The sequence below is a fragment of the Lampetra planeri genome, chromosome 72, assembly GCF_965212315.1.
Source record: "Lampetra planeri chromosome 72, kcLamPlan1.2.h2, whole genome shotgun sequence".
NCBI classification, from domain to species: Eukaryota; Metazoa; Chordata; class Hyperoartia; order Petromyzontiformes; family Petromyzontidae; genus Lampetra; species Lampetra planeri.
Window position 1 is genome coordinate 38749 of NC_136177.1, and position 71795 is coordinate 110543.

At 42.4% G+C, this 71795-nt stretch overlaps 3 protein-coding genes and 3 long non-coding RNA genes across 6 annotated transcripts; all 6 read right to left on the minus strand.

The window, feature by feature from the left end:
- Nucleotides 1-7323: 7323 nt before the first annotated feature.
- LOC144737624 (mucin-5AC-like) lies at nt 7324-17369 on the minus strand. The gene is made up of 10 exons (XM_078620393.1): nt 17334-17369; nt 17100-17163; nt 16286-16717; nt 15129-15197; nt 14579-15013; nt 14359-14427; nt 13761-13913; nt 11601-12032; nt 9904-10320; nt 7324-7493 (listed from the first exon to the last, which is right to left on the minus strand). The coding sequence occupies exons 1-10, from the start codon at nt 17367-17369 to the stop codon at nt 7324-7326; spliced, it is 2277 nt and encodes a 758-aa protein (XP_078476519.1).
- A 3711-nt stretch (nt 17370-21080) lies between these two features.
- On the minus strand, nt 21081-23591 carry LOC144737625 (mucin-5AC-like). Its single transcript, XM_078620394.1, has 5 exons — nt 23564-23591; nt 22612-23043; nt 21913-21969; nt 21463-21795; nt 21081-21310 (listed from the first exon to the last, which is right to left on the minus strand). The coding sequence occupies exons 1-5, from the start codon at nt 23589-23591 to the stop codon at nt 21198-21200; spliced, it is 963 nt and encodes a 320-aa protein (XP_078476520.1). The 3' UTR covers nt 21081-21197.
- Nucleotides 23592-23651: 60 nt separating this feature from the next.
- LOC144737639 (uncharacterized) lies at nt 23652-24908 on the minus strand. Its single transcript, XR_013589044.1, has 3 exons — nt 24751-24908; nt 24101-24256; nt 23652-23810 (listed from the first exon to the last, which is right to left on the minus strand). It is a non-coding gene; the product is annotated as an uncharacterized LOC144737639 (long non-coding RNA).
- Nucleotides 24909-26369: 1461 nt separating this feature from the next.
- On the minus strand, nt 26370-35110 carry LOC144737626 (uncharacterized). Its single transcript, XM_078620395.1, has 11 exons — nt 35009-35110; nt 34765-34882; nt 33824-33976; nt 32510-32668; nt 30999-31430; nt 29592-29660; nt 28261-28692; nt 28031-28099; nt 27047-27202; nt 26600-26758; nt 26370-26428 (listed from the first exon to the last, which is right to left on the minus strand). The coding sequence occupies exons 1-11, from the start codon at nt 35108-35110 to the stop codon at nt 26370-26372; spliced, it is 1908 nt and encodes a 635-aa protein (XP_078476521.1).
- A 5314-nt stretch (nt 35111-40424) lies between these two features.
- Nucleotides 40425-41354, minus strand: LOC144737638 (uncharacterized). The gene is made up of 2 exons (XR_013589043.1): nt 41172-41354; nt 40425-40885 (listed from the first exon to the last, which is right to left on the minus strand). It is a non-coding gene; the product is annotated as an uncharacterized LOC144737638 (long non-coding RNA).
- Nucleotides 41355-49565: 8211 nt separating this feature from the next.
- On the minus strand, nt 49566-51379 carry LOC144737637 (uncharacterized). Its single transcript, XR_013589042.1, has 4 exons — nt 50951-51379; nt 50252-50308; nt 49802-50134; nt 49566-49649 (listed from the first exon to the last, which is right to left on the minus strand). It is a non-coding gene; the product is annotated as an uncharacterized LOC144737637 (long non-coding RNA).
- Between the last annotated feature and the right edge of the window lie 20416 nt (nt 51380-71795).

The following is a 71795-nucleotide window of genomic DNA, read 5'->3' on the forward strand; positions in this document are numbered from 1 at the left end:
AAGCAAGCTGTTAGGAATGAGCCTTTGTTGTGTAGACTGGTTGAAAAGAGTTGTTAAGGTGAGGCTGATGTAAAGGTACGTGTAAATGGGACTGTGCCTTTTGTTATGTGGAGGTGGTGAGGCTGAAACCGCTGCCAGGAATGAGTCTTTGTTGTGTAGACTGGTTGAACTGGGAGGTTCTAAGAGTTGTTAAGGTGCAGCTGATGTAAGGGTGCGGCTGCTGTGAATGGGACTGAGCCTTTGTTATGTAGATGAAACAGCACTTATAAACAGTTTGCCTTTGGGAGCTAACCTCCCTTTTCCTGAAGACGACCGCATGTGTTGCGATCGAAACGTCGTAGTTTTTGTTTTTTGTTATTTTATTTGAACCGATCTACGTGACTTTACCAGAAGACCCAAATAATATGAATTCCTGCAGTCACGAAAGCTTTAAGTCAAGATTCAACATATAGCTGGTGAAACATTTCTCTTTCAGCGTCTTCCCTGGCACTGCTTTACTTTGGAATGCCATTCTACTGCCTCTCTTCCCTTGTTCAAGTCAATAAATACATTATCTCCGATTGCATTCATGTTTTCAAGATCAATGGTCAATCTTACCGACTTGTTTTCTTTACACAACTGAATAGTGCATGATCGTGTCGTCCCAATGTCGTGTAGTTACCTTCAACTGCAGGGGTCTTTTTGGGTTTATTTTTCGTTGTTTCATGAGCAGCTGCTGTTGATCGTTTCTTGGGGGCCTCCGTGGTTGGTTTTTTAGCCTCAATTTGTTTGTGTGTTGCTGGAACAATCACTTCTGCACAACATATATATGGATTAGGGTGTATATGTATATAATACAACACGAGACAACTTCGTCACCGAATATGATATGTCCACAGAGGAGTTGTTGCCATGGCAGGTTTGGAGTCTTTATCTCTCTTCTATAGTGACTACCGTGGTCACTGTTCCCATAAACTTCACTCGTTGATTCCTGCACCCATGTTGAAGACTCGGTCTACCAAACTTGACTGTTGCGTCTCATCCATATTGTGTTCAACCAACATATCGCTATTCTTTGGGTCATTTGGCAAAGTCACGAAGATAGGTTAAAAAAAATGACAAAAAACTAAAATATTATTTGGGTCTTTCAGTAAAGTCACGTAGATAGGTGATTTTTTTGTTATTTTCTTTGAACCTATCTATGTGACATTACCGAAAGACCCAAAGAATATGAATTCCTACAGTCACGAAAGCTTTAAGTAAAAAACAAAAAACTACGACGATTCGATCGCAACACAAGCGGTCGTCTTCTGGATAGGGGGGGGGGTTAGCTCCCAAAGGCAAACTGTTTATAAGGGGTTTGAAATGGGCATAGCCCAAATGTCTGCAGCCAATGGTAATGCAGGTGGTGGGCAGCTAACCCCACGATGGTTGGTTTTCCACCACCTGGCAGCCCTTTGATTGGTGGAAAACCAACCACCATCGGGTTGGCTGCCCACCACCTGCATTACCATTGGTTGCTGACATTTGGGCTACGCCCATTTCAAACCCCTTATAAACATTCTAGATTTGAAGCTTTCGTGACTGCAAGGATTCTTATTCTTAGGTTTTTTTCGGTAAAGTCACGTAGGTAAAAATTTTTAAATTAATGAAAGGAAAAAAAAAAATCAATATCAGAGTATTGAGAGCTCGGGGTAAGCATTTACACTATGAGATCTCTTTTACCAGTGGCAAAATATAATAGTAGGTTTTTACCCTTTTAACTGGTACAAAACTGACACCTTTATTCAAGGCATCATGTTTGCAATGACCACAACACAAGTAGTCAAAAAAGCAAACAAAAAGAAGCAACTCTGATAAGGATGATAATATGCACTGTCCTTGAAGTTGATTGGCCCACACCCGAGACGGCTTTCTTTAGAGCCTAGTCCCCATTGGTGTAGGGCCAGATGACACCAGAAGGCGTACAACTCAAACACAGTGCAATATCAGAGTATTGAGAGCTCGGGGTAAGCATTTACACTATGAGATCTCTTTTACCAGTGGCAAAATATAATAGTAGGTTTTTACCCTTTTAACTGGTACAAAACTGACACCTTTATTCAAGGCATCATGTTTGCAATGACCACAACACAAGTAGTCAAAAAAACAAACAAAAAGAAGCAACTCTGATAAGGATGATAATATGCACTGTCCTTGAAGTTGATTGGCCCACACCCGAGACGGCTTTCTTTAGAGCCTAGTCCCCATTGGTGTAGGGCCAGATGACACCAGAAGGCGTACAACTCAAACACAGTGCAATATCAGAGTATTGAGAGCTCGGGTGAAGCATTTACACTATGAGATCTCTTTTACCAGTGGCAAAATATAATAGTAGGTTTTTACCCTTTTAACTGGTACAAAACTGACACCTTTATTCAAGGCATCATGTTTGCAATTAGGCATCATGTTTGCAATTATATTTTGCCACTGGTAAAAGAGATCTCATAGTGTAAATGCTTACCCCGAGCTCTCAATACTCTGATATTGCACTGTGTTTGAGTTGTACGCCTTCTGGTGTCATCTGGCCCTACACCAATGGGGACTAGGCTCTAAAGAAAGCCGTCTCGGGTGTGGGCCAATCAACTTCAAAGACAGTGCATATTATCATCCTTATCAGAGTTGCTTCTTTTTGTTTGCTTTTTTGACTACTTGTGTTGTGGTCATTGCAAACATGATGCCTTGAATAAAGGTGTCAGTTTTGTACCAGTTAAAAGGGTAAAAACCTACTATTATATTTTGCCACTGGTAAAAGAGATCTCATAGTGTAAATGCCTACCCCGAGCTCTCAATACTCTGATATTGCACTGTGTTTGAGTTGTACGCCTTCTGGTGTCATCTGGCCCTACACCAATGGGGACTAGGCTCTAAAGAAAGCCGTCTCGGGTGTGGGCCAATCAACTTCAAGGACAGTGCATATTATCATCCTTATCAGAGTTGCTTCTTTTTGTTTGCTTTTTTGACTACTTGTGTTGTGGTCATTGCAAACATGATGCCTTGAATAAAGGTGTCAGTTTTGTACCAGTTAAAAGGGTAAAAACCTACTATTATATTTTGCCACTGGTAAAAGAGATCTCATAGTGTAAATGCTTCACCCGAGCTCTCAATACTCTGATATTGCACTGTGTTTGAGTTGTACGCCTTCTGGTGTCATCTGGCCCTACACCAATGGGGACTAGGCTCTAAAGAAAGCCGTCTCGGGTGTGGGCCAATCAACTTCAAGGACAGTGCATATTATCATTCTTATCAGAGTTGCTTCTTTTTGTTTGCTTTTTTGACTACTTGTGTTGTGGTCATTGCAAACATGATGCCTTGAATAAAGGTGTCAGTTTTGTACCAGTTAAAAGGGTAAAAACCTACTATTATATTTTGCCACTGGTAAAAGAGATCTCATAGTGTAAATGCTTACCCCGAGCTCTCAATACTCTGATATTGCACTGTGTTTGAGTTGTACGCCTTCTGGTGTCATCTGGCCCTACACCAATGGGGACTAGGCTCTAAAGAAAGCCGTCTCGGGTGTGGGCCAATCAACTTCAAGGACAGTGCATATTATCATCCTTATCAGAGTTGCTTCTTTTTGTTTGCTTTTTTGACTACTTGTGTTGTGGTCATTGCAAACATGATGCCTTGAATAAAGGTGTCAGTTTTGTACCAGTTAAAAGGGTAAAAACCTACTATTATATTTTGCCACTGGTAAAAGAGATCTCATAGTGTAAATGCTTACCCCGAGCTCTCAATACTCTGATATTGCACTGTGTTTGAGTTGTACGCCTTCTGGTGTCATCTGGCCCTACACCAATGGGGACTAGGCTCTAAAGAAAGCCGTCTCGGGTGTGGGCCAATCAACTTCAAGGACAGTGCATATTATCATCCTTATCAGAGTTGCTTCTTTTTGTTTGCTTTTTTGACTACTTGTGTTGTGGTCATTGCAAACATGATGCCTTGAATAAAGGTGTCAGTTTTGTACCAGTTAAAAGGGTAAAAACCTACTATTATATTTTGCCACTGGTAAAAGAGATCTCATAGTGTAAATGCTTCACCCGAGCTCTCAATACTCTGATATTGCACTGTGTTTGAGTTGTACGCCTTCTGGTGTCATCTGGCCCTACACCAATGGGGACTAGGCTCTAAAGAAAGCCGTCTCGGGTGTGGGCCAATCAACTTCAAGGACAGTGCATATTATCATTCTTATCAGAGTTGCTTCTTTTTGTTTGCTTTTTTGACTACTTGTGTTGTGGTCATTGCAAACATGATGCCTTGAATAAAGGTGTCAGTTTTGTACCAGTTAAAAGGGTAAAAACCTACTATTATATTTTGCCACTGGTAAAAGAGATCTCATAGTGTAAATGCTTACCCCGAGCTCTCAATACTCTGATATTGCACTGTGTTTGAGTTGTACGCCTTCTGGTGTCATCTGGCCCTACACCAATGGGGACTAGGCTCTAAAGAAAGCCGTCTCGGGTGTGGGCCAATCAACTTCAAGGACAGTGCATATTATCATCCTTATCAGAGTTGCTTATTTTTGTTTGCTTTTTTGACTACTTGTGTTGTGGTCATTGCAAACATGATGCCTTGAATAAAGGTGTCAGTTTTGTACCAGTTAAAAGGGTAAAAACCTACTATTATATTTTGCCACTGGTAAAAGAGATCTCATAGTGTAAATGCTTACCCCGAGCTCTCAATACTCTGATATTGCACTGTGTTTGAGTTGTACGCCTTCTGGTGTCATCTGGCCCTACACCAATGGGGACTAGGCTCTAAAGAAAGCCGTCTCGGGTGTGGGCCAATCAACTTCAAGGACAGTGCATATTATCATCCTTATCAGAGTTGCTTCTTTTTGTTTGCTTTTTTGACTACTTGTGTTGTGGTCATTGCAAACATGATGCCTTGAATAAAGGTGTCAGTTTTGTACCAGTTAAAAGGGTAAAAACCTACTATTATTCCTATATATATATATAATCTAACAAAATGAACACACCTGGCCCTCCTGAGGGTGAGGGTTCTGGCTCTTTGATGCCGGAGGTTGGAGGTGGGGGTGTCTTGTCCTTCGGTGCAGTTGGTTCTTGAGGAGGAGCGCCACTCTCTTCAGGAGCTGGCTTTGTTGGCTTTTCCTCAACAGGGGGTTTCGTTGGCACTTTAAAAGAAAAGCAAAGGATGGATCTTAAGGGAATGCAGTTTTCTCCAACATTCTGAGTTGAACCTTTTAAAAAGTCGTAAGCAACCTGCAGACAATACTTTAATCTGGATAACCAATAAGTTACTGGACAGTTATACTAAATAATGTACAGCTCTTTGCCAATACATTTGTTTGATTTGATACTAAGCAGTAAACTTCGTGTATATATGTAATCTAACAAAATGAACACACCTGGCCCTCCTGAGGGTGAGGGTTCTGGCTCCTTTATGCCGGAGGTTGGAGGTGGGGGTGTCGTGTCCTTCGGTGCAGTTGGTTCTTGAGGAGGAGCGCCACTCTCTTCAGGAGCTGGCTTTGTTGGCTTGTCCTCTACAGGGGGTGTCGATGGCACTTTGAAAGAAAAGCAAAGGATGGATCTTAAGGGAATGCAGATTTCTTAAACATTCTGAGTTGAACCTTGTAAAATGTTGTAAGCAACCTGCAGACAATACTTTAATCTGGATTACGAATAAGTTACTGGACAGTTATACTAAATAATGTACAGCTCTTTGCCAATACACTGCTCAGTTAAAGCCTCCCCATGGTGTCTGGGTTGGGGGGGTTATTTGACGATGCTTCATCATGCTCTTCAGTGCGGTTTAGTGAACGTGGAATGGAGAGTATGGAAGTACATCACAATAAAGGGCTGTGGCATTCTGCTCTGTGAAGTCAATATTATAAATATTCAGCCTATGACATCTGTTACACAGATTGTCACCTATCCAAAACCTATCCATTAGCAAGTCTTAATTGTTTTCTGAGATCTAACAAATTAAGTCACTTTGTTTGATTTGATCCTAAGCTGTATACTTCCTGTATATATATAAAATCTTACGAAATGAACACACCTGGCCCTTCTGAAGGTGAGGGTTCTGGCTCCTTGTTGCCGGAGGTTGGAGGTGGGAGTGTCTTGTCCTTCGGTGCAGTTGGTTCTGGAGGAGCGCCACTCTCTTCAGGTGCTGGCTTTGTTGGCTTTTCCTCAACAGGGGGTTTCGATGGCACTTTGAAAGAAAAGCAAAGAATGGATCGTAAGGGAATGCAGTTTTCTCAAACATTCTGAGTTGAACCTTGTAAAATGTTGTAAGCAACGTGCAGACAATACTTTAATCTGGATTACGAATCAGTTACTGGACAGTTATACTAAATAATGTACAGCTCTTTGCCAATACACTGCTCAATAAAAGCCTCCCCATGGTGTCTGGGTTGGGGGGGTTATTTGACGATGCTTCATCATGCTCTTCAGTGCGGGTTAGTGAACGTGGAATGGAGAGCATGGAAGTACATCACAATAAAGGGCTGTGGCATTCTGCCCTGTGCAGTCCGTATTGTAAATATTCAGCCTATGACATCTGTTACACAGATTGTCACCTATCCAAAACCTATCCATTAGCAAGTCTTAATTGTTTTCTGAGATCTAACAAATTAAGTCACTTTGTTTGATTTGATCCTAAGCAGTAAACTTCGTGTATATACGTAATCTAACAAAATGAACACACCTGGCCCTCCTGAGGGTGAGGGTTCTGGCTCCTTTATGCCGGAGGTTGGAGGTGGGGGTGTCGTGTCCTTCGGTGCAGTTGGTTCTTGAGGAGGAGCGCCACTCTCTTCAGGAGCTGGCTTTGTTGGCTTTTCCTCTACAGGGGGTTTCGATGGCACTTTGAAAGAAAAGCAAAGGATGGATCTTAAGGGAATGCAGATTTCTTAAACATTCTGAGTTGAACCTTGTAAAATGTTGTAAGCAACCTGCAGACAATACTTTAATCTGGATTACGAATAAGTTACTGGACAGTTATACTAAATAATGTACAGCTCTTTGCCAATACACTGCTCAGTTAAAGCCTCCCCATGGTGTCTGGGTTGGGGGGGTTATTTGACGATGCTTCATCATGCTCTTCAGTGCGGGTTAGTGAACGTGGAATGGAGAGTATGGAAGTACATCACAATAAAGGGCTGTGGCATTCTGCTCTGTGAAGTCAATATTATAAATATTCAGCCTATGACATCTGTTACACAGATTGTCACCTATCCAAAACCTATCCATTAGCAAGTCTTAATTGTTTTCTGAGATCTAACAAATTAAGTCACTTTGTTTGATTTGATCCTAAGCTGTATACTTCCTGTATATATATAAAATCTTACGAAATGAACACACCTGGCCCTTCTGAAGGTGAGGGTTCTGGCTCCATGTTGCCGGAGGTTGGAGGTGGGAGTGTCTTGTCCTTCGGTGCAGTTGGTTCTGGAGGAGCGCCACTCTCTTCAGGTGCTGGCTTTGTTGGCTTTTCCTCAACAGGGGGTTTCGATGGCACTTTGAAAGAAAAGCAAAGAATGGATAGTAAGGGAATGCAGTTTTCTCAAACATTCTGAGTTGAACCTTGTAAAATGTTGTAAGCAACGTGCAGACAATACTTTAATCTGTATTACGAATCAGTTACTGGACAGTTATACTAAATAAAGTACAGCTCTTTGCCAATACACTGCTCAATTAAAGCCTCCCCATGGTGTCTGGGTTGGGGGGGTTATTTGACGATGCTTCATCATGCTCTTCAGTGCGGGTTAGTGAACGTGGGATGGGGGGCATGGAAGTACATCACAATAAAGGGCTGTGGCATTCTGCTCTGTGAAGTCCATATTATAAATATTCATCATTTGACAATCTGTTACACAGATTGTCACCTATCCAAAACCTATCCAGGATCAAGTCTTAATAAGTTTCTGAGATCTAACAAATTAAGTCACTATGTTTTAATTGATCCTAAGCTGTATACTTCCTATATATACTATGAGATCTCTTTTACCAGTGGCAAAATATAATAGTAGGTTTTTACCCTTTTAACTGGTACAAAACTGACACCTTTATTCAAGGCATCATGTTTGCAATGACCACAACACAAGTAGTCAAAAAAGCAAACAAAAAGAAGCAACTCTGATAAGGATGATAATATGCACTGTCCTTGAAGTTGATTGGCCCACACCCGAGACGGCTTTCTTTAGAGCCTAGTCCCCATTGGTGTAGGGCCAGATGACACCAGAAGGCGTACAACTCAAACACAGTGCAATATCAGAGTATTGAGAGCTCGGGGTAAGCATTTACACTATGAGATCTCTTTTACCAGTGGCAAAATATAATAGTAGGTTTTTACCCTTTTAACTGGTACAAAACTGACACCTTTATTCAAGGCATCATGTTTGCAATGACCACAACACAAGTAGTCAAAAAAGCAAACAAAAAGGAGCAACTCTGATAAGGATGATAATATGCACTGTCCTTGAAGTTGATTGGCCCACACCCGAGACGGCTTTCTTTAGAGCCTAGTCCCCATTGGTGTAGGGCCAGATGACACCAGAAGGCGTACAACTCAAACACAGTGCAATATCAGAGTATTGAGAGCTCGGGGTAAGCATTTACACTATGAGATCTCTTTTACCAGTGGCAAAATATAATAGTAGGTTTTTACCCTTTTAACTGGTACAAAACTGACACCTTTATTCAAGGCATCATGTTTGCAATGACCACAACACAAGTAGTCAAAAAAGCAAACAAAAAGAAGCAACTCTGATAAGGATGATAATATGCACTGTCCTTGAAGTTGATTGGCCCACACCCGAGACGGCTTTCTTTAGAGCCTAGTCCCCATTGGTGTAGGGCCAGATGACACCAGAAGGCGTACAACTCAAACACAGTGCAATATCAGAGTATTGAGAGCTCGGGTGAAGCATTTACACTATGAGATCTCTTTTACCAGTGGCAAAATATAATAGTAGGTTTTTACCCTTTTAACTGGTACAAAACTGACACCTTTATTCAAGGCATCATGTTTGCAATGACCACAACACAAGTAGTCAAAAAAGCAAACAAAAAGAAGCAACTCTGATAAGGATGATAATATGCACTGTCCTTGAAGTTGATTGGCCCACACCCGAGACGGCTTTCTTTAGAGCCTAGTCCCCATTGGTGTAGGGCCAGATGACACCAGAAGGCGTACAACTCAAACACAGTGCAATTTCAGAGTATTGAGAGCTCGGGGTAAGCATTTACACTATGAGATCTCTTTTACCAGTGGCAAAATATAATAGTAGGTTTTTACCCTTTTAACTGGTACAAAACTGACACCTTTATTCAAGGCATCATGTTTGCAATGACCACAACACAAGTAGTCAAAAAAGCAAACAAAAAGAAGCAACTCTGATAAGGATGATAATATGCACTGTCCTTGAAGTTGATTGGCCCACACCCGAGACGGCTTTCTTTAGAGCCTAGTCCCCATTGGTGTAGGGCCAGATGACACCAGAAGGCGTACAACTCAAACACAGTGCAATATCAGAGTATTGAGAGCTCGGGTGAAGCATTTACACTATGAGATCTCTTTTACCAGTGGCAAAATATAATAGTAGGTTTTTACCCTTTTAACTGGTACAAAACTGACACCTTTATTCAAGGCATCATGTTTGCAATTATGTTATCATGTTTGCAGTCACGAAAGCTTTAAGTCAAGATTCAACATATAGCTGGTGAAACATTTCTCTTTCAGCGTCTTCCCTGGCACTGCTTTACTTTGGAATGCCATTCTACTGCCTCTCTTCCCTTGTTCAAGTCAATAAATACATTATCTCCGATTGCATTCATGTTTTCAAGATCAATGGTCAATCTTACCGACTTGTTTTCTTTACACAACTGAATAGTGCATGATCGTGTCGTCCCAATGTCGTGTAGTTACCTTCAACTGCAGTGGTCTTTTTGGGTTTATGTTTAGTTGTTTCATGAGCAGCTGCTGTTGGTGGTTTCTCAGGGGCCCTTTTGGTTGGGGCCTGAGTATTGGGTGGTGAAGGGGGGGCACCTGATTTGGAGCAGCAGAATCTGACCTTGTAGTTGTAACATGGCAACATGCCTTGATCGTCATTAGAGCATTTCAAGCCTTCGCTCTTGTCACAAGTGATCGTCTGGCCCAATTCCTGCCATGGGGTATTAGGGAATCTCTCTGCTTTGCAGTCAATTTTTTCCACTGATGAGTCAGCCAGACAGACCACATTCCCTGAGGCTGTGACCTTCTGGTAAGATTCCTCATCTCCGCCATTGTTTAGATCTGGATATTGTTCATCATACCACTGAGACCAGCCTGTAGCACAGTCTTCTTCTGCAAAGATATAATCTTAATCAGTCTTCAAACGCAAACATATTGGGAGATGTTTAAGACATGTGTATGCATTAAAACAGGCCGAATGATAGTCACTGAACCCGATCCTTATGTTTCAGTTGATTTTGTTGCCTCAATGTGTTGCTGGAACAATCACTTTGCACACAATATACATTAATTAAGGTGTATCTAATATTAAACAATACACATCTTCATCACTGAATAGGATACGTGCACAAAGGAGTTGTTGGCACGGCAGGTTTGTAGTCCTTATCACACTTCTATTGTGACTGCTGTGGTCACTGTTCCCATAAAATTGACTCATTAATTCCTGCACCCATACCATTGGAACCTCATTTTCCAGTAAAACATATGATAATTGTTTTTTTACCCTTCTATCTGGCAACAAAACTGACACCTTTTTTTACAAAGAGTCATGTTTGCATAGACCACAATACCTGCTGTCATAGTGCGCCTTTTGGCGTCATCTGGTCCAAACCCATGTGAGACTGGGCTCTAAGGAACGCTGTCTCGGGTGTGGACCAATCAACTTCAAGGACAGTGCATACATTATCAGAATTGTGTTTTGTTTGCATTCCGTCAATGCAAACATGACTCCTTGTAAAAAAGGTGTCGGTTTTGTTGCCAGATAAAAGGGTAAAAACAATTACCATATTTTGCTACTGGCAAAGGAGGTTCCAATGGTGTAAATGCTTACCCCGAGCTCTCATACTCTGATGGTACATTGTCTTTGAGTTGTGCACCTTTTGGCGTCATCTGGTCCAACACCATGTGAGACTGGGCTCTAAGGAAAGCTGTCTCGGGTGTGGACCAATCAACTTCAAGGACAGTGCATACATTATCAGAATTGTGTTTTTGTTTGCATTATGACTGCAGGTATTGTGGTCTATGCAAACATGACTCGTTGTAAAAAAGGTGTCAGTTTTGTTGCCAGATAGAAGGGTAAAAAAAACAATTATCCTGCACCCATGTTGAAGACTTTGTCTACCAGAGCTGACTGTTGCGTCTCATTCATACTGTATTCAACCAACATTTAGCAGGTGAAAAAATGTATCCGTCTGCGTATTCCCTTGCACTGCTTTACTTTGGAATTCCCTTCTATTGCCTATTTTACTATGTGGCTACAACCTCGTTCAATGCAATGCGCACATTAACGTATATCTATTATACCTTCAAAACTGTTTGTTGATAACCACTTGCCATTTTCGGCTGATGCTCAACAATTGATGAATAAATAATGTCACGTGTCATAGAATTACCTTCAGCTGCGGTGGTCAGTCTTGGAGTTGTTGATTTCTCTGGATTCTTCAGAGTTGTCCAAGGACCGACTGTTTTGGGTGGATGCTTAGTTTCCTTCCTGGGTGGAGCATTAGTTGTGATCGGATGAGGACTTACCACCTCAGAGCAGCAGAACCTGACCATGTAGTTGAAGCACGTCAATATGCCCTGGTTCTCATTCGCACATCTCAAGCCGGTCTCCTTATCACAGGTGATCGTTTGCCATAGTTTTTTCCAATTCTTATGTGGGAACTTATCCGCTCTGCAGTCGATTTTTTCTACTAAGGTGTTATCCGGGCAGACCACTTTGCCCGACTCTATGACCATTTGGTAGGTTTCCACATCGCCTCCATTTGCCTCAGTTGGAGTGTGCTCGTCGAACCACTGGGACCAGCCCGTACTGCAATGCTCTTCTGCAAAAGCGGACATTTTCCAACAAGACATTTTCAGATATATTAAAACATTGACTTAAAGCTTTCGTGACTGTAGGAATTCATATTCTTTGGGTCTTTCGGTAAAGCCACGTAGATAGAAAAAAATCAAAATAATAACAATATCACGACGTTTCGATCGCAACACAATCAATCGTCTTCAGGTGAAAAGAAGACAATTGATTGTGTTGCGATTGAATCGTCGTGATATTGTTATTCTTTTGATTATTTTTTTCTATGTACGTGGCTTTACCGAAAAACCAAAATAATAGTTTAAAACATGTCTTCGTATTCTCCACAATTTTATCCCAATTGTGCTGTGGGCATCACGTCACAGGACAAAGCATACTTTACGATCTCACAGAGCAGTGCAACCCTTCATGTTAGAGAACAGCCCAATAGAAACGGATATGACGGCGCATCTTTTGAGATCTTTTCAAGTCACCTGTGCTCCAGACATAGTTAGAATGAAGCACTTCCCACCCGCCCCCCACTCACTCTGTATATAAAATTGAGGTGTGTCATATGACAGTCAAACTGATGATTTAATTTTGAGAGTGCAGAGCCACATACAGTTGAGGACCCGGTGGCTGCCTGAATTCACGCCCAAAACCTTATCAGTGCTCTAACCTCTGAGCCACTCGGCAACCTCAGAAGGTTACTCTGGCACCCCCCACCCCCCTCTCAGGCTCAGTCCTTTGTTATGTAGACTAGCCGTAGTCTCAAGCCGCACCTTACCATAATAATAAAAAGTGGGCCGTTCCTGGCCCACCCCCCTCAACCAGTATATATACGGGGTAGTATCCCTTGGAATCTCTAATTTACTTGATACAGCTATCGTGCTGTGACGGTTCCACCTGAAGACGGAAGCTTGTGTTGCCTCCGAAACGTCGTGATTTTTATTTTATTTTTATTTTACTTTTATTAATTTTTTTTTACCTACATGACTTTACCGAAACAACCTAAGAATATGAATACTTGCAGTCACGAAAGCTTCAAATCTAGAGTTATATTTCTAAACTGCTGGTGAAAGAGCCTACACCAAAGGCGGCTCAATAGTGGATGGTTGCACATATAGCCCTCGCATATCCACCCTGACCAATGAACTGCTCACACCCAGTGCAGTATTTGTGCATGCTGTGACTGATATTTGATATAGATGTTCACACATCCCAAATGTTCACGTGCAGTATGTATTATTAATATCACATTTACTTTCTTAAGTAAATGTGATGGTAATTTGTCCAGTAACCTGTTTGTGCATGGTGTAACTCAGTTTTTTTTTAATATAGATTTTCACATATCTACATACACCTCAGTCCCCAGCAATACAAATATGCAACATTGTACAGTAAACCAAATCGATTGCCATATTTTCCCACGTGACAATTTCATTTGATTGCCTCTGTCCGGTAGTGGAGGGTTATAGTTAAAATTTGACATTATACTTTCACGATCTTAACCCATAGAAACAAATTATAATTCACATTGGTCGTGAAAGCCTACGTATGAAAATGTACGGTTTTTCAACTCGACAAGATATAAAAACTTCATAAAGAATGATTCTTAAATATGGAGCATATATTTTCGTGGTGAAATTCCTTTTCCTATTATGCTGGCCAAGGATACATAACTCACCTGGATTTTTTCAAATTCTATTGATAAAAACGTATTAAATGATGCAGGCCATTATTTGGGAAAACAACGTACCGTCATCTGCCGTCGTTGTAGATATTGCCTTTTTGGTTGAGGTTTGTGGTGCTTTTGTGGAGACATCTGGAGTCTTTAGTTTCGGAGCTGCTGAGCTTTTCACTACAGCACTCCGTTCCGTTGACTTTTCTTCAACTGCTTGTGAGGACGTCACTTGGAGAGAAACGCGGCAGAAAGAAAACGCAATGAGTGTGGGGAGGTTCAACTATGAGTTTGATTTATTCACTTTCCCTACAATGGTGATAATGAAGCTCTCGCACAATGCAGACCAATTCAATTCTGATCAAGTGTGGTCAAAATTGGAAATCACTGCTGTATCCCTGTTAATTTTACATTGGAACGTGTAAGTTGCCTATGCAAACTGAAGTAAAAAATGTGAACGTCAAAAATCCCTGGTCAAATGTCATATTATCCAAATATGATGTTGTAACTAAGTTACAGTGGGTAAGGATATATATCAAATACTGTCTTTAAAATGTAATAAAAGTTTCATGAACGACATCTTGACACTTATGATGAAATGGCCTTTTAAAAAAGATGATTAGAAAAACGAACACTTACTTTCTTAAAATATGCTGTCACATTTTCCATGATTTACCTTTAGGTGTTGGTTTTACAGATGGCCGTGGTGCCTGTTCTGTTGCTTGTGTCACAGGAACACTGTGGCCTGCAAATAAAACGACATAACTTAAATACATCAAATTATATAGATTTGGTGTATCCAATTTATGATCTAAATGCAATGACATTTATCAAGTATGAAGAAAACGTTTGCTCATTAAAATCAAAACTGATCTCTATTCTCACTCCAAGTTCACCTTCAGCTGCAGTGGTCTCTTCGACCACTGGTGGCGACTCTGGTTTGCTTTTCTTTGTTTCTGGAGCAGCTTCTGTCGATGGTTTCTCAGGGGCCGCTTTGGTTGGGGCCTGAGTAATGGGTGGTAGCGGGAGGCCACCTGCTCTGGAGCAACAGAATCTGACCTTGTAGTTGTAACATGGCAGTCCTCCTTGATCCTCACTCACACATTTCAGTCCGTTATTCTTGTCACAAGTTATTGTCTGGCCCAATTCCTGCCATGGGGTATTAGGGAATCTCTCTGCTTTGCATTCAATGTTTTGCACTGGTGAGTCAGGCAGACAAACCACTTTCCCTGAGGCTATGACCTTCTCGTATGATTCAACATCTCCGCCATTTTCTTCATCAGGATATTGCTCATCGTACCAGTCAGACCAGCCTGGAGCGCAGTCTTCTTCTGCAAATAAATGATCTTATCAGTTATCAAATGCAAACAGATTGTAGAAAAGATTTAAGCCTTATTCATGCATTCAAACATGCCTCGTGACTTGTTACCACAAAGCAATGCTTACCTTGTTCGGTGGGTGTTTTAGTTGGTTTTGAGGCCTCGATTGGTTGCTGTGTTGCTGGAACAATCAATTCTGCAAAAGAATATACGTGAATTATGGTGTGTATAGTATGAAATAATACACATCATCATCACTGAATATGATACGTCCCAAAATCAAGTGTTTTTTCAGGACAGATTCGAGTTTCTCTTGATTGCAGTGAAGTGAAACCAAGTGTTGGGTGTAGACATTGAAATGGAAGACTCCCATAAAGTGACTAACTGGTTGGCTTTTTACACCGTTTGATTTTTAAAAAGTTGTAAACATTGATTTATAAGGACGAGTGGAATGGGGAAATAATAACTTCAGAAAATGCCTATCTGGAGCAGTGTGTGAACATCACCACTTGGGAAATTATCCACGTGCAGTGTGTGTGTGTTAAACACTATGCTTCAGGTAATACATGTATTTATCAATATAATATACATACACGGGCAATGTATTGTTCTCGATTTAGGTGGCTTTCTAACGTGTATTTTTTTATCATGGATTATAATATATCGTTATTTTACCTCTCAAAAACGTGTTAAATGTAATTTTCAATATATTTTGAACGTACATTTTTTGTAAGTCAAACATTACAAAAACCCGTCCAAGCATTATGCTCGTATCCCAAACTATAGGGTTGCAATTGTTGATTCAAAGTTGTCATTGGTCCCAAAGAGATGCAATACTTCCTCTTGGTGGAATGTTTGCAAGGTGAAGGGTGACAATATTACTGACTTAACATTTGAACACGTCGGAGGCTTTCGCGACCAATATCATCCATAAAATAGGTTTTTAGGGTTAGATCATGTGAACATAAAAGTGTTGTTAAACCCGCTACCACACGACACAGCTAATTAGTAAGGTTTGTCACATAAACAAAACATGCCTAATCATTACGAGTGTGTTGGAGATTGCAAATGGGGATTTGCTCTCCAACACACTGGTGTACTGTACTAGTAACGAATTTGCATGTTCTGTTTAGGTGACAAACCTTACTAATTGGCTGTGTCGGGTGGTGGCGGGTTTAACGACGTATTTATATTCAAGCAATCTAATATTATGGATGACTTCATATTGTTTTATGACTTGTAGAGAATGTCTGTTGTTCATGTGCCCAGTGTTGTCATAGTCACCTTCAGCTGCAGTGGTCTCTTCGACCACTGGTGGCGACTCTGGTTTGCTTTTCTTTGTTTCTGGAGCAGCTTCTGTCGATGGTTTCTCAGGGGCCGCTTTGGTTGGGGCCTGAGTAATGGGTGGTAGCGGGAGGCCACCTGCTCTGGAGCAACAGAATCTGACCTTGTAGTTGTAACATGGCAGTCCTCCTTGATCCTCACTCACACATTTCAGTCCGTTATTCTTGTCACAAGTTATTGTCTGGCCCAATTCCTGCCATGGGGTATTAGGGAATCTCTCTGCTTTGCATTCAATGTTTTGCACTGGTGAGTCAGGCAGACAAACCACTTTCCCTGAGGCTATGACCTTCTGGTAAGATTCCTCATCCCCGCCATTTTCTTCATCAGGATATTGCTCATCGTACCAGTCAGACCAGCCTGGAGTACAGTCTTCTGCAAAGATACATTCTTAATCAGTCTTCAAACAATTGCTATATATATCAACTCCTTTTTTCTCCAAGGTAATGTTCTTAAAGCTATAAAATGTATCAAAACTGAATGCTCCATTGCTATGAGCGTACAACAAACTTTCTATATCATTATGCACAGGAAGTAAACAATGAGTCTCTTCATCCTAATTTAACCATACGTATAGCTTCAGAATGTTGTGGAGGGTCAAAGCTACATAACAGTGAGCTGCCAACCCTTTCTGTTAGCACCACCTACTTTTACGTAGATTTGCTGCCTAATCACCATCACTGCCCACATTTAAGAAGTGTCACTCTGGAACAGGCTGACCGACTGCTTGGTAAGTTACTCCTATTCCACTACGAACTCAGCTTAGAGTCCGTTAGTCCCACCCTGTTCCAGTAAAATGAGGCAAGTATGGGACCAGAAGCCTATAAAGTAGGACAAAATCACACTTTACAATTCTTCAGGACTCTACGATGGCCTTTTGTAACCGGCAATGTTTTGACCCTACCAGAGCATACGGTGGCTTGAATTGAACATATGATTCCATTTAATATATTATCCATATTTGATTTTGCAACTAATTCCAATATGGTACCTGGGCCTGGAGTTGGGGGTGATGGTTCTGGCTCATTGATGCCGGAGGTTGGAGGTGGGGGTGTCTTGTCCTTCGGTGCAGTTGGTTCTTGAGGAGGAGCGCCACTCTCTTCTGGAGCTGGCTTTGTTGATTTTACTTCAACCGGAGGTTTCGGTGTCACTTTGAAAGAAAAGCAAGGGATGGATGTTGACAGAATGAAGATCGCGCATGCATTCTCAATTACCCCTTGCAAAATGTTGTAAACAACCTTCAGACGATACTTTTAATCTGCCTTTCAAATGAGTTACTGGAAAGTGTTCTAAAATAATGTACAATTTTGCCAAACCGCTGTTCAATTAAGGCCTCCTCACGCTCTCTTTAGTGTGAATGTGGGAATCATGGATGGGGAAACATGGAAGTACAGCACAATAAAGGGTTCTGGCATTCTGCACTCTGTAGTCCACATTGTAAATATTCAGCCTTATGACATCAGTTATGCAGGTAGTCACCCATTTAAAAATCATCCATGCGTCACCCTATTTAGTTTCTAGCATCTAACACAATCAGTCACATTCTGTGTGATTTGATCCTAAGCAGTATAAATCTGTATATAGATATACTCTTAGAAAATGAACACACCTGGCCCTTCTGAGGGCGATGGTTCTGGCTCCTTGTTGCTGGAGGTTGGAGGTGGGGGTGTCTTTTCCTCAACGGGGGGTTTTGGTGTCACTTTGATATAAAGTCAAGGGATGGATGTTGACAGAATGTAGATTGTTTAGACGTGGGAACATGGACATACAGAACAATAAAGGTGCGTGGCATTCTGCCCTCTCCAGCCACATTGTAACAAAAATTGCCTATGATATCTGTTACACAAGTAGTCACCAATCCAAACCTCATCCAGGTGCAAGTTTAATTCGATTATGAGATCTAACATATAAAGTCGCATTGTATGATTTGATCCTAATTATTATACAGCCGGTATATATATATAAAATCTTGCAAAATGAACACACCTGGCCCTTCTGGGGGTGATGGTTCTGGCTCCTTGTTGCTGGAGGTTGGAGGTGCGGGTGACTTCTCCTTCGATGCAGTTGGTTCTTGAGGAGGAGCGCCACTCTCTTCTGGAACTGCCTTTGTTGTCTTTTCCTCAACCGGCGGTTTCGGTGTCACTTTGAAAGAAAAGCAAGGGATAGATGTTGAAATAATATACATTTAAAAAACGTGGGAGCATGGACGTACAGCACAATAAATTAGATTAGCATTCAGCCCTCTGCATCCTATAACTTGCAGTTTATAAATCATGTTAGCGGACGTGGTCACCCATTCATACCATCCAGTTACAATCATACTTCGTCTCTGAGATCTAAAAATGTAGTCACATTTTGAGTAATTTGATTCTGATAAATATACATCCTGTCTATATATATTCGTAGAGCATGGACACACCTGGCCCTTCTGGCTTTGAGGGTTCTGGCTCCTTGATGCCAGAGGTTGGAGGTGCGGGTGTCTTGTCCTTCGATGCAGTTGGTTCTGGAGGAAGAGTGCAAACCTCACTGATTGGCTGTGCCAGGTGTTGGTGCATTTACATACACATTCACCTGATAACCCAAAAAAACACAATTATGAATGATGGCATTTAATGTATTATCGATGTGATTTTGCAACTAATTCCAGAATGGTACCTGGGCTTGCTTTAGATGGAATTGGTGCAGGGGGTCCACCGGCTCTGGAGCAGCAGAATCTGACCTTGTAGTTGTAACATGGAAGTCCTCCTTGATCCTCATTTACACATTTCAGTCCTTTATTCTTGTCACAAGTTATTGTCTGGCCCAATTCCTCCCATGGGGTATTAGGGAATCTCTCTGCTTTGCATTCAATGTTTTGCACTGGTGAGTCAGGCAGACAAACCACTTTCCCTGAGGCTATAACCTTCTGGTAAGATTCCTCATCTCCGCCATTTTCTTCATCAGGATATTGCTCATCGTACCAGTCAGACCAGCCTGGAATACAGTCTTCTGCAAAGATACATTTTTAATCAGTCTTCAAACTGTTACTATATATCAACTACATTTCTACAAAGTAATGTTCTGACAGCTATAAAATGCATGATACCTATGAATGCACGCTGGCTACGAGTGTACAGTAAAACATGTATTTACGTACAGCAAGTATACAGTGAGTTTTTATCATGAATGGACTGAACATAGAGCTACTTAAATTTGTGTTGAGTATCAACCCGAAAGCCTGGTGAGCTGCCATACCCCTTCTGTTAGCACCAAATACGTTTACGAAGTCACGGTCGCTCAATTACTCTGACACAGGCTGACCTACTGCTCCGTAAATTCCTCCCATTCTGCTACCAACCCAGCCTAGAGTCTGTTAGTCATACCCTGTTCCAGTAAATGAGCCAAGTTTTGGACCAGTAGACTGCAAAGCAGGACAAAAGCCCATATTTTAAATGCTTCAGGACACTAGAATAGCCTTTTTGTAACCAGGAATGTCCCTGCACAACTAGAACATGTGGTTGCTTTTTACTGAACATATGATTGCATGTAATTTATTATACACATGTTTTGTTGCAACTAATTCCACCATGGTACCTGGGCCTGGAGTTGAGGGTGATGGTTCTGGCTCCTTGTTGCTGGAGGTTGGAGGTGCGGGTGACTTCTCCTTCGATGCAGTTGGTTCTTGAGGAGGAGCGCCACTCTCTTCTGGAACTGCCTTTGTTGTCTTGTCCTCAACCGGCGGTTTCGGTGTCACTTTGAAAGAAAAGCAAGGGATAGATGTTGAAGGAATATACAATTAAAAAACGTGGGAGCATGGACGTACAGCACAATAAATTAGATTAGCATTCAGCCCTCTGCATCCTATAACTTGCAGTTTATAAATCATGTTAGCGGACGTGGTCACCCATTCATACCATCCAGTTACAATCATACTTCGTCTCTGAGATCTAAAAATGTAGTCACATTTTGAGTGATTTGATTCTGAGAAATATACATCCTGTCTATATATATTCGTAGAGCATGGACACACCTGGCCCTTCTGGCTTTGAGGGTTCTGGCTCCTTGTTGCTGGAGGTTGGAGGTGGGGGTGTCTTGTCCTTCGATCCAGTTGGTTCTTGAGGAGGAGCGCCACTCTCTTCTGGAGCTGGTTTTGTTGGCTTTTCTTCAACTGGGGGTTTTGATGTCACTTTGAAAGAAAGTTAAGGGATGGATGTTGACAGAATGTAGATTGTTTAGACGTGGGAGCATGGACATACAGAACAATAAAGGTGCGTGGCATTCTGCCCTCTCCAGCCACATTGTAAAATATTTGACTATGATATCTGTTACACAAGTAGTCACCCATCCAAACCTCATCCAGGTGCAAGTCTAATTCGATTATGAGATCTAACATATTTAGTCACATTGTATGATTTGATCCTAAGTATTATACAGCCTGAATTTATATGTAAAATCTTGCAAAATGAACACACCTGGACCTTCTGGGGGTGATGGTTCTGGCTCCTTGTTGCTGGAGGTTGGAGGTGCGGGTGATTTCTCCTTCGATGCAGTTGGTTCTGGAGGAGGAGGGCCGCTCTCTTCTGGAACTGCCTTTGTTGTCTTTTCCTCAACCGGCGGTTTCGGTGTCACTTTGAAAGAAAAGCAAGGGATAGATGTTGAAAGAATATACATTTAAAAAACGTGGGAGCATGGACGTACAGCACAATAAATTAGATTAGCATTCAGCCCTCTGCATCCTATAACTTGCAGTTTATAAATCATGTTAGCGGACGTGGTCACCCATTCATACCATCCAGTTACAATCATACTTCGTCTCTGAGATCTAAAAATGTAGTCACATTTTGAGTGATTTGATTCTGAGAAATATACATCCTGTCTATATATATTCGTAGAGCATGGACACACCTGGCCCTTCTGGCTTTGAGGGTTCTGGCTCCTTGATGCTGGAGGTTGGAGGTGGGGGTGTCTTGTCCTTCGATGCAGTTGGTTCTGGAGGAAGAGTGCAAACCTCACTGATTGGCTTTGCCAGGTGGTGGTGCATTTAAATACACATTTACCTGATCCAACAAAAAAACTCAACTATGAATGATGGCATTTAATATATTAACTATGTGATTTTGCAACTAATTCCAGAATGGTACCTGGGCTTGCTTTAGATGGAATTGGTGCAGGGGGTCCACCTGCTCTGGAGCAGCAGAATCTGACCTTGTAGTTATAACATGGCAGAAAGTCCTGATCGTTATTAGAGCATTTCAAGCCTGTGCTCTTGTCACAAGTGATCGTCTGGCCCAATTCCTCCCATGGAGTATTAGGGAATCTCTCTGCTTTGCAGTCAATTTTTTCCACTGATGAGTCAGGCAGACAGACCTCTTTCCCCGACTCTATAACCTTTTGGTAGGATTCCTCATCTCCGCCATTTTCTTCATCAGGGTATTGATCATCATACCACTCAGACCAGCCTAAAGCACACTCTTCTGCAAACATATAACATTAATCAGTGATGAGATTCCAGCAGATTTAGCAAAATATTTCAACCATATGTATGCATTCAAACAGGCCTCAAGATTATGTTCCCACACTCCAATCCTTACCTTGTTTGGTGGGTTTTGTAGCCTCAATTGGTTGCTGTGTTGCTGGAACAATCCATTCTGCAAAAAATATACTTGAATTATGATGTGTGTATCGCATAAATAATACACATCATCATTATCACTGAATATTACATCTCCCAAAATATTTTTTGTTAGGACAGGTAAATAGTTTTGAGTTTGGTCACATTGAATCATAGGAACGAGTGGAATGGGGAACAATAACTTCAGCAAATTAGTATCTGGAGCATTGTGTTAACATCAGAAATTGGGAAATTATCCAGGTGTAATGTGTGTATTTAATACGTGGATACCTGTAGCATGATGTTTATCTATATAGCATGCATACAAGGGCAATGTATTTTACTTGATTGTTTACTTTTCAAACGTCCATTATTAAACGTGGATTATAACCTATCATGTGACGTCACAAAACGTGTTTAAAGTCATTTTAAATGTTTTTGATCTCACGTGTTTCGAATATATTCATAAGTCTAATATTAGAAAAACTGCCAAAGCATTGTTATTTTTTCCCAAAGTAAGGTTTTCAATGTTGAGTAAAAGCTGTTTTTGATTCCAATAAAAATACAATACTTCTGATTGGTGGAATGTTTACAAGGTGAAGGTCGGTAATTTTACTGACGTAATTTATTTTAACTAGCAGAGAATTGATGTTGTTCATGTCACCATTGTCAAAGTTACCTTCACCTATAGTCGTCTCTTTAGGCACTGGTGGGGACTTTGGTTTCCTTTTCGTTGTTTCCGGAGCAGCTGCTGTTGGTGGTTTCTCAGGGGCCCCTTTGGTTGGGGCCTGAGTAATGGGTGGTGCCGGGGGTCCACCTGCTCTGGAGCAGCAGAATCTGACCTTGTAGTTGTAACATGGCAGTCCTCCTTGATCCTCATTTACACATTTCAGTCCTTCATTCTTGTCACAAGTGATTGTCTGGCCCAATTCCTGCCATGGGGTATTAGGGAATCGCTCTGCTTTGCATTCAATGTTTTGCACTGGTGAGTCAGACAGACAAACCACTTTCCCTGAGGCTATAACCTTCTGGTAAGATTCCTCATCTCCGCCATTTTCTTCATCAGGATATTGCTCATCGTACCAATCAGACCAGCCTGGAGTACAGTCTTCTGCAAAGATACATTTTTAATCAGTCTTCAAACGATTACGATATATATCAACTACTTTTTCTCCAAGGTATTGTTCTTAAAGCTATGAAATCTATCAAAACTGAATGCTCCATTGCTATGAGCGTTCAACAAACTTTCTATATCATTATGCACAGGAAGTATACAATGAGTCTCTTCATCCTGAAATAACCGAACGTATAGCTTCAGAATGTTGTGGAGGCTCAAAGCTAAATAAAGTGAGCTGCCAACACCTTCTGTTAGCACCACCTACGTTTACGTAGTTATGCTGCCTTAATCACCATCACTGCCCACATTTAAGAAGTGTCACTCTGGAACAGGCTGACCGACTGTTACTCCTATTCCACTAAGAACTCAGCTTAGAGTCCGTTAGTCCCACCCTGTTCCAGTAAAATGAGCCAAGTATGGGACCAGAAGCCTATAAAGCCGGACAAAATCACACTTTTACAATTCTTCAGGACCCTACGATGGCCTTTTGTAACCGGCAATGTTTTGACCCTACCAGAGCATACGTGGCTTGAACTGAACATATGATTCCATTAAATATATTATCCATATTTTTTATTTTGCAACTAATTCCAATATGGTACCTGGGCCTGGAGTTGGGGGTGATGGTTCTGGCTCCTTGTTGCTGGAAGTTGGAGGTGCGGGTGTCTTGTCCTTCGGTGCAGTTGGTTCTTGAGGAGGAGCGCCACTCTCTTCTGGAGCTGCCTTTGTTGGCTTTTCCTCAACCGGGGGTTTCGGTGTCACTTTGGAAGAAAAGCCAAGGATTGGTTTTGACAGAACGTACATTGCATTGACTTGTGAACATGTAAGTACAGCAAAATGAAGGAATGTGGTATCCTGCCCTCTGCAGCCTATAACATGCAATCTATAATACATGTTATGGATGTTGTTAACCATTCCTGACTTCCAGGGCAAACCTATTTCATTTCTGAGATCTGAAAAATGTATGAGCATTTTGCGCTATTTGATTGTAAGTATTATATGGCCGGTATCAACATATATACATTAAAAAAAACTTGCAAACGTAACACACCTGGCCCTTCGGGGGGTGTCGGTTCTGGCTCCATGTTGCCGGAGGTTGGAGGTGGGGGTGTCTTGTCCTTCGGTGCAGTTGGTTCTTGAGGAGAAGCGCCACTCTCTTCTGGAGCTGGCTTTGTTGGCTTTTCCTCAACCGGGGGTTTGGGTGTCACTTTGAAAGAAAAGCAAGGGATGGATGTTGACAGAATTTAGATTGCTCATCCATTTTCATTTGAACCTTGTAAAATGTTGTAAGCAACCTTCAGTCGATACTTTCAATCTGCATTACAAATAATGTAATTGAAAGTTATACTAAATCATGTATAGCTGTTTGCCAATACACTGCTCAATTAAATCCTCCCCATGGTGTCTGCGTTGGGGGGGTTATTTGACCATCCTTTATCATGCTCATAAGTGCGGGTTAGGGAACGTGGAATGGGGAGCATGGATGTACATCACAATAAAGAGGTGTGGCATTCTGCTCTGTGCAGTCCATATTGTAAATATTCAGCCTATGACATCTGTTACACAGATTGTCACTATCCAAAACCCATCCAGGCGCAAGTCTAATTCGATTCTGAGATCTAACAAATTAAGTCACATTGTTTGATTTGATCCTAAGCAGTATACTTCCTGTATATATATAATTTTACAAAATGAGCACACCTGGCCCTTCTGAGGGTGAGAGTTCTGGCTCCTTTATGCCGGAGGTTGGAGGTGGGGGTGTCTTGTCCTTCGGTGCAGTTGGTTCTTGAGGAGGAGCGCCACTCTCTTCTGGAGCTGGCTTTGTTGGCTTTTCCTCAACCGGCAGTTTCGGTGTCACTTTGAAAGAAAAGCCAGGGATTGGGTGTTGACAGAATGTACATTGCATTGACTTGGGAACATGTAAGTACAACAAAATAAAGTAATTTGTTATCCTGCTATCTGCAGCTGATAACATGCAGTCTATGTGTGGCACATTAGGAATGGATCACTCTTTTAATTATGTCCTTGTGAAGCAAGGGAGTACAGTGTGGTTCTGTGAAAATCCTGATGTGCTGTGCAGCGCATCAATGCATGTGTGTACAGCAGCAAGTGATGACTGAGTCGGGCCTGTAGGTGGCTGGCAGGGTTATTGAATGACCGCGCGGATATACCACTCACATGGTTAATGGTGACTCGGGAGCAATGCTGGTTGTAACACACGTGCTGTTGCATTTTACAGGTAAAGGTGCCAAAGGTTGTTTTTGATCGTTATATAAATGTTCTAGACTTGTTATAGACTTGTTCTAGACTTTAAGCTTGGCTTTGAATTGTTCGTTTGTGATATTTGCAATTAGAGGCGTTTTAGCACTGTGCACTGTAAAGGGATGATGCACTGTAATTACCTACTGTCATTGTAATTCTCTAACCCTAATACTGTTTAGTCTATAACCATGCCCATGTACCCAGAGTATGGCTACTTGCAATGCTATTGAGAATAGAACACATGTAAAGTAGTAAACTGTACAATGGTGATATACAGTACGTATACTGTACACATACAGTACATATAATGGGTGTAAGATACCGATATAAGTGGATGGTATAGACATACAGCTTAGGATTAAAGGAATATTCGAATAGTGATGTGCAAATGTGATTGTCAAAGACAAAGATGGTTTATCAGTAGTAGAATTGGGGTGAAGAGAAAACTGTTAATGAATAATCATGGTTAATGGCGACTCAGGAGCAATGCTGGTTGTAACACGTGCTGTTGCATTTTACAGAGTGACGGTGCTGTTCTTCACAATATTGCTATTAACCGCAATAAATGTGCTTGCCCTCGATTTGGAGCACCTGCCCACATCCTTCATTTCGAGTGTGCTACATATGACACATCATACGAATGAGGTCACATTTTCCTACCATCCAGGGCAACCCTATTTTGTTTATGAGATCTGAGAAATGTATTCACATTCTGCGCTATTTGATCAATAGTATTATACAGCTGGTATAAAGATATATTCATAAAAAATTTGCAACATTAACACACCTGAGAATACAACAAACTGTGTATATCATTATGCACATGAAGTATACAATGAGTATCTTCATCCCGAATTAACTGTACGAAACGCTTCAGAATGTTGCGGAGGATCAACGCTAAAGCACAGTGAGCTGCAAACCCCTTTTGTTAGCACCACCTACTTTTACGTAGTTATGCTGCCTGAATCATCAGCACTGCCCACATTGTTGGTAGTGTCACTATGAAACAGCCTGACCTACTACTCGGTAAGTTACTCCTATTACGCTAAAAACCCAGCTTAGAGTCCGTTGGTCCGACCCTGTTCCAGTAAAATGAGCCAAGTATGGGACCAGAAGACTATAAAGAAGGGCAAAATCACACTTTTGCAATGCTTCAGGACCCTAGGACAGCCTTTTGTTACCGGCAACGACCTCACCCTACCAGAGCATATGGTTGCTTTCATTGAACATAGGATTGCATTTTATATATAATCTATATGTGATTTTGCAACTAATTCCACTATGGTACCTGGGCCTGGCCTTGGGGGTGATGGTTCTGGCTCCTTGATGCCGGAGGTTGGAGGTGGGGGTGTCTTGTCCTTCGGTGCAGTTGGTTCTTGAGGAGGAGCGCCACTCTCTTCTGGAGCTGGCTTTGTTGGCTTTTCCTCAACCGGGGGTTTAGGTGTCACTTTGAAAGAAAAGCCAGGGATAGATGTTGACAGAATGTACATTCCATTGACTTGGGAGCATGGAAGTACAGGACAATAAAGGAATGTGGTATTTGCCCTCTGCAGCCTATAACATGCAATCTATAATACATGTTATGGATGTTGTTAACCATTCATGACTTCCAGGGCAAACCTATTTCATTTCTTAGATCTGAGAAATGTATGCGCATTTTGCGCTATTTGATCGTAAGTATTATATGGCCGGTATAAACATGTATACATTCAAAAAACTTGCAAATGTAACACACCTGGCCCTTCGGGGGGTGTCGGTTCAGGCTCCTTGTTGCCGGAGGTTGGAGGTGGGGGTGTCTTGTCCTTCGGTGCAGTTGGTTCTTGATGCGGAGGGCCACTCTCTTCGGGAGCTGGCTTTGTTGGCTTTTCCTCAACCGGGGGTTTGGGTGTCACTGAAAGAAAATCAAGGGATGGATGTTAACAGAATGCAGATTTTGCTCATGCATTCTCAGTTTAACCACATAAAATGTCGTAAGCAACCTTCATTCGATACTTTAAATTTGCATTATGAATGGGTTACTGGAAAGTAATACTAAATAATGTACATCCCTTTTGCCAATACACTGCTTAATTGAAGCCTCCCCACTCTGTTTGAGTTGCGGGGGTTATTTGACCGTGCTTCATCATGCTCTTCAGTGCGAATTAGTGAACGTGGAATGGGGGAGCATTTACATACAGCACAATAAAGGGGATGTGGCATTCGGATCTCTGCAGTCTATAACATGCAGTTTAAATATTCTTTGGATCTATCGGTAAAGTCACGTAGACAGGTAAAAATTAATTTTAAAAAAATAGAAAATTAGAATTACGTAAAAATATTCGACCGGAAGACTTTAAAGCAGGAAAAAATCCCAATTTTGCCAATGCTTCCGCACACCAGGATAACTTTTTCTGAATCCAGGACTCCCCCCTTCCAAACCAGAACATTTGGTTCCTTTAACTGTATGATAGAATTCAACATTATCCCATCGTGATTTTGTAACAAATTCCACCATGATACCTGAGCCTGGGGTAGATGGTGGTTCTGGCTCATTCTATATGTAAGTTGGAGGTGCGGTAAACATGGAAGTCTGCAGTGAGCAAATCTGTCAAATGCATTCTTTCTTCGAAATGTAAGAGATGTCCCATCATTTCCATTTCTATAAGTGATATTATGGCCTTGTAAAAATATGGATATATGACGTTAGACTTTTAACACTGCAATCACATTCATGAATTACCGTTGGGTGTTGGTTTTTCAGATGGCTGTGGTGTCTTTCTTGAGGCTTGTGTCACTGAAACACTGCCGCCTGCATAAAACAGACAGATCTCAAATTAATACCAAAGTATATACCTTTATTATATATGATTTAAGTAAACATTTGCTCATGCTAAAGGCTTTGAAGTATATTTCTTTAAAAAAATGTTTGGTCAGCATTAAATTCAACTTTGATCGCTATTCTTACTTTACCTTTAGCTGAAGTTGTTTCTTCAGGCACTGGTGGGGGCGCTGGTTTCCTTTTCGTTGTTTCTGGAGCCGCTGCTGTCGTTGGTTTCTCAGGGGCCCCTTTGGTTGGGGCCTGAGTATTGGATGGTGGAGGGGGTCCACCTGATTTGGAGCAGCAGAATCTGATCTTATAGTTGTAACATGGCAAAAAGTCCTGATCGTTATTAGAGCATGTCAAGCCTGTGCTCTGGTCACAAGTGATTATTTGCCCCAATTCCTCCCATGGGGTATTAGGGAATCTCTCTGCTTTGCAGTCAATTTTTTCCACTGATGAGTCAGGCAGACAAACCTCTCTCCCCGAGTCTATAATCTTTTGGTAGGATTCTTCATCTCCGCCATTTTCTTCATCAGGATATTGATCATCGTACCACTCAGACCAGCCTAAAGCACACTCGTCTGCAAACATATAACATTAATCAGTGATGAAATTCGAACAGATTTTGGAAAATATTTAAACCATATGTATGTGTAGTGGTGATACGCGCTGGTAGTACGGATCGTGGGGTAGCGCGTGGTGATTGGCTGTGTCTTGGTGACGCGCGCTGACGGTGAGGGATAGTAGGTCAGCGCGGGGTCATGGGTTATGTGATGGTGATTGGCTGTGTGTTGGTGACGCACGCTGACAGTGATGGATCGTGTGGCAGCGCGTGGTGATTGGTTATGTGCGCTGACACGAGAAGGGATCGTGGGGCAGCGCATAATGATTGGTCGGCTAGGGTGGGTGCTCACATCGCGGTCCGCATAGGCTCTGTCTCCTTGGAGCGGAGGGCTATATAAGGCGGTGCGCGCGGGCGCTCGGGGAGAAGTTGGTGACCAGTGAAGACGGAAGACGGAGGAGGAAGAGATAGGGCCCTGAGACACCTAGTCCCGCTGTCCTTGTAAGGACCGGGGCCCTGTGTGGCTCAGAGGCGGGACCTTGGGACCGGGGGCCGGACGTCCGTGTGAGGACCGGGCCGCGGGACCCAGTGGTCGTGATCCGTACCCAAGCTGGGGTGGGTCTAGAGGTTCCCCGGATGCTACGGGGCTGGAATGCCCGTGTGTGTGTAGCCGGATGGAACGGGTAGCGTGAGCTGTAGTTACCACCCGTGTTGGGTGGAACGTGTAGCGTGAGCTGTAGTTACCACCCGTGTCGGGTGGAACGTGTAGCGTGAGCTGTAGTGACAACACGTGTTATTGTGACAACCCAAGTGTGAATAAAGTGTGCTACCCGTCAAGTGGTTTCCCACCGTAGTTTACTATACTTCATATGCATTAAAACAGGCCTCAAGACTATGTTACCACACTCCAATCCTTACCTTGATTGGTGGGTGTTTCATTTGGTTTTGTAGCCTCAATATGTTGCCGTGTTACTGGAAGAATCCATTCTGCAAAATAAAAAAAAACGTGAATTATGGTGTGTATAGAATAAAAAAATGCACATCGTTATCACTGACTAGTATATGTCCCAAAATAATGTTTGTTAGGACAGGTAAGTAGTTTACAGTTTCAATTGATTCCAGTGAAGTGGACCCATCCAAATGTTGGGTCTGCAAATTGAAATGGATGACTGCATCATTTGACCAAATGGCTGGCTTTTTACACCGTTTAAATTTAGTTTAAAACGTTCTAAAGATTGACTCATATGGACGAGTGGAATGGGGAACAATAACTTCAGAAAATTAGTATCTGGAGCACTGTGTTAACATCAGAAATTGGGAAATTAGCCAGGCGTAGTGTGTGTATTAAATAAGTCGATACCTGTACCATGATGTTTATCTACATAGCATGCATACACGGGCAATGTATTTTACTTGATTTTGTTTACTTTTCAAACGTCCATTATTTAAAGGTGGCTTATAACCTATCATGTGACGTCACAAAACGTGTTTAATGTAATTTTAAATGTTTTTTAACTCACCTGTTTCGTATATATTCGTAAGTCAAATATTACAAATACTACCCAAGCATTATGCTTATATCCCAAACTATATGTTTTAAGTGTTGAGTAAAAACTGTCTTTGATGACAATAAAGATACAATACATCTGATTGGTAGAATGTTTACAAGGTGAAGGTCGGTAATGTTACTGACGTGATATATTTTAACTATAGTAATAGGTTTTTATCCTTTCAACTGGTACAAAAACTGACACCTTTATACAAGGCATAATTTTAGCAATAACCACAACACAAGCAGTAAAATGCAAACAAAAAGAAACAACTCTGATAATGATAATGATATGCACAGTCCTTGAAGTTGATTGGTCCACACCCGAGACAGCTTTTTTAAAGCCTAGTCTCCATTGGTGTTGGACCAGATGATGCCAAAAGGCGTACATCTCAAAAACAGCGCACTATCAGAGTATTGAGAGCTCGGGGTAAGCATTTACACTGCACTGTTTTTGAGTTGTACGCCTTTTAGTGTCATCTGAGCCAACACCAATGGAGACTAGGCTCTAAGAAAAGCTGTCTCGGGTGTGGACCAATCAACTTCAAGGACAGTGCATATCATCATCAGAGTTGTTTATTTTTGTTTGCATTTTGACTGCTTGTGTTGTGGCTATTGCAAACATGATGCCTTGTTTAAAGGTGTCAGTTTATGTACCAGTTGAAAGGATAAAAACCTATTACTATATTTTGCCACTGGTAAAGGAGGACTCATAGTGTAGTATATTTTAACTAGTAGAGAATTGATGTTGTTCATGTTCCAATTTTCATAGTTACCTTCACCTATAGTCGTCTCTTTAGGCACTGGTGGAGACTTGGGTTTCCTTTTCGTTGTTTCCGGAGCAGCTGCTGTTGGTGGATTCTCAGGGGCGCCTTTGGTTGGGGCCTGAGTAATCGGTGGTGGAGGGGGGCCACCTGCTCTGGAGCAGCAGAATCTGACCTTGTAGTTGTAACATGGCAGTCCTCCTTGATCCTCATTTACACATTTCAGTCCTTCATTCTTGTCACAAGTGATTGTCTGGCCCAATTCCTGCCATGGGGTATTAGGGAATCGCTCTGCTTTGCATTCAATGTTTTGCACTGGTGAGTCAGGCAGACAAACCACTTTCCCTGAGGCTATGACCTTCTGGTAAGATTCCTCATCTCCGCCATTTTCTTCATCAGGATATTGCTCATCGTACCAGTCAGACCAGCCTGGAGTACAGTCTTCTGCAAAGATACATTCTTAATCAGTCTTCAAACAATTGCTATATATATCAACTCCTTTTTTCTCCAAGGTAATGTTCTTAAAGCTATAAAATGTATCAAAACTGAATGCTCCATTGCTTTGAGCGTACAACAAACTTTCTATATCATTATGCACAGGAAGTATACAATTAGTCTCTTCATCCTGATTTAACCATACGTATAGCTTTAGAATGGTGTGGAGGCTCAAAGCTACATGACAGTGAGCTGCCAACCTCTTCTGTTAGCACTACCTACTTTTACGTAGTTATGCTGCCTTAACCACCATCACTGCCCACATTTAAGAAGTGTCACCCTGAAACAGGCTGAACTACTGCTTGGTAAGTTACTCCTATTCCACTACGAACTCAGCTTAGAGTCCGTTAGTCCCACCCTGTTCCAGTAAAATGAGCCAAGTATGGGACCAGAAGCCTATAAAGCGGGACAAAATCACACTTTTACAATTCTTCAGGACCCTACGACAGCCTTTTGTAACCGGCAATCTTTTGACCCTACCAGAGCATACGGTGGCTTGAATTGAACATATGATTCCATTTAATATATTATCCATATTACAGGTAGGAACGAAGTGAACCAGCCTACAATAGATTATATCGTCCGTCCGTCCGTCCTTCTGATGTCCGATTAGGTGTAGCAACATCGCCCCCTACTGCAAACACTTGGCAGGACCCTACGAAAACCTTTAGACTCAGTGACGCTTTCCTGGCTAAACAAGTGTAACATTCCCTTATAATTCACTGAGATAGCTTTTAATTAAAACATTTAAATTAAAAATTAACTCACAGCGGCCTAAAGCCTACAGCTAGGCCTAAAGCCTAGAACTAGGCCTCAAACTCTCCCTTCGTATCGTCCGATTAGGTGTAGCAACATCGCCCCCTACTGTAAACACTTGGCAGGACCCTACAAAAACCTTTACACTCAGTGAGGCTTTCCTGGCTAAACAAGTGTCATAATACATTATGTTTATATTCTTTGCTTATTCGTTCCTACCAGCCCACCCCGCAGGGACCTGTTTGATTTTGCAACTAATTCCAATATGGTACCTGGGCCTGGAGTTGGGGGTGATGGTTCTGGCTCCTTGATGCCGGAGGTTGGAGGTGGGGGTGTCTTGTCCTTCGGTGCAGTTGGTTCTTGAGGAGGAGCGCCACTCTCTTCAGGAGCTGGCTTTGTTGGCTTTTCCTCAACAGGGGGTTTCGATGGCACTTTGAAAGAAAAGCAAAGGATGGATCTTAAGGGAATGCAGATTTCTCAAACATTCTGAGTTGAACCTTGTAAAATGTTGTAAGCAACCTGCAGACAATACTTTAATCTGGATTACGAATAAGTTACTGGACAGTTATACTAAATTATGTACAGCTCTTTGCCAATACACTGCTCAATTAAAGCCTCCCCATGGTGTCTAGGTTGGGGGGGGTTGTTTGACGATGCTTCATCATGCTCATCAGTGCGGGTTAGTGAACGTGGGATGGGGAGCATGGAAGTACATCACAATAAAGAGGTGTGGCAATCTGCCCTCTGCAGTCCACATTATAATTATTCAGCCTGTGACAATCTGTTACACAGATTGTCACCTATCCAACACCTATCCATTAGCAAGTCTTTATTGTTTTCTGAGATCTAACAAATTAAGTCACTTTGTTTGATTTGATCCTAAGCAGTAAACTTCCTGTATATATATATATATAATCTAACAAAATGAACACACCTGGCCCTCCTGAGGGTGAGGGTTCTGGCTCCTTGATGCCGGGGGTTGGAGGTGGGGGTGTCTTGTCCTTCGGTGCAGTTGGTTCTTGAGGAGGAGCGCCACTCTCTTCAGGAGCTGGCTTTGTTGGCTTTTCCTCAACAGGGGGTTTCGATGGCACTTTGAAAGAAAAGCCAAGGATGGATCTTAAGGGAATGCAGATTTCTCAAACATTCTGAGTTGAACCTTGTAAAATGTTGTAAGCAACCTGCAGACAATACTTTAATCTGGATTACGAATAAGTTACTGGACAGTTATACTAAATTATGTACAGCTCTTTGCCTATACACTGCTCAATTAAAGCCTCCCCAAGGTGTCTTGGTTGGGGGGGTTATTTGACGATGCTTCATCATGCTCATCAGTGCGGGTTAGTGAACGTGGGATGGGGAGCATGGAAGTACAGCATAATAAAGAGGTGTGGCAATCTGCCCTCTGCAGTCCACATTATAAATATTCAGCCTATGACAATCTGTTACACAGATTATCACCTATCCAACACCTATCCATTAGCTAGTCTTAATTAGTTTCTGAGATCTAACAAATTAAGTGACGTTGTTTGATTTGATCCTAAGCAGTAAACTTCCTGTATATATATAATCTAACAAAATGAACACACCTGGCCCTCCTGAGGGTGAGGGTTCTGGCTCCTTAATGCCGGAGGTTGGAAGTGGGGGTGTCTTGTCCTTCGGTGCAGTTGGTTCTTGAGGAGTGCCACTCTCTTCTGGAGCTGGCTTTGTTGGCTTTTCCTCAACCGGGGGTTTGGGTGTCACTTTGAAAGAAAAGCAACGGATGGGTGTTGACAGAAGGTATATTGAATTTACTTGGGAGCATGTAATTACTGCAAAATAAAGGAATTTGTTATCCTGCCCTCTGCAGCCTAAAATATGCAGTCTATGACAAATCATACGAATGTGGTCACATTTTCCTACCATCCAGGGCAACCCGATTTTCTTTCTGAGATCTGAGAAATGTATGCACATTCTGCGCTATTTGATCGATAGTATTATACAGCTGGTATAAAGATATATTCATAAAAAACGAGCAGCATTAACACACCTGTGAATACAACACACTGTGCATATCATTACGCAAAGGAAGTAAACAATGAGTATCTTCATCCCAAATTAACTGTACGAAACGCTTCAGAATGTTGTGGAGGATCAACGCGACAGCACAGTGAGCTGCAAACCCCTTTTGTTAGCACCACCTACTTTTACGTAGTTATGCTGCCTGAATCACCAGCACTGCCCACATTGTTGATAGTGTCACTATGAAACAGCCTGACCTACTGCTCAGTAAGTTACTTCTATTCCGCTACAAACTCAGCTTAGAGTCCATTAGTCCCACCCTGTTCCAGTAAAATGAGCCAAATATGGGACCAGAAAACTATAAAGCAGGACAAAATCACACTTTTGCAATCCTTCAGGACCCTCGGAAAGCCTTTTGTAACTGGCAATGACCTCGCCCTACCAGAGAATATGGTTGCTTTCATTGAACATATCATTGCATTTTATATATTATACATATGTGATTGTGCAACTAATTCCACCATGTTACCTGGGCCTGGACTTGGGGGTGATGGTTCTGGCTCCTTGTTGCTGGAGGTTGGAGGTGCGGGTGTCTTGTCCTTCGATCCAGTTGGTTCTGGAGGAGGAGCGCATACCTTACTAATTGGCTGTGTCCGGTGGTGGCGGAGTTAAAAACTCATTTATATTTATACGATGTAACCCAGAAAACATAATGGGTATGATGACATGTAATATATTATCCATGTGCTTTGCAACTAATTTTATCAATGTACCTGGGCTTCGTGAAGAAGGAGTTGGTGCAGGGGGTCCACTTGCTCTGGAGCAGCAGAATCTGACCTTGTAGTTGTAACATGGCAGTCCTCCTTGATCCTCATTTACACATTTCAGTCCTTCATTCTTGTCACAAGTGATTGTCTGGCCTAATTCCTGCCATGGGGTATTAGGGAATCTCTCTGCTTTGCATTCAATGTTTTGCACTGGTGAGTCAGGCAGACAAACCACTTTCCCTGAGGCTATAACCTTCTGGTAAGATTCCTCATCTCCGCCATTTTCTTCATCAGGATATTGCTCATCGTACCAGTCAGACCAGCCTGGAATACAGTCTTCTGCAAAGATACATTCTTAATCAGTCTTCAAACAATTGCTATATATGTCAACTCCTTTTTTCTCCAAGGTAATGTTCTTAAAGCTATAAAATGTATCAAATCTGAATGCTCCATTGCTATGAGCGTACAACAAACTTTCTATATCTTTATGCACAGGAAGTATACAATGAGTCTCTTCATCCTGATTTAACCATACGTATAGCTTTAGAATGGTGTGGAGGCTCAAAGCTACATAACAGTGAGCTGCCAACCCCTTCTGTTAGCACTACCTACTTTTACGTAGTTATGCTGCCTTAATCACCATCACTGCCCACATTTAAGAAGTGTCACTCTGAAACAGGCTGACCGACTGCTTGGTAAGTTACTCCTATTCCACTAAGAACTCAGCTTAGAGTCCGTTAGTCCCACCCTGTTCCAGTAAAATGAGGCAAGTATGGGACCAGAAGCCTATAAAGTAGGACAAAATCACACTTTTACAATTCTTCAGGACCCTACGATAGCCTTTTGTAACCGGCAATGTTTTGACCCTACCAGAGCATACGGTGGCTTGATTTGAGCATATGATTCCATTTAATATATTATCCATATTTGATTTTGCAACTAATTCCAATATGGTACCTGGGCCTGGAGTTGGGGGTGATGGTTCTGGCTCATTGATGCCGGAGGTTGGAGGTGGGGGTGTCTTGTCCTTCGGTGCAGTTGGTTCTTGAGGAGGAGCGCCACTCTCTTCTGGAGCTGGCTTTGTTGATTTTTCTTCAACCGGAGGTTTCGGTGTCACTTTGAAAGAAAAGCAAGGGATGGATGTTGACAGAATGAAGATCGCGCATGCATTCTCAATTACCCCTTGCAAAATGTTGTAAACAACCTTCAGACGATACTTTTAATCTGCCTTTCAAATGAGTTACTGGAAAGTGTTCTAAAATAATGTACAATTTTGCCAAACCGCTGTTCAATTAAGGCCTCCTCACGCTCTCTTTAGTGTGAATGTGGGAATCATGGATGGGGAAACATGGAAGTACAGCACAATAAAGGGTTCTGGCATTCTGCACTCTGTAGTCCACATTGTAAATATTCAGCCTTATGACATCAGTTATGCAGGTAGTCACCCATTTAAAAATCATCCATGCGTCACCCTATTTAGTTTATAGCATCTAACACAATCAGTCACATTCTGTGTGATTTGATCCTAAGCAGTATAAATCTGTATATAGATATACTCTTAGAAAATGAACACACCTGGCCCTTCTGAGGGCGATGGTTCTGGCTCCTTGTTGCTGGAGGTTGGAGGTGGGGGTGTCTTTTCCTCAACGGGGGGTTTTGGTGTCACTTTGAAAGAAAGTCAAGGGATGGATGTTGACAGAATGTAGATTGTTTAGACGTGGGAACATGGACATACAGAACAATAAAGGTGCGTGGCATTCTGCCCTCTCCAGCCACATTGTGACAAAAATTGCCTATGATATCTGTTACACAAGTAGTCACCAATCCAAACCTCATCCAGGTGCAAGTTTAATTCGATTATGAGATCTAACATATAAAGTCGCATTGTATGATTTGATCCTAATTATTATACAGCCGGTATATATATATAAAATCTTGCAAAATGAACACACCTGGCCCTTCTGGGGGTGATGGTTCTGGCTCCTTGTTGCTGGAGGTTGGAGGTGCGGGTGACTTCTCCTTCGATGCAGTTGGTTCTTGAGGAGGAGCGCCACTCTCTTCTGGAACTGCCTTTGTTGTCTTTTCCTCAACCGGCGGTTTCGGTGTCACTTTGAAAGAAAAGCAAGGGATAGATGTTGAAATAATATACATTTAAAAAACGTGGGAGCATGGACGTACAGCACAATAAATTAGATTAGCATTCAGCCCTCTGCATCCTATAACTTGCAGTTTATAAATCATGTTAGCGGACGTGGTCACCCATTCATACCATCCAGTTACAATCATACTTCGTCTCTGAGATCTAAAAATGTAGTCACATTTTGAGTAATTTGATTCTGATAAATATACATCCTGTCTATATATATTCGTAGAGCATGGACACACCTGGCCCTTCTGGCTTTGAGGGTTCTGGCTCCTTGATGCCAGAGGTTGGAGGTGCGGGTGTCTTGTCCTTCGATGCAGTTGGTTCTGGAGGAAGAGTGCAAACCTCACTGATTGGCTGTGCCAGGTGTTGGTGCATTTACATACACATTCACCTGATATAACCCAAAAAAACACAATTATGAATGATGGCATTTAATGTATTATCGATGTGATTTTGCAACTTATTCCAGAATGGTACCTGGGCTTGCTTTAGATGGAATTGGTGCAGGGGGTCCACCGGCTCTGGAGCAGCAGAATCTGACCTTGTAGTTGTAACATGGAAGTCCTCCTTGATCCTCATTTACACATTTCAGTCCTATATTCTTGTCACAAGTTATTGTCTGGCCCAATTCCTCCCATGGGGTATTAGGGAATCTCTCTGCTTTGCATTCAATGTTTTGCACTGGTGAGTCAGGCAGACAAACCACTTTCCCTGAGGCTATAACCTTCTGGTAAGATTCCTCATCTCCGCCATTTTCTTCATCAGGATATTGCTCATCGTACCAGTCAGACCAGCCTGGAATACAGTCTTCTGCAAAGATACATTTTGAATCAGTCTTCAAACTGTTACTATATATCAACTACATTTCTACAAAGTAATGTTCTGACAGCTATAAAATGCATGATACCTATGAATGCACGCTGGCTACGAGTGTACAGTAAAACATGTATTTACGTACAGCAAGTATACAGTGAGTTTTTATCATGAATGGACTGAACATAGAGCTACTTAAATTTTTGTTGAGTATCAACCCGAAAGCCTGGTGAGCTGCCATACCCCTTCTGTTAGCACCAAATACATTTACGAAGTCACGGTCGCTCAATTACTCTGACACAGGCTGACCTACTGCTCCGTAAATTCCTCCCATTCTGCTACCAACCCAGCCTAGAGTCTGTTAGTCATACCCTGTTCCAGTAAATGAGCCAAGTTTTGGACCAGTAGACTGCAAAGCAGGACAAAAGCCCATATTTTAAATGCTTCAGGACACTAGAATAGCCTTTTTGTAACCAGGAATGTCCCTGCACAACTAGAACATGTGGTTGCTTTTTACTGAACATATGATTGCATGTAATTTATTATACACATGTTTTGTTGCAACTAATTCCACCATGGTACCTGGGCCTGGAGTTGAGGGTGATGGTTCTGGCTCCTTGTTGCTGGAGGTTGGAGGTGCGGGTGACTTCTCCTTCGATGCAGTTGGTTCTTGAGGAGGAGCGCCACTCTCTTCTGGAACTGCCTTTGTTGTCTTGTCCTCAACCGGCGGTTTCGGTGTCACTTTGAAAGAAAAGCAAGGGATAGATGTTGAAGGAATATACAATTAAAAAACGTGGGAGCATGGACGTACAGCACAATAAATTAGATTAGCATTCAGCCCTCTGCATCCTATAACTTGCAGTTTATAAATCATGTTAGCGGACGTGGTCACCCATTCATACCATCCAGTTACAATCATACTTCGTCTCTGAGATCTAAAAATGTAGTCACATTTTGAGTGATTTGATTCTGAGAAATATACATCCTGTCTATATATATTCGTAGAGCATGGACACACCTGGCCCTTCTGGCTTTGAGGGTTCTGGCTCCTTGTTGCTGGAGGTTGGAGGTGGGGGTGTCTTGTCCTTCGATCCAGTTGGTTCTTGAGGAGGAGCGCCACTCTCTTCTGGAGCTGGTTTTGTTGGCTTTTCTTCAACTGGGGGTTTTGATGTCACTTTGAAAGAAAGTTAAGGGATGGATGTTGACAGAATGTAGATTGTTTAGACGTGGGAGCATGGACATACAGAACAATAAAGGTGCGTGGCATTCTGCCCTCTCCAGCCACATTGTAAAATATTTGACTATGATATCTGTTACACAAGTAGTCACCCATCCAAACCTCATCCAGGTGCAAGTCTAATTCGATTATGAGATCTAACATATTTAGTCACATTGTATGATTTGATCCTAAGTATTATACAGCCTGAATTTATATGTAAAATCTTGCAAAATGAACACACCTGGACCTTCTGGGGGTGATGGTTCTGGCTCCTTGTTGCTGGAGGTTGGAGGTGCGGGTGACTTCTCCTTCGATGCAGTTGGTTCTGGAGGAGGAGGGCCGCTCTCTTCTGGAACTGCCTTTGTTGTCTTTTCCTCAACCGGCGGTTTCGGTGTCACTTTGAAAGAAAAGCAAGGGATAGATGTTGAAAGAATATACATTTAAAAAACGTGGGAGCATGGACGTACAGCACAATAAATTAGATTAGCATTCAGCCCTCTGCATCCTATAACTTGCAGTTTATAAATCATGTTAGCGGACGTGGTCACCCATTCATACCATCCAGTTACAATCATACTTCGTCTCTGAGATCTAAAAATGTAGTCACATTTTGAGTGATTTGATTCTGAGAAATATACATCCTGTCTATATATATTCGTAGAGCATGGACACACCTGGCCCTTCTGGCTTTGAGGGTTCTGGCTCCTTGTTGCTGGAGGTTGGAGGTGGGGGTGTCTTGTCCTTCGATCCAGTTGGTTCTTGAGGAGGAGCGCCACTCTCTTCTGGAGCTGGTTTTGTTGGCTTTTCTTCAACTGGGGGTTTTGATGTCACTTTGAAAGAAAGTTAAGGGATGGATGTTGACAGAATGTAGATTGTTTAGACGTGGGAGCATGGACATACAGAACAATAAAGGTGCGTGGCATTCTGCCCTCTCCAGCCACATTGTAAAATATTTGACTATGATATCTGTTACACAAGTAGTCACCCATCCAAACCTCATCCAGGTGCAAGTCTAATTCGATTATGAGATCTAACATATTTAGTCACATTGTATGATTTGATCCTAAGTATTATACAGCCTGAATTTATATGTAAAATCTTGCAAAATGAACACACCTGGACCTTCTGGGGGTGATGGTTCTGGCTCCTTGTTGCTGGAGGTTGGAGGTGCGGGTGACTTCTCCTTCGATGCAGTTGGTTCTGGAGGAGGAGGGCCGCTCTCTTCTGGAACTGCCTTTGTTGTCTTTTCCTCAACCGGCGGTTTCGGTGTCACTTTGAAAGAAAAGCAAGGGATAGATGTTGAAAGAATATACATTTAAAAAACGTGGGAGCATGGACGTACAGCACAATAAATTAGATTAGCATTCAGCCCTCTGCATCCTATAACTTGCAGTTTATAAATCATGTTAGCGGACGTGGTCACCCATTCATACCATCCAGTTACAATCATACTTCGTCTCTGAGATCTAAAAATGTAGTCACATTTTGAGTGATTTGATTCTGAGAAATATACATCCTGTCTATATATATTCGTAGAGCATGGACACACCTGGCCCTTCTGGCTTTGAGGGTTCTGGCTCCTTGATGCTGGAGGTTGGAGGTGGGGGTGTCTTGTCCTTCGATCCAGTTGGTTCTTGAGGAGGAGCGCCACTCTCTTCTGGAGCTGGTTTTGTTGGCTTTTCTTCAACTGGGGGTTTTGATGTCACTTTGAAAGAAAGTTAAGGGATGGATGTTGACAGAATGTAGATTGTTTAGACGTGGGAGCATGGACATACAGAACAATAAAGGTGCGTGGCATTCTGCCCTCTCCAGCCACATTGTAAAATATTTGACTATGATATCTGTTACACAAGTAGTCACCCATCCAAACCTCATCCAGGTGCAAGTCTAATTCGATTATGAGATCTAACATATTTAGTCACATTGTATGATTTGATCCTAAGTATTATACAGCCTGAATTTATATGTAAAATCTTGCAAAATGAACACACCTGGACCTTCTGGGGGTGATGGTTCTGGCTCCTTGTTGCTGGAGGTTGGAGGTGCGGGTGACTTCTCCTTCGATGCAGTTGGTTCTGGAGGAGGAGGGCCGCTCTCTTCTGGAACTGCCTTTGTTGTCTTTTCCTCAACCGGCGGTTTCGGTGTCACTTTGAAAGAAAAGCAAGGGATAGATGTTGAAAGAATATACATTTAAAAAACGTGGGAGCATGGACGTACAGCACAATAAATTAGATTAGCATTCAGCCCTCTGCATCCTATAACTTGCAGTTTATAAATCATGTTAGCGGACGTGGTCACCCATTCATACCATCCAGTTACAATCATACTTCGTCTCTGAGATCTAAAAATGTAGTCACATTTTGAGTGATTTGATTCTGAGAAATATACATCCTGTCTATATATATTCGTAGAGCATGGACACACCTGGCCCTTCTGGCTTTGAGGGTTCTGGCTCCTTGATGCCAGAGGTTGGAGGTGCAGGTGTCTTGTCCTTCGATGCAGTTGGTTCTGGAGGAAGAGTGCAAACCTCACTGATTGGCTTTGCCAGGTGGTGGGGCATTTAAATACACATTTACCTGATCTAACCCAAAAAAACACAATTATGAATGATGGCATTTCATATATTATCGATGTGATTGTGCAACTAATTCCAGAATGGTACCTGGGCTTGCTTTAGATGGAATTGGTGCAGGGGGTCCACCTGCTCTGGAGCAGCAGAATCTGACCTTGTAGTTGTAACACGGCAGTCCTCCTTGATCCTCATTTACACATTTCAGTCCTTTATTCTTGTCACAAGTTATTGTCTGGCCCAATTCCTCCCATGGGGTATTAGGGAATCTCTCTGCTTTGCATTCAATGTTTTGCACTGGTGAGTCAGGCAGACAAACCACTTTCCCTGAGGCTATAACCTTCTGGTAAGATTCCTCATCTCCGCCATTTTCTTCATCAGGATATTGCTCATCGTACCAGTCAGACCAGCCTGGAATACAGTCTTCTGCAAAGATACATTTTTATTCAGTCTTCAAACTGTTACTATATATCAACTACATTTCTACAAAGTAATGTTCTGACAGCTATAAAATGCATGATACCTATGAATGCACGCTGGCTACGAGTGTACAGTAAAACATGTATTTACGTACAGCAAGTATACAGTGAGTTTTTATCATGAATGGACTGAACATAGAGCTACTTAAATTTTTGTTGAGTATCAACCCGAAAGCCTGGTGAGCTGCCATACCCCTTCTGTTAGCACCAAATACATTTGACTATGATATCTGTTACACAAGTAGTCACCCATCCAAACCTCATCCAGGTGCAAGTCTAATTCGATTATGAGATCTAACATATTTAGTCACATTGTATGATTTGATCCTAAGTATTATACAGCCTGAATTTATATGTAAAATCTTGCAAAATGAACACACCTGGACCTTCTGGGGGTGATGGTTCTGGCTCCTTGTTGCTGGAGGTTGGAGGTGCGGGTGACTTCTCCTTCGATGCAGTTGGTTCTGGAGGAGGAGGGCCGCTCTCTTCTGGAACTGCCTTTGTTGTCTTTTCCTCAACCGGCGGTTTCGGTGTCACTTTGAAAGAAAAGCAAGGGATAGATGTTGAAAGAATATACAATTAAAAAACGTGGGAGCATGGACGTACAGCACAATAAATTAGATTAGCATTCAGCCCTCTGCATCCTATAACTTGCAGTTTATAAATCATGTTAGCGGACGTGGTCACCCATTCATACCATCCAGTTACAATCATACTTCGTCTCTGAGATCTAAAAATGTAGTCACATTTTGAGTGATTTGATTCTGAGAAATATACATCCTGTCTATATATATTCGTAGAGCATGGACACACCTGGCCCTTCTGGCTTTGAGGGTTCTGGCTCCTTGTTGCTGGAGGTTGGAGGTGGGGGTGTCTTGTCCTTCGATGCAGTTGGTTCTGGAGGAAGAGTGCAAACCTCACTGATTGGCTGTGCCAGGTGTTGGTGCATTTACATACACATTCACCTGATATAACCCAAAAAAACACAATTATGAATGATGGCATTTAATGTATTATCGATGTGATTTTGCAACTAATTCCAGAATGGTACCTGGGCTTGCTTTAGATGGAATTGGTGCAGGGGGTCCACCGGCTCTGGAGCAGCAGAATCTGACCTTGTAGTTGTAACATGGAAGTCCTCCTTGATCCTCATTTACACATTTCAGTCCTTTATTCTTGTCACAAGTTATTGTCTGGCCCAATTCCTCCCATGGGGTATTAGGGAATCTCTCTGCTTTGCATTCAATGTTTTGCACTGGTGAGTCAGGCAGACAAACCACTTTCCCTGAGGCTATAACCTTCTGGTAAGATTCCTCATCTCCGCCATTTTCTTCATCAGGATATTGCTCATCGTACCAGTCAGACCAGCCTGGAATACAGTCTTCTGCAAAGATACATTTTTAATCAGTCTTCAAACTGTTACTATATATCAACTACATTTCTACAAAGTAATGTTCTGACAGCTATAAAATGCATGATACCTATGAATGCACGCTGGCTACGAGTGTACAGTAAAACATGTATTTACGTACAGCAAGTATACAGTGAGTTTTTATCATGAATGGACTGAACATAGAGCTACTTAAATTTTTGTTGAGTATCAACCCGAAAGCCTGGTGAGCTGCCATACCCCTTCTGTTAGCACCAAATACATTTACGAAGTCACGGTCGCTCAATTACTCTGACACAGGCTGACCTACTGCTCCGTAAATTCCTCCCATTCTGCTACCAACCCAGCCTAGAGTCTGTTAGTCATACCCTGTTCCAGTAAATGAGCCAAGTTTTGGACCAGTAGACTGCAAAGCAGGACAAAAGCCCATATTTTAAATGCTTCAGGACACTAGAATAGCCTTTTTGGAACCAGGAATGTCCCTGCACAACTAGAACATGTGGTTGCTTTTTACTGAACATATGATTGCATGTAATTTATTATACACATGTTTTGTTGCAACTAATTCCACCATGGTACCTGGGCCTGGAGTTGAGGGTGATGGTTCTGGCTCCTTGTTGCTGGAGGTTGGAGGTGCGGGTGACTTCTCCTTCGATGCAGTTGGTTCTTGAGGAGGAGCGCCACTCTCTTCTGGAACTGCCTTTGTTGTCTTGTCCTCAACCGGCGGTTTCGGTGTCACTTTGAAAGAAAAGCAAGGGATAGATGTTGAAGGAATATACAATTAAAAAACGTGGGAGCATGGACGTACAGCACAATAAATTAGATTAGCATTCAGCCCTCTGCATCCTATAACTTGCAGTTTATAAATCATGTTAGCGGACGTGGTCACCCATTCATACCATCCAGTTACAATCATACTTCGTCTCTGAGATCTAAAAATGTAGTCACATTTTGAGTGATTTGATTCTGAGAAATATACATCCTGTCTATATATATTCGTAGAGCATGGACACACCTGGCCCTTCTGGCTTTGAGGGTTCTGGCTCCTTGATGCCAGAGGTTGGAGGTGCGGGTGTCTTGTCCTTCGATGCAGTTGGTTCTGGAGGAAGAGTGCAAACCTCACTGATTGGCTTTGCCAGGTGTTGGTGCATTTACATACACATTTACCTGATCTAACCCAAAAAAACACAATTATGAATGATGGCATTTCATATATTATCGATGTGATTGTGCAACTAATTCCAGAATGGTACCTGGGCTTGCTTTAGATGGAATTGGTGCAGGGGGTCCACCTGCTCTGGAGCAGCAGAATCTGACCTTGTAGTTGTAACACGGCAGTCCTCCTTGATCCTCATTTACACATTTCAGTCCTTTATTCTTGTCACAAGTTATTGTCTGGCCCAATTCCTCCCATGGGGTATTAGGGAATCTCTCTGCTTTGCATTCAATGTTTTGCACTGGTGAGTCAGGCAGACAAACCACTTTCCCTGAGGCTATAACCTTCTGGTAAGATTCCTCATCTCCGCCATTTTCTTCATCAGGATATTGCTCATCGTACCAGTCAGACCAGCCTGGAGTACAGTCTTCTGCAAAGATACATTTTTAATCAGTCTTCAAACTGTTACTATATATCAACTACATTTGTACAAAGTAATGTTCTGACAGCTATAAATTGCATGATACCTATGAATGCACGCTGGCTACGAGTGTACAGTAAAACATGTATTTACGTACAGCAAGTATACAGTGAGTTTTTATCATGAATGGACTGAACATAGAGCTACTTAAATTTGTGTTGAGTATCAACCCGAAAGCCTGGTGAGCTGCCATACCCCTTCTGTTAGCACCAAATACATTTACGAAGTCACGGTCGCTCAATTACTCTGACACAGGCTGACCTACTGCTCCGTAAATTCCTCCCATTCTGCTACCAACCCAGCCTAGAGTCTGTTAGTCATACCCTGTTCCAGTAAATGAGCCAAGTTTTGGACCAGTAGACTGCAAAGCAGGACAAAAGCCCATATTTTAAATGCTTCAGGACACTAGAATAGCCTTTTTGTAACCAGGAATGTCCCTGCACAACTAGAACATGTGGTTTCTTTTTACTGAACATATGATTGCATGTAATTTATTATACACATGTTTTGTTGCAACTAATTCCACCATGGTACCTGGGCCTGGAGTTGAGGGTGATGGTTCTGGCTCCTTGTTGCTGGAGGTTGGAGGTGCGGGTGACTTCTCCTTCGATGCAGTTGGTTCTTGAGGAGGAGCGCCACTCTCTTCTGGAACTGCCTTTGTTGTCTTGTCCTCAACCGGCGGTTTCGGTGTCACTTTGAAAGAAAAGCAAGGGATAGATGTTGAAGGAATATACAATTAAAAAACGTGGGAGCATGGACGTACAGCACAATAAATTAGATTAGCATTCAGCCCTCTGCATCCTATAACTTGCAGTTTATAAATCATGTTAGCGGACGTGGTCACCCATTCATACCATCCAGTTACAATCATACTTCGTCTCTGAGATCTAAAAATGTAGTCACATTTTGAGTGATTTGATTGAGAAATATACATCCTGTCTATATATATTCGTAGAGCATGGACACACCTGGCCCTTCTGGCTTTGAGGGTTCTGGCTCCTTGTTGCTGGAGGTTGGAGGTGGGGGTGTCTTGTCCTTCGATCCAGTTGGTTCTTGAGGAGGAGCGCCACTCTCTTCTGGAGCTGGTTTTGTTGGCTTTTCTTCAACTGGGGGTTTTGATGTCACTTTGAAAGAAAGTTAAGGGATGGATGTTGACAGAATGTAGATTGTTTAGACGTGGGAGCATGGACATACAGAACAATAAAGGTGCGTGGCATTCTGCCCTCTCCAGCCACATTGTAAAATATTTGACTATGATATCTGTTACACAAGTAGTCACCCATCCAAACCTCATCCAGGTGCAAGTCTAATTCGATTATGAGATCTAACATATTTAGTCACATTGTATGATTTGATCCTAAGTATTATACAGCCTGAATTTATATGTAAAATCTTGCAAAATGAACACACCTGGACCTTCTGGGGGTGATGGTTCTGGCTCCTTGTTGCTGGAGGTTGGAGGTGCGGGTGACTTCTCCTTCGATGCAGTTGGTTCTGGAGGAGGAGGGCCGCTCTCTTCTGGAACTGCCTTTGTTGTCTTTTCCTCAACCGGCGGTTTCGGTGTCACTTTGAAAGAAAAGCAAGGGATAGATGTTGAAAGAATATACATTTTAAAAACGTGGGAGCATGGACGTACAGCACAATAAATTAGATTAGCATTCAGCCCTCTGCATCCTATAACTTGCAGTTTATAAATCATGTTAGCGGACGTGGTCACCCATTCATACCATCCAGTTACAATCATACTTCGTCTCTGAGATCTAAAAATGTAGTCACATTTTGAGTGATTTGATTCTGAGAAATATACATCCTGTCTATATATATTCGTAGAGCATGGACACACCTGGCCCTTCTGGCTTTGAGGGTTCTGGCTCCTTGTTGCTGGAGGTTGGAGGTGGGGGTGTCTTGTCCTTCGATCCAGTTGGTTCTTGAGGAGGAGCGCCACTCTCTTCTGGAGCTGGTTTTGTTGGCTTTTCTTCAACTGGGGGTTTTGATGTCACTTTGAAAGAAAGTTAAGGGATGGATGTTGACAGAATGTAGATTGTTTAGACGTGGGAGCATGGACATACAGAACAATAAAGGTGCGTGGCATTCTGCCCTCTCCAGCCACATTGTAAAATATTTGACTATGATATCTGTTACACAAGTAGTCACCCATCCAAACCTCATCCAGGTGCAAGTCTAATTCGATTATGAGATCTAACATATTTAGTCACATTGTATGATTTGATCCTAAGTATTATACAGCCTGAATTTATATGTAAAATCTTGCAAAATGAACACACCTGGACCTTCTGGGGGTGATGGTTCTGGCTCCTTGTTGCTGGAGGTTGGAGGTGCGGGTGACTTCTCCTTCGATGCAGTTGGTTCTGGAGGAGGAGGGCCGCTCTCTTCTGGAACTGCCTTTGTTGTCTTTTCCTCAACCGGCGGTTTCGGTGTCACTTTGAAAGAAAAGCAAGGGATAGATGTTGAAAGAATATACATTTAAAAAACGTGGGAGCATGGACGTACAGCACAATAAATTAGATTAGCATTCAGCCCTCTGCATCCTATAACTTGCAGTTTATAAATCATGTTAGCGGACGTGGTCACCCATTCATACCATCCAGTTACAATCATACTTCGTCTCTGAGATCTAAAAATGTAGTCACATTTTGAGTGATTTGATTCTGAGAAATATACATCCTGTCTATATATATTCGTAGAGCATGGACACACCTGGCCCTTCTGGCTTTGAGGGTTCTGGCTCCTTGATGCCAGAGGTTGGAGGTGCAGGTGTCTTGTCCTTCGATGCAGTTGGTTCTGGAGGAAGAGTGCAAACCTCACTGATTGGCTTTGCCAGGTGGTGGGGCATTTAAATACACATTTACCTGATCTAACCCAAAAAAACACAATTATGAATGATGGCATTTCATATATTATCGATGTGATTGTGCAACTAATTCCAGAATGGTACCTGGGCTTGCTTTAGATGGAATTGGTGCAGGGGGTCCACCTGCTCTGGAGCAGCAGAATCTGACCTTGTAGTTGTAACACGGCAGTCCTCCTTGATCCTCATTTACACATTTCAGTCCTTTATTCTTGTCACAAGTTATTGTCTGGCCCAATTCCTCCCATGGGGTATTAGGGAATCTCTCTGCTTTGCATTCAATGTTTTGCACTGGTGAGTCAGGCAGACAAACCACTTTCCCTGAGGCTATAACCTTCTGGTAAGATTCCTCATCTCCGCCATTTTCTTCATCAGGATATTGCTCATCGTACCAGTCAGACCAGCCTGGAATACAGTCTTCTGCAAAGATACATTTTTATTCAGTCTTCAAACTGTTACTATATATCAACTACATTTCTACAAAGTAATGTTCTGACAGCTATAAAATGCATGATACCTATGAATGCACGCTGGCTACGAGTGTACAGTAAAACATGTATTTACGTACAGCAAGTATACAGTGAGTTTTTATCATGAATGGACTGAACATAGAGCTACTTAAATTTTTGTTGAGTATCAACCCGAAAGCCTGGTGAGCTGCCATACCCCTTCTGTTAGCACCAAATACATTTACGAAGTCACGGTCGCTCAATTACTCTGACACAGGCTGACCTACTGCTCCGTAAATTCCTCCCATTCTGCTACCAACCCAGCCTAGAGTCTGCTAGTCATACCCTGTTCCAGTAAATGAGCCAAGTTTTGGACCAGTAGACTGCAAAGCAGGACAAAAGCCCATATTTTAAATGCTTCAGGACACTAGAATAGCCTTTTTGTAACCAGGAATGTCCCTGCACAACCAGAACATGTGGTTGCTTTTTACTGAACATATGATTGCATGTAATTTATTATACACATGTTTTGTTGCAACTAATTCCACCATGGTACCTGGGCCTGGAGTTGAGGGTGATGGTTCTGGCTCCTTGTTGCTGGAGGTTGGAGGTGCGGGTGACTTCTCCTTCGATGCAGTTGGTTCTGGAGGAGGAGGGCCGCTCTCTTCTGGAACTGCCTTTGTTGTCTTTTCCTCAACCGGTGGTTTCGGTGTCACTTTGAAAGAAAAGCAAGGGATAGATGTTGAAAGAATATACAATTAAAAAACGTGGGAGCATGGACGTACAGCACAATAAATTAGATTAGCATTCAGCCCTCTGCATCCTATAACTTGCAGTTTATAAATCATGTTAGCGGACGTGGTCACCCATTCATACCATCCAGTTACAATCATACTTCGTCTCTGAGATCTAAAAATGTAGTCACATTTTGAGTGATTTGATTCTGAGAAATATACATCCTGTCTATATATATTCGTAGAGCATGGACACACCTGGCCCTTCTGGCTTTGAGGGTTCTGGCTCCTTGATGCCAGTGGTTGGTGGTGCAGGTGTCTTGTCCTTCGATGCAGTTGGTTCTGGAGGAAGAGTGCAAACCTCACTGATTGGCTTTGCCAGGTGGTGGTGCATTTAAATACACATTTACCTGATCCAACAAAAAAACTCAACTATGAATGATGGCATTTAATATATTAACTATGTGATTTTGCAACTAATTCCAGAATGGTACCTGGGCTTGCTTTAGATGGAATTGGTGCAGGGGGTCCACCTGCTCTGGAGCAGCAGAATCTGACCTTGTAGTTATAACATGGCAGAAAGTCCTGATCGTTATTAGAGCATTTCAAGCCTGTGCTCTTGTCACAAGTGATCGTCTGGCCCAATTCCTCCCATGGAGTATTAGGGAATCTCTCTGCTTTGCAGTCAATTTTTTCCACTGATGAGTCAGGCAGACAGACCTCTTTCCCCGACTCTATAACCTTTTGGTAGGATTCCTCATCTCCGCCATTTTCTTCATCAGGGTATTGATCATCATACCACTCAGACCAGCCTAAAGCACACTCTTCTGCAAACATATAACATTAATCAGTGATGAGATTCCAGCAGATTTAGCAAAATATTTCAACCATATGTATGCATTCAAACAGGCCTCAAGATTCTGTTCCCACACTCCAATCCTTACCTTGTTTGGTGGGTTTTGTAGCCTCAATTGGTTGCTGTGTTGCTGGAACAATCCATTCTGCAAAAAATATACTTGAATTATGATGTGTGTATCGCATAAATAATACACATCATCATTATCACTGAATATTACATCTCCCAAAATATTTTTTGTTAGGACAGGTAAATAGTTTTGAGTTTGGTCACATTGAATCATAGGAACGAGTGGAATGGGGAACAATAACTTCAGCAAATTAGTATCTGGAGCATTGTGTTAACATCAGAAATTGGGAAATTATCCAGGTGTAATGTGTGTATTTAATACGTGGATACCTGTAGCATGATGTTTATCTATATAGCATGCATACAAGGGCAATGTATTTTACTTGATTGTTTACTTTTCAAACGTCCATTATTAAACGTGGATTATAACCTATCATGTGACGTCACAAAACGTGTTTAAAGTCATTTTAAATGTTTTTGATCTCACGTGTTTCGAATATATTCATAAGTCTAATATTAGAAAAACTGCCAAAGCATTGTTATTTTTTCCCAAAGTAAGGTTTTCAATGTTGAGTAAAAGCTGTTTTTGATTCCAATAAAAATACAATACTTCTGATTGGTGGAATGTTTACAGGGTGAAGGTCGGTAATTTTACTGACGTAATTTATTTTAACTAGCAGAGAATTGATGTTGTTCATGTCACCATTGTCAAAGTTACCTTCACCTATAGTCGTCTCTTTAGGCACTGGTGGGGACTTTGGTTTCCTTTTCGTTGTTTCCGGAGCAGCTGCTGTTGGTGGTTTCTCAGGGGCCCCTTTGGTTGGGGCCTGAGTAATGGGTGGTGCCGGGGGTCCACCTGCTCTGGAGCAGCAGAATCTGACCTTGTAGTTGTAACATGGCAGTCCTCCTTGATCCTCATTTACACATTTCAGTCCTTCATTCTTGTCACAAGTGATTGTCTGGCCCAATTCCTGCCATGGGGTATTAGGGAATCGCTCTGCTTTGCATTCAATGTTTTGCACTGGTGAGTCAGGCAGACAAACCACTTTCCCTGAGGCTATAACCTTCTGGTAAGATTCCTCATCTCCGCCATTTTCTTCATCAGGATATTGCTCATCGTACCAATCAGACCAGCCTGGAGTACAGTCTTCTGCAAAGATACATTTTTAATCAGTCTTCAAACGATTACGATATATATCAACTACTTTTTCTCCAAGGTATTGTTCTTAAAGCTATGAAATCAATCAAAACTGAATGCTCCATTGCTATGAGCGTTCAACAAACTTTCTATATCATTATGCACAGGAAGTATACAATGAGTCTCTTCATCCTGAATTAACCGAACGTATAGCTTCAGAATGTTGTGGAGGCTCAAAGCTAAATAAAGTGAGCTGCCAACACCTTCTGTTAGCACCACCTACGTTTACGTAGTTATGCTGCCTTAATCACCATCACTGCCCACATTTAAGAAGTGTCACCCTGAAACAGGCTGACCGACTGCTTGGTAAGTTACTCCTATTCCACTACGAACTCAGCTTAGAGTCCGTTAGTCCCACCCTGTTCCAGTAAAATGAGGCAAGTATGGAACCAGAAGCCTATAAAGTAGGACAAAATCACACTTTTACAATTCTTCAGGACCCTACGATGGCCTTTTGTAACCGGCAATGTTTTGACCCTACCAGAGCATACGGTGGCTTGAATTGAACATATGATTCCATTTAATATATTATCCATATTACTGGTAGGAACGAAGTGAACCAGCCTACAATAGATTATATCGTCCGTCCGTCCGTCCGTCCTTCTGATGTCCGATTAGGTGTAGCAACATCGCCCCCTATTGCAAACACTTGGCAGGACCCTACGAAAACCTTTAAACTCAGTGAGGCTTTCCTGGCTAAACAAGTGTAACATTCCCTTATAATTCACTGAGATAGCTTTTAATTTAAACATTTAAATTAAAAATTAACTCACAGCGGCCTAAAGCCTACAGCTAGGCCTAAAGCCTAGAACTAGGCCTCAAACTCTCCCTTCGTATCGTCCGATTAGGTGTAGCAACATTGCCCCCTACTGCAAACACTTGGCTTGACCCTACAAAAACCTTTACACTCAGTGAGGCTTTCCTGGCTAAACAAGTGTCATAATACATTATGTTTATATTCTTTGCTTATTCGGTCCTACCAGCCCACCCCGCAGGGACCTGTTTGATTTTGCAACTAATTCCAATATGGTACCTGGGCCTGGAGTTGGGGGTGATGGTTCTGGCTCCTTGTTGCCAGAGGTTGGAGGTGGGGGTGTCTTGTCCTTCGGTGCAGTTGGTTCTTGAGGAGGAGCGCCACTCTCTTCAGGAGCTGGCTTTGTTGGCTTTTCCTCAACAGGGGGTTTCGATGGCACTTTGAAAGAAAAGCAAAGGATGGATCTTAAGGAAATGCAGATTTCTCAAACATTCTGAGTTGAACCTTGTAAAATGTTGTAAGCAACCTGCAGACAATACTTTAATCTGGATTACGAATAAGTTACTGGACAGTTATACTAAATTATGTACAGCTCTTTGCCAATACACTGCTCAATTAAAGCCTCCCCAAGGTGTCTGGGTTGGGGGGGTTATTTGACGATGCTTCATCATGCTCATCAGTGCGGGTTAGTGAACGTGGGATGGGGAGCATGGAAGTACAGCATAATAAAGAGGTGTGGCAATCTGCCCTCTGCAGTCCACATTATAAATATTCAGCCTATGACAATCTGTTACACAGATTGTCACCTATCCAACACCTATCCATTAGCACGTCTTAATTGTTTTCTGAGATCTAACAAAATAAGTCACATTGTTTGATTTGATCCTAAGCAGTAAACTTCGTGTAAATATGTAATCTAACAAAATGAACACACCTGGCCCTCCTGAGGGTGAGGGTTCTGGCTCCTTTATGCCGGAGGTTGGAGGTGGGGGTGTCTTGTCCTTCGGTGCAGTTGGTTCTTGAGGAGGAGCGCCACTCTCTTCAGGAGCTGGCTTTGTTGGCTTTTCCTCAACAGGGGGTTTCGATGGCACTTTGAAAGAAAAGCAAAGGATGGATCTTAAGGGAATGCAGATTTCTCAAACATTCTGAGTTGAACCTTGTAAAATGTTGTAAGCAACCTGCAGACAATACTTTAATCTGGATTACGAATACGTTACTGGACAGTTATACTAAATTATGTACAGCTCTTTGCCAATACACTGCTCAATTAAAGCCTCCGCAAGGTGTCTGGGTTGGGGGGGTTATTTGACGATGCTTCATCATACTCATCAGTGCCGATTAGTGAACGTGGGATGGGGAGCATGGAAGTACAGCATAATAAAGAGGTGTGGCAATCTGCCCTCTGCAGTCCACATTATAAATATTCAGCCTATGACAATCTGTTGCACAGATTGTCACCTATCCAACACCTATCCATTAGCAAGTATTAATTGTTTTCTGAGATCTAAAAAATTAAGTCACATTGTTTGATTTGATCCTAAGCAGTAAACTTCGTGTATATATATAATCTAACAAAATGAACACACCTGGCCCTCCTGAGGGTGAGGGTTCTGGCTCCTTGATGCCGGAGGTTGGAGGTGGGGGTGTCTTGTCCTTCGGTGCAGTTGGTTCTTGAGGAGGAGCGCCACTCTCTTCAGGAGCTGGCTTTGTTGGCTTTTCCTCAACAGGGGGTTTCGATGGCACTTTGAAAGAAAAGCAAAGGATGGATCTTAAGCAGTGGCGGCTCCTGCAAAATCTCTCAGGGGGGGCAAATGTCTGGATGATTGATAAGGTCCACCCATGCAATGAATAAATTAACAGCTTAAGCATGTAAAGGCAACTTCACTTCTTTAATATTAATGAAAAATAAAGTGACTCTTACAATACATCTTGTTTGTTTATATACTCACTATTAAAACAAACCACTCAAGTTAATTTTATTAAAGATTCCACTAGGTGGCGATAAATTATATTGTTGGATGAAACGTGCTTACGTATGATGACGTTAGCACGTATGATGACGTAAGCACGTTAGTGCATGCCCTCCCGGAAGCCATAGAGAATGCATTGCAGCGCCCCCGTTCGAAAAAAAACATCTTTGAATGTAAGTCTATGGGGCCACTCGGGGCGATTCTCAGCCGTAGTGAAATCGCCCAAAAAGAGGCGGTACTCCACAGAACGTGACATGACGCTGATTGGACTATATCCAGAGGCTGACAGTGACGGCTAGCGTGACTCTGTGGTTGAATGACATTGGTGGTGCGTCGCCCAATCGCCCTAATGAAGAAACCGCCCCTGATCTTAAGGGAATGCAGATTTCTCAAACATTCTGAGTTGAACCTTGTAAAATGTTGTAAGCAACCTGCAGACAATACTTTAATCTGGATTACGAATAAGTTACTGGACAGTTATACTAAATAATGTACAGCTCTTTGCCAATACACTGCTCAATTAAAGCCTCCCCACGGTGTCTGGGTTGGGGGGGGGGTTATTTGACGATGCTTCATCATGCTCTTCAGTGCGGGTTAGTGAACGTGGAATGGAGAGCATGGAAGTACATCACAATAAAGGGCTGTGGCATTCTGCTCTGTGCAGTCCGTTTTGTAAATATTCACCCTATGACATCTGTTACACAGATTGTCACCTATCCAAAACCTATCCAGGATCAAGTCTTAATTAGTTTCTGAGATCAAACAAATTAAGTGACATTGTTTGATTTGATCCTAAGCCGTAAACTTCCTGTATATATATAATCTAAGAAAATGAACACACCTGGCTCTCCTGAGGGTGAGGGTTCTGGCTCCTTAATGCCGGAGGTTGGAGGTGGGGGTGTCTTGTCCTTCGGTGCAGTTGGTTCTTGAGGAGGAGCGCCACTCTCTTCTGGAGCTGGCTTTGTTGGCTTTTCCTCAACCGGGGGATTGGGTGTCACTTTTGAAAGAAAAGCAAGGGATGGGTGTTGACAGAAGGTATATTGCATTTACTTGGGAGCATGTAATTACTGCAAAATAAAGGAATTTGTTATCCTGCCCTCTGCAGACTAAAATATGCAGTCTATGACAATTCATACGAATGTGGTCACATTTTCCTACCATCCAGGGCAACCCGATTTTCTTTCTGAGATCTGAGTAATGTATGCACATTATGTGCTATTTGATCAATAGTATTATACAGCTGGTATAAAGATATATTCATATTAACACACATGAGAATACAACAAACTGTGTATATCATTACGCAAAGAAAGTATACAATGAGTATCTTCATCCCGAATTAACTGTACGAAACGCTTCAGAATGTTGTGCAGGATCAACGCGAAGGCACAGTGAGCTGCAAACCCCTTTTATTAGCACCACATCCTTTTACATAGGTATGCTGCCTGAATCACCAGCACTGCCCACATTGTTGATAGTGTCACTATGAAACAGCCTGACCTACTGCTCAGTAAGTTACTTCTATTCCGCTACAAACTCAGCTTAGAGTCCATTAGTCCCACCCTGTTCCAGTAAAATGAGCCAAATATGGGACCAGAAAACTATAAATCAGGATAAAATCACACTTTTGCAATCCTTCAGGACCCTCGGAAAGCCTTTTGTAACTGGCAATGACCTCGCCCTACCAGAGAATATGGTTGCTTTCATTGAACATATCATTGCATTTTATATATTATACATATGTGATTGTGCAACTAATTCCACCATGTTACCTGGGCCTGGACTTGGGGGTGATGGTTCTGGCTCCTTGTTGCTGGAGGTTGGAGGTGCAGGTGTCTTGTCCTTCGATCCAGTTGGTTCTGGAGGAGGAGCGCATACCTTACTAATTGGCTGTGTCCGGTGGTGGCGGAGTTAAAAACTCATTTATATTTATACGATGTAACCCAGAAAACATAATGGGTATGATGACATGTAATATATTATCCATGTGCTTTGCAACTAATTTTATCAATGTACCTGGGCTTTGTGAAGAAGGAGTTGGTGCAGGGGGTCCACTTGCTCTGGAGCAGCAGAATCTGACCTTGTAGTTGTAACATGGCAGTCCTCCTTGATCCTCACTTACACATTTCAGTCCTTCATTCTTGTCACAAGTGATTGTCTGGCCCAATTCCTGCCATGGGGTATTAGGGAATCGCTCTGCTTTGCATTCAATGTTTTGCACTGGTGAGTCAGGCAGACAAACCACTTTTCCTGAGGCTATGACCTTCTGGTAAGATTCCTCATCTCCGCCATTTTCTTCATCAGGATATTGCTCATCGTACCAGTCAGACCAGCCTGGAGTACAGTCTTCTGCAAAAATACATTCTTAATCAGTCTTCAAACAATTGCTATATATATCAACTCCTTTTTTCTCCAAGGTAATGTTCTTAAAGCTATAAAATGTATCAAAACTGAATGCTCCATTGCTATGAGCGTACAACAAACTTTCTATATCATTATGCACAGGAAGTATACAATGAGTCTCTTCATCCTGAAGTAACCAAACGTCTAGCTTCAGAATGTTGTGGAGGCTCTAAGCTAAATAACAGTGAGCTGCCAACCCCTTCTGTTAGCACCACCTACTTTTACGTAGATATGCTGCCTTAATCACCATCACTGCCCACATTTAAGAAGTGTCACTCTGGAACAGGCTGACCTACTGCTTGGTAAGTTACTCCTATTCCACTACGAACTCAGCTTAGAGTCCGTTAGTCCCACCTGTTCCAGTAAAATGAGGCAAGTATGGGACCAGAAGCCTATAAAGTAGGACAAAATCACACTTTTACAATTCTTCAGGACGCTACGATGGCCTTTTGTAACCGGCAATGTTTTGACCCTACCAGAGCATACGGTGGCTTGAATTGAACATATGATTCCATTTAATATATTATCCATATTACTGGTAGGAACGAAGTGAACCAGCCTACAATAGATTATATCGTCCGTCCGTCCGTCCGTCCTTCTGATGTCCGATTAGGTGTAGCAACATCGCCCCCTATTGCAAACACTTGGCAGGACCGTACGAAAACCTTTAAACTCAGTGAGGCTTTCCTGGCTAAACAAGTGTAACATTCCCTTATAATTCACTGAGATAGCTTTTAATTAAAACATTTAAATTAAAAATTAACTCACAGCGGCCTAAAGCCTAGAACTAGGCCTCAAACTCTCCCTTCGTATTGTCCGATTAGGTGTAGCAACATCGCCCCCTACTGCAAACACTTGGCAGGACCCTACAAAAACCTTTACACTCAGTGAGGCTTTCCTGGCTAAACAAGTGTCATAATACATTATGTTTATATTCTTTGCTTATTCGTTCCTACCAGCCCACCCCGCAGGGACCTGTTTGATTTTGCAACCAATTCCAATATGGTACCTGGGCCTGGAGATGGGGGTGATGGTTCTGGCTCCTTGATGCCGGAGGTTGGAGGTGGGGGTGTCTTGTCATTCGGTGCAGTTGGTTCTTGAGGAGGAGCGCCACTCTCTTCAGGAGCTGGCTTTGTTGGCTTTTCCTCAACAGGGGGTTTCGATGGCACTTTGAAAGAAAAGCAAAGGATGGATCTTAAGGAAATGCAGATTTCTCAAACATTCTGAGTTGAACCTTGTAAAATGTTGTAAGCAACCTGCAGACAATACTTTAATCTGGATTACGAATAAGTTACTGGACAGTTATACTAAATTATGTACAGCTCTTTGCCAATACACTGCTCAATTAAAGCCTCCCCAAGGTGTCTGGGTTGGGGGGGTTATTTGACGATGCTTCATCATGCTCATCAGTGCGGGTTAGTGAACGTGGGATGCGGAGCATGGAAGTACAGCATAATAAAGAGGTGTGGCAATCTGCCCTCTGCAGTCCACATTATAAATATTCAGCCTATGACAATCTGTTACACAGATTGTCACCTTTCCAACACCTATCCATTAGCAAGTCTTAATTGTTTACTGAGATCTAACAAATTAAGTCACATTGTTTGATTTGATCATAAGCAGTAAACTTAGTGTATATATATAATCTAACAAAATGAACACACCTGGCCCTCCTGAGGGTGAGGGTTCTGGCTCCTTGATGCCGGAGGTTGGAGGTGGGGGTGTCTTGTCCTTCGGTGCAGTTGGTTCTTGAGGAGGAGCGCCACTCTCTTCAGGAGCTGGCTTTGTTGGCTTTTCCTCAACAATGGGTTTCGATGGCACTTTGAAAGAAAAGCAAAGGATGGATCTTAAGGGAATGCAGATTTCTCAAACATTCTGAGTTGAACCTTGTAAAATGTTGTAAGCAACCTGCAGACAATACTTTAATCTGGATTACGAATAAGTTACTGGACAGTTATACTAAATAATGTACAGCTCTTTGCCAATACACTGCTCAATTAAAGCCTCCCCGTGGTGTCTGGGTTGGGGGGGGTTATTTGACGATGCTTCATCATGCTCTTCAGTGCGGGTTAGTGAACGTGGAATGGAGAGCATGGAAGTACATCACAATAAAGGGCTGTGGCATTCTGCTCTGTGCAGTCCGTTTTGTAAATATTCACCCTATGACATCTGTTACACAGATTGTCACCTATCCAAAACCTATCCAGGATCAAGTCTTAATTAGTTTCTGAGATCTAACAAATTAAGTGACATTGTTTGATTTGATCCTAAGCCGTAAACTTCCTGTATATATATAATCTAAGAAAATGAACACACCTGGCTCTCCTGAGGGTGAGGGTTCTGGCTCCTTAATGCCGGAGGTTGGAGGTGGGGGTGTCTTGTCCTTCGGTGCAGTTGGTTCTTGAGGAGGAGCACCACTCTCTTCTGGAGCTGGCTTTGTTGGCTTTTCCTCAACCGGGGGATTGGGTGTCACTTTGAAAGAAAAGCAAGGGATGGGTGTTGACAGAAGGTATATTGCATTTACTTGGGAGCATGTAATTACTGCAAAATAAAGGAATTTGTTATCCTGCCCTCTGCAGCCTAAAATATGCAGTCTATGACAAATCATACGAATGTGGTCACATTTTCCTACCATCCAGGGCAACCCGATTTTCTTTCTGAGATCTGAGTAATGTATGCACATTCTGCGCTATTTGATCAATAGTATTATACAGCTGGTATAAAGATATATTCATATTAACACACATGAGAATACAACAAACTGTGTATATCATTAAGCAAAGAAAGTATACAATGAGTATCTTCATCCCGAATTAACTGTACGAAACGCTTCAGAATGTTGTGGAGGATCAACGCGAAGGCACAGTGAGCTGCAAACCCCTTTTGTTAGCACCACATCCTTTTATGTAGTTATGCTGCCTGAATCACCAGCACTGCCCACATTGTTGATAGTGTCACTATGAAACAGCCTGACCTACTGCTCAGTAAGTTACTTCTATTCCGCTACAAACTCAGCTTAGAGTCCATTAGTCCCACCCTGTTCCAGTAAAATGAGCCAAATATGGGACCAGAAAACTATAAAGCAGGACAAAATCACACTTTTGCAATCCTTCAGGACCCTCGGAAAGCCTTTTGTAACTGGCAATGACCTCGCCCTACCAGAGAATATGGTTGCTTTCATTGAACATATCATTGCATTTTATATATTATACATATGTGATTGTGCAACTAATTCCACCATGTTACCTGGGCCTGGACTTGGGGGTGATGGTTCTGGCTCCTTGTTGCTGGAGGTTGGAGGTGCGGGTGTCTTGTCCTTCGATCCAGTTGGTTCTGGAGGAGGAGCGCATACCTTACTAATTGGCTGTGTCCGGTGGTGGCGGAGTTAAAAACTCATTTATATTTATACGATGTAACCCAGAAAACATAATGGGTATGATGACATGTAATATATTATCCATGTGCTTTGCAACTAATTTTATCAATGTACCTGGGCTTCGTGAAGAAGGAGTTGGTGCAGGGGGTCCACTTGCTCTGGAGCAGCAGAATCTGACCTTGTAGTTGTAACATGGCAGTCCTCCTTGATCCTCACTTACACATTTCAGTCCTTTATTCTTGTCACAAGTGATTGTCTGGCCCAATTCCTGCCATGGGGTATTAGGGAATCTCTCTGCTTTGCATTCAATGTTTTGCACTGGTGAGTCAGGCAGACAAACCACTTTCCCTGAGGCTATGACCTTCTGGTAAGATTCCTCATCTCCGCCATTTTCTTCATCAGGATATTGCTCATCGTACCAATCAGACCAGCCTGGAGTACAGTCTTCTGCAAAGATACATTTTTAATCAGTCTTCAAACGATTACGATATATATCAACTACTTGTTCTCCAAAGTATTGTTCTTATAGCTATGAAATCTATAAAAACTGATGCTCCATTGCTATGAGTGTAAAACAAACTTTCTATATCATTATGCACAGGAAGTATACAATGAGTCTCTTCATCCTGAATTTGACGTACGTATAGCTTCAGAATGTTGTGGAGGCTAAAAGCTAAAACAGGTCCCTGCGGGGTGGGCTGGTAGGAACGAACAAATGAATGGCTCTAATAAAATGAAATGGCGGGGGTACGATATGAAGGGAGAGTTTGAAGCCTAGTTCTAGGCTTTAGGCCCAGCTGTAGGCTTTAGGCCGCTGTGAGTTAATTTTGAATTTAAATGTTTTAATAAAAAAACTATCTCATGGAATTATAAGGGAATGTTACACTTGTTTAGCCAGGAAAGCCTCACTGAGTCTAAAGGTGTTTGTAGGGTCCTGCCAAGTGTTTGCAGTAGGGGGCGATGTTGCTACACCTAATCGGACATCGGACGGACGGACGGACGGACGGACGATATAATCTATTGTAGGCTGGTTCACTTCGTTCCTACCAGTATAACAGTTAGCTGTCAACCCCTTCTGTTAGCACCACCTACTTTTACGTAGTTATGCTGCCTTAATCACCATCACTGCCCACATTTAAGAAGTGTCACTCTGAAACAGGCTGACCGACTGCTTGGTAAGTCACTCCTACTCCACTACCAACTCAGCTTAGAGTCCGTTAGTCCCACCCTGTTCCAGTTAAATGAGGCAAGTTTGGGACCAGAAGCCTATAAAGTAGGACAAAATCACACTTTTACAATTCTGCAGGACCCTACGATGGCCTTTTGTAACCGGCAATGTTTTGACCCTACCAGAGCATACGGTGGCTTGATTTGAGCATATGATTCCATTTAATATATTATCCATATTTGATTTTGCAACTAATTCCAATATGGTACCTGGGCCTGGAGTTGGGGGTGATGGTTCTGGCTCCTTGATGCCGGAGGTTGGAGGTGGGGGTGTCTTGTCCTTCGGTGCAGTTGATTCTTGAGGAGGAGCGCCACTCTCTTCAGGAGCTGGCTTTGTTGGCTTTTCCTCAACAGGGGGTTTCGATGGCACTTTGAAAGAAAAGCAAAGGATGGATCTTAAGGAAATGCAGATTTCTCAAACATTCTGAGTTGAACCTTGTAAAATGTTGTAAGCAACCTGCTGACAATACTTTAATCTGGATTACGAATAAGTTACTGGACAGTTATACTAAATAATGTACAGCTCTTTGCCAATACACTGCTCAATTAAAGCCTCCCCACGGTGTCTGGGTTGGGGGGGGTTATTTGACGATGCTTAATCATGCTCTTCAGTGTGGGTTAGTGAACGTGGAATGGAGAGCATGGAAGTACATCACAATAAAGGGCTGTGGCATTCTGCCCTGTGCAGTCCGTTTTGTAAATATTCACCCTATGACATCTGTTACACAGATTGTCACCTATCCAAAACCTATCCAGGATCAAGTCTTAATTAGTTTCTGAGATCTAACAAATTAAGTGACATTGTTTGATTTGATCCTAAGCAGTAAACTTCCTGTATATATATAATCTAACAAAATGAACACACCTGGCCCTCCTGAGGGTGAGGGTTCTGGCTCCTTAATGCCGGAGGTTGGAGGTGGGGGTGTCTTGTCCTTCGGTGCAGTTGGTTCTTGAGGAGGAGCGCCACTCTCTTCTGGAGCTGGCTTTGTTGGCTTTTCCTCAACAGGGGGTTTCGATGGCACTTTGAAAGAAAAGCAAAGGATGGATCTTAAGGAAATGCAGATTTCTCAAACATTCTGAGTTGAACCTTGTAAAATGTTGTAAGCAACCTGCAGACAATACTTTAATCTGGATTACGAATAAGTTACTGGACAGTTATACTAAATAATGTACAGCTCTTTGCCAATACACTGCTCAATTAAAGCCTCCCCACGGTGTCTGGGTTGGGGGGGGGGTTATTTGACGATGCTTCATCATGCTCTTCAGTGCGGGTTAGTGAACGTGGAATGGAGAACATGGAAGTACATCACAATAAAGGGCTGTGGCATTTTGCTCTGTGAAGTCCATATTATAAATATTCAGCCTATGACATCTGTTACACAGATTATCACCTATCCAAAACCTATCCAGGATCAAGTCTTGATTAGTTTCTGAGATCTAACAAATTAAGTGACGTTGTTTGATTTGATCCTAAGCAGTAAACTACCTGTATATATAATCTTACAAAATGAACACACCTGGCCCTCCTGAGGGTGAGGGTTCTGGCTCCTTGATGGCGGAGGTTGGAGGTGGGGGTGTCTTGTCCTTTGGTGCAGTTGGTTCTTGAGGAGGAGCGCCACTCTCTTCAGGACCTGGCTTTGTTGGCTTTTCCTCAACAGGGGGTTTCGATGGCACTTTGAAAGAAAAGCAAAGGATGGATCTTAAGCAGTGAGTGGCGGCTCCTGCAAAATCTCTCAGGGGGGGCAAATGTCTGGATGATTGATAAGGTCCACCCATGCAATGAATAAATTAACAGCTTAAGCATGTAAAGTCAACTTCACTTCTTTAATATTAATGAAAAATAAAGTGACTCTTACAATACATCTTGTTTGTTTATATACTCACTATTAAAACAAACCACTCAAGTTAATTTTATTAAAGATTCCACTAGGTGGCGATAAATTATATTGTTGGATGAAACGTGCTTACGTATGATGACGTTAGCACGTATGATGACGTAAGCACGTTAGTGCATGCCCTCCCGGAAGCCATAGAGAATGCATTGCAGCGCCCCCGTTCGAAAAAAAACATCTTTGAATGTAAGTCTATGGGGCCACTCGGGGCGATTCTCAGCCGTAGTGAAATCGCCCAAAAAGAGGCGGTACTCCACAGAACGTGACATGACGCTGATTGGACTATATCCAGAGGCTGACAGTGACGGCTAGCGTGACTCTGTGGTTGAATGACATTGGTGGTGCGTCGCCCAATCGCCCTAATGAAGAAACCGCCCCTGATCTTAAGGGAATGCAGATTTCTCAAACATTCTGAGTTGAACCTTGTAAAATGTTGTAAGCAACCTGCAGACAATACTTTAATCTGGATTACGAATAAGTTACTGGACAGTTATACTAAATAATGTACAGCTCTTTGCCAATACACTGCTCAATTAAAGCCTCCCCACGGTGTCTGGGTTGGGGGGGGGGTTATTTGACGATGCTTCATCATGCTCTTCAGTGCGGGTTAGTGAACGTGGAATGGAGAGCATGGAAGTACATCACAATAAAGGGCTGTGGCATTCTGCTCTGTGCAGTCCGTTTTGTAAATATTCACCCTATGACATCTGTTACACAGATTGTCACCTATCCAAAACCTATCCAGGATCAAGTCTTAATTAGTTTCTGAGATCTAACAAATTAAGTGACATTGTTTGATTTGATCTTAAGCAGTAAACTTCCTGTATATATATAATCTAACAAAATGAACACACCTGGCCCTCCTGAGGGTGAGGGTTCTGGCTCCTTAATGCCGGAGGTTGGAGGTGGGGGTGTCTTGTCCTTCGGTGCAGTTGGTTCTTGAGGAGGAGCGCCACTCTCTTCTGGAGCTGGCTTTGTTGGCTTTTCCTCAACCGGGGGACTGGGTGTCACTTTGAAAGAAAAGCAAGGGATGGGTGTTGACAGAAGGTATATTGCATTTACTTGGGAGCATGTAATTACTGCAAAATAAAGGAATTTGTTATCCTGCCCTCTGCAGCCTAAAATATGCAGTCTATGACAAATCATACGAATGTGGTCACATTTTCCTACCATCCAGGGCAACCCGATTTTCTTTCTGAGATCTGACTAATGTATGCACATTCTGCGCTATTTGATCAATAGTATTATACAGCTGGTATAAAGATATATTCATATTAACACACATGAGAATACAACAAACTGTGTATATCATTACGCAAAGAAAGTATACAATGAGTATCTTCATCCCAAATTAACTGTACGAAACGCTTCAGAATGTTGTGGAGGATCAACGCGAAGGCACAGTGAGCTGCAAACCCCTTTTGTTAGCACCACCTACTTTTACGTAGTTATGCTGCCTGAATCACCAGCACTGCCCACATTGTTGATAGTGTCACTATGAAACAGCCTGACCTACTGCTCAGTAAGTTACTTCTATTCCGCTACAAACTCAGCTTAGAGTCCATTAGTCCCACCCTGTTCCAGTAAAATGAGCCAAATATGGGACCAGAAAACTATAAAGCAGGACAAAATCACACTTTTGCAATCCTTCAGGACCCTCGGAAAGCCTTTTGTAACTGGCAATGACCTCACCCTACCAGAGCATATGGTTGCTTTCATTGAACATATCATTGCATTTTATATATTATACATATGTGATTGTGCAACTAATTCCACCATGTTACCTGGGCCTGGACTTGGGGGTGATGGTTCTGGCTCCTTGTTGCTGGAGGTTGGAGGTGCAGGTGTCTTGTCCTTCGATCCAGTTGGTTCTGGAGGAGGAGCGCATACCTTACTAATTGGCTGTGTCCGGTGGTGGCGGAGTTAAAAACTCATTTATATTTATACGATGTAACCCAGAAAACATAATGGGTATGATGACATGTAATATATTATCCATGTGCTTTGCAACTAATTTTATCAATGTACCTGGGCTTCGTGAAGAAGGAGTTGGTGCAGGGGGTCCACTTGCTCTGGAGCAGCAGAATCTGACCTTGTAGTTGTAACATGGCAGTCCTCCTTGATCCTCACTTACACATTTCAGTCCTTCATTCTTGTCACAAGTGATTGTCTGGCCCAATTCCTGCCATGGGGTATTAGGGAATCGCTCTGCTTTGCATTCAATGTTTTGCACTGGTGAGTCAGGCAGACAAACCACTTTTCCTGAGGCTATGACCTTCTGGTAAGATTCCTCATCTCCGCCATTTTCTTCATCAGGATATTGCTCATCGTACCAGTCAGACCAGCCTGGAGTACAGTCTTCTGCAAAAATACATTCTTAATCAGTCTTCAAACAATTGCTATATATATCAACTCCTTTTTTCTCCAAGGTAATGTTCTTAAAGCTATAAAATGTATCAAAACTGAATGCTCCATTGCTATGAGCGTACAACAAACTTTCTATATCATTATGTACAGGAAGTATACAATGAGTCTCTTCATCCTGAAGTAACCAAACGTATAGCTTCAGAATGTTGTGGAGGCTCTAAGCTAAATAACAGTGAGCTGCCAACCCCTTCTGTTAGCACCACCTACTTTTACGTAGATATGCTGCCTTAATCACCATCACTGCCCACATTTAAGAAGTGTCACTCTGGAACAGGCTGACCTACTGCTTGGTAAGTTACTCCTATTCCACTACGAACTCAGCTTAGAGTCCGTTAGTCCCACCCTGTTCCAGTAAAATGAGGCAAGTATGGGACCAGAAGCCTATAAAGTAGGACAAAATCACACTTTTACAATTCTTCAGGACCCTACGATGGCCTTTTGTAACCGGCAATGTTTTGACCCTACCAGAGCATACGGTGGCTTGAATTGAACATATGATTCCATTTAATATATTATCCATATTACTGGTAGGAACGAAGTGAACCAGCCTACAATAGATTATATCGTCCGTCCGTCCGTCCGTCCTTCTGATGTCCGATTAGGTGTAGCAACATCGCCCCCTATTGCAAACACTTGGCAGGACCGTACGAAAACCTTTAAACTCAGTGAGGCTTTCCTGGCTAAACAAGTGTAACATTCCCTTATAATTCACTGAGATAGCTTTTAATTAAAACATTTAAATTAAAAATTAACTCACAGCGGCCTAAAGCCTACAGCTAGGCCTAAAGCCTAGAACTAGGCCTCAAACTCTCCCTTCGTATCGTCCGATTAGGTGTAGCAACATCGCCCCCTACTGCAAACACTTGGCAGGACCCTACAAAAACCTTTACACTCAGTGAGGCTTTCCTGGCTAAACAAGTGTCATAATACATTATGTTTATATTTTTTGCTTATTCGTTCCTACCAGCCCACCCCGCAGGGACCTGTTTGATTTTGCAACCAATTCCAATATGGTACCTGGGCCTGGAGTTGGGGGTGATGGTTCTGGCTCCTTGATGCCGGAGGTTGGAGGTGGGGGTGTCTTGTCCTTCGGTGCAGTTGGTTCTTGAGGAGGAGCGCCACTCTCTTCAGGAGCTGGCTTTGTTGGCTTTTCCTCAACAGGGGGTTTCGATGGCACTTTGAAAGAAAAGCAAAGGATGGATCTTAAGGAAATGCAGATTTCTCAAACATTCTGAGTTGAACCTTGTAAAATGTTGTAAGCAACCTGCAGACAATACTTTAATCTGGATTACGAATAAGTTACTGGACAGTTATACTAAATTATGTACAGCTCTTTGCCAATACACTGCTCAATTAAAGCCTCCCCAAGGTGTCTGGGTTGGGGGGGTTATTTGACGATGCTTCATCATGCTCATCAGTGCGGGTTAGTGAACGTGGGATGCGGAGCATGGAAGTACAGCATAATAAAGAGGTGTGGCAATCTGCCCTCTGCAGTCCACATTATAAATATTCAGCCTATGACAATCTGTTACACAGATTGTCACCTTTCCAACACCTATCCATTAGCAAGTCTTAATTGTTTTCTGAGATCTAACAAATTAAGTCACATTGTTTGATTTGATCATAAGCAGTAAACTTAGTGTATATATATAATCTAACAAAATGAACACACCTGGCTCTCCTGAGGGTGAGGGTTCTGGCTCCTTAATGCCGGAGGTTGGAGGTGGGGGTGTCTTGTCCTTCGGTGCAGTTGGTTCTTGAGGAGGAGCACCACTCTCTTCTGGAGCTGGCTTTGTTGGCTTTTCCTCAACCGGGGGATTGGGTGTCACTTTGAAAGAAAAGCAAGGGATGGGTGTTGACAGAAGGTATATTGCATTTACTTGGGAGCATGTAATTACTGCAAAATAAAGGAATTTGTTATCCTGCCCTCTGCAGCCTAAAATATGCAGTCTATGACAAATCATACGAATGTGGTCACATTTTCCTACCATCCAGGGCAACCCGATTTTCTTTCTGAGATCTGAGTAATGTATGCACATTCTGCGCTATTTGATCAATAGTATTATACAGCTGGTATAAAGATATATTCATATTAACACACATGAGAATACAACAAACTGTGTATATCATTAAGCAAAGAAAGTATACAATGAGTATCTTCATCCCGAATTAACTGTACGAAACGCTTCAGAATGTTGTGGAGGATCAACGCGAAGGCACAGTGAGCTGCAAACCCCTTTTGTTAGCACCACATCCTTTTACGTAGTTATGCTGCCTGAATCACCAGCACTGCCCACATTGTTGATAGTGTCACTATGAAACAGCCTGACCTACTGCTCAGTAAGTTACTTCTATTCTGCTACAAACTCAGCTTAGAGTCCATTAGTCCCACCCTGTTCCAGTAAAATGAGCCAAATATGGGACCAGAAAACTATAAAGCAGGACAAAATCACACTTTTGCAATCCTTCAGGACCCTCGGAAAGCCTTTTGTAACTGGCAATGACCTCGCCCTACCAGAGAATATGGTTGCTTTCATTGAACATATCATTGCATTTTATATATTATACATATGTGATTGTGCAACTAATTCCACCATGTTACCTGGGCCTGGACTTGGGGGTGATGGTTCTGGCTCCTTGTTGCTGGAGGTTGGAGGTGCGGGTGTCTTGTCCTTCGATCCAGTTGGTTCTGGAGGAGGAGCGCATACCTTACTAATTGGCTGTGTCCGGTGGTGGCGGAGTTAAAAACTCATTTATATTTATACGATGTAACCCAGAAAACATAATGGGTATGATGACATGTAATATATTATCCATGTGCTTTGCAACTAATTTTATCAATGTACCTGGGCTTCGTGAAGAAGGAGTTGGTGCAGGGGGTCCACTTGCTCTGGAGCAGCAGAATCTGACCTTGTAGTTGTAACATGGCAGTCCTCCTTGATCCTCACTTACACATTTCAGTCCTTTATTCTTGTCACAAGTGATTGTCTGGCCCAATTCCTGCCATGGGGTATTAGGGAATCTCTCTGCTTTGCATTCAATGTTTTGCACTGGTGAGTCAGGCAGACAAACCACTTTCCCTGAGGCTATGACCTTCTGGTAAGATTCCTCATCTCCGCCATTTTCTTCATCAGGATATTGCTCATCGTACCAATCAGACCAGCCTGGAGTACAGTCTTCTGCAAAGATACATTTTTAATCAGTCTTCAAACGATTACGATATATATCAACTACTTGTTCTCCAAAGTATTGTTCTTAAAGCTATGAAATCTATAAAAACTGAATGCTCCATTGCTATGAGTGTACAACAAACTTTCTATATCATTATGCACAGGAAGTATACAATGAGTCTCTTCATCCTGAATTTAACGTGCGTATAGCTTCAGAATGTTGTGGAGGCTAAAAGCTAAAACAGGTCCCTGCGGGGTGGGCTGGTAGGAACGAACAAATGAATGGCTATAATAAAATGAAATCGCGGGGGTACGATACGAAGGGAGAGTTTGAGGCCTAGTTCTAGGCTTTAGGCCTAGCTGTAGGCTTTAGGCCGCTGTGAGTTAATTTTGAATTTCAATGTTTTAATTCAAAACTATCTCAGGGAATTATAAGGGAATGTTACACTTGTTTAGCCAGGAAAGCCTCACTGAGTCTAAAGGTTTTGTAGGGTCCTGCCAAGTGTTTGCAGTAGGGGGCGATGTTGCTACACCTAATCGGACATCGGACGGACGGACGGACGGACGATATAATCTATTGTAGGCTGGTTCACTTCGTTCCTACCAGTATAACAGTTAGCTGTCAACCCCTTCTGTTAGCACCACCTACTTTTACGTAGTTATGCTGCCTTAATCACCATCACTGCCCACATTTAAGAAGTGTCACTCTGGAACAGGCTGACCTACTGCTTGGTAAGTTACTCTTACTCCACTACCAACTCAGCTTAGAGTCCGTTAGTCCCACCCTGTTCCAGTCAAATGAGGCAAGTATGGGACCAGAAGCCTATAAAGTAGGACAAAATCACACTTTTACAATTCTGCAGGACCCTACGATGGCCTTTTGTAACCGGCAATGTTTTGACCCTACCAGAGCATACGGTGGCTTGATTTGAGCATATGATTCCATTTAATATATTATCCATATTTGATTTTGCAACTAATTCCAATATGGTACCTGGGCCTGGAGTTGGGGGTGATGGTTCTGGCTCCTTGATGCCGGAGGTTGGAGGTGGGGGTGTCTTGTCCTTCGGTGCAGTTGGTTCTTGAGGAGGAGCGCCACTCTCTTCAGGAGCTGGCTTTGTTGGCTTTTCCTCAACAGGGGGTTTCGATGGCACTTTGAAAGAAAAGCAAAGGATGGATCTTAAGGAAATGCAGATTTCTCAAACATTCTGAGTTGAACCTTGTAAAATGTTGTAAGCAACCTGCAGACAATACTTTAATCTGGATTACGAATAAGTTACTGGACAGTTATACTAAATTATGTACAGCTCTTTGCCAATACACTGCTCAATTAAAGCCTCCCCAAGGTGTCTGGGTTGGGGGGGTTATTTGACGATGCTTCATCATGCTCATCAGTGCGGGTTAGTGAACGTGGGATGCGGAGCATGGAAGTACAGCATAATAAAGAGGTGTGGCAATCTGCCCTCTGCAGTCCACATTATAAATATTCAGCCTATGACAATCTGTTACACAGATTGTCACCTTTCCAACACCTATCCATTAGCAAGTCTTAATTGTTTTCTGAGATCTAACAAATTAAGTCACATTGTTTGATTTGATCATAAGCAGTAAACTTAGTGTATATATATAATCTAACAAAATGAACACACCTGGCTCTCCTGAGGGTGAGGGTTCTGGCTCCTTAATGCCGGAGGTTGGAGGTGGGGGTGTCTTGTCCTTCGGTGCAGTTGGTTCTTGAGGAGGAGCACCACTCTCTTCTGGAGCTGGCTTTGTTGGCTTTTCCTCAACCGGGGGATTGGGTGTCACTTTGAAAGAAAAGCAAGGGATGGGTGTTGACAGAAGGTATATTGCATTTACTTGGGAGCATGTAATTACTGCAAAATAAAGGAATTTGTTATCCTGCCCTCTGCAGCCTAAAATATGCAGTCTATGACAAATCATACGAATGTGGTCACATTTTCCTACCATCCAGGGCAACCCGATTTTCTTTCTGAGATCTGAGTAATGTATGCACATTCTGCGCTATTTGATCAATAGTATTATACAGCTGGTATAAAGATATATTCATATTAACACACATGAGAATACAACAAACTGTGTATATCATTAAGCAAAGAAAGTATACAATGAGTATCTTCATCCCGAATTAACTGTACGAAACGCTTCAGAATGTTGTGGAGGATCAACGCGAAGGCACAGTTAGCTGCAAACCCCTTTTGTTAGCACCACATCCTTTTACGTAGTTATGCTGCCTGAATCACCAGCACTGCCCACATTGTTGATAGTGTCACTATGAAACAGCCTGACCTACTGCTCAGTAAGTTACTTCTATTCCGCTACAAACTCAGCTTAGAGTCCATTAGTCCCACCCTGTTCCAGTAAAATGAGCCAAATATGGGACCAGAAAACTATAAAGCAGGACAAAATCACACTTTTGCAATCCTTCAGGACCCTCGGAAAGCCTTTTGTAACCGGCAATGACCTCGCCCTACCAGAGAATATGGTTGCTTTCATTGAACATATCATTGCATTTTATATATTATACATATGTGATTGTGCAACTAATTCCACCATGTTACCTGGGCCTGGACTTGGGGGTGATGGTTCTGGCTCCTTGTTGCTGGAGGTTGGAGGTGCGGGTGTCTTGTCCTTCGATCCAGTTGGTTCTGGAGGAGGAGCGCATACCTTACTAATTGGCTGTGTCCGGTGGTGGCGGAGTTAAAAACTCATTTATATTTATACGATGTAACCCAGAAAACATAATGGGTATGATGACATGTAATATATTATCCATGTGCTTTGCAACTAATTTTATCAATGTACCTGGGCTTCGTGAAGAAGGAGTTGGTGCAGGGGGTCCACTTGCTCTGGAGCAGCAGAATCTGACCTTGTAGTTGTAACATGGCAGTCCTCCTTGATCCTCACTTACACATTTCAGTCCTTTATTCTTGTCACAAGTGATTGTCTGGCCCAATTCCTGCCATGGGGTATTAGGGAATCTCTCTGCTTTGCATTCAATGTTTTGCACTGGTGAGTCAGGCAGACAAACCACTTTCCCTGAGGCTATGACCTTCTGGTAAGATTCCTCATCTCCGCCATTTTCTTCATCAGGATATTGCTCATCGTACCAATCAGACCAGCCTGGA

Excerpts from the sequence above, each read along its gene's own strand:
- LOC144737625 (XM_078620394.1), bottom strand. The coding sequence starts at position 23,591 with ATGTTCAGTTCAAGCCACGTATGCTCTG. Across the intron at positions 23,044-23,563 it reads TTCAAGCCACGTATGCTCTG|AAGACTGTACTCCAGGCTGG; the intron begins GTAGGGTCAAAA and ends GTATCTTTGCAG. Across the intron at positions 21,970-22,611 it reads AGAGACGACTATAGGTGAAG|AATGGATTGTTCCAGCAACA; the intron begins GTAACTTTGACA and ends TATTTTTTGCAG.
- LOC144737626 (XM_078620395.1), bottom strand. The coding sequence starts at position 35,110 with ATGAGGATCAAGGAGGACTGCCATGTTACAACTACAAGGTCAGATTCT. Across the intron at positions 26,759-27,046 it reads GACACCCCCCGAAGGGCCAG|TGACACCTAAACCCCCGGTT; the intron begins GTGTGTTACATT and ends TTTCTTTCAAAG. Across the intron at positions 26,429-26,599 it reads ACCCCCAAGGCCAGGCCCAG|TCTTCTGGTCCCATACTTGG; the intron begins GTACCATAGTGG and ends CCTTCTTTATAG.
- LOC144737624 (XM_078620393.1), bottom strand. The coding sequence starts at position 17,369 with ATGAGCCAGAACCATCACCCCCAACTCCAGGCCCAG. Across the intron at positions 15,198-16,285 it reads AGAGACCACTGCAGCTGAAG|AATTGATTGTTCCAGCAACA; the intron begins GTGACTATGACA and ends ATTCTTTTGCAG. Across the intron at positions 7,494-9,903 it reads AAAGACCACTGCAGTTGAAG|TGCCATCGAAACCCCCTGTT; the intron begins GTAACTACACGA and ends TTTCTTTCAAAG.